This window comes from Lotus japonicus, chromosome 2 (assembly GCF_012489685.1).
Source record: "Lotus japonicus ecotype B-129 chromosome 2, LjGifu_v1.2".
In the NCBI taxonomy this organism is placed as follows: domain Eukaryota; kingdom Viridiplantae; phylum Streptophyta; class Magnoliopsida; order Fabales; family Fabaceae; genus Lotus; species Lotus japonicus.
The window spans coordinates 70,261,520-70,312,421 of NC_080042.1; the positions used below are offsets into that span (position 1 = coordinate 70,261,520).

Consider the following 50,902-nt stretch of genomic DNA (forward strand, 5'->3'; position numbering starts at 1 on the left):
ATGTTTATTATTTTTTATTTTAATAAGTAAAAATCATTCAACTAAGTATATATACATCTCTGTTAAAATGAATAAGTGATAAAATTATAATTTTAAATTTATAATTTAGATTCTATTAATATGAGTCTAAAGTGGTAGGTTAATAACTTACCTATTTCAAAAATATGTGAAGTAAATCAACAAAGTAAATATTATACTTTTTAGTGATAGTATATATAATAGAGATTAATTTCTATGCACGGACGGTGTAAATAAGTTTTACATCATCATTCAATCACATCCCTCCATTTTGTTTTCTCACAATTAATTTTGAATTTAATAATATCTAAAATAGAAAATGGAAGACTGTGATTGAATGATGGTGTAAATTTTTTTACACCGTCGGTGCATAGAAATTAATCTCTATATAATATTAAAACATCATTCATTCACTTGTGAGATTAATTTCTATGCACCGACGGTGTAAAAAGTTTTACACCATCATTCAATCACAACCTTCCATTTTCTATTTTAGATATTATTAAATTCAAAATTAATTGTAAGCTAACAAAATGGAGGGATGTGATTGAATGATGGTGTAAAACTTATTTACACCGTCGATGCATAAAAATTAATCTCTTTTTTAAAATGAGTATGTACGAAAATTCTAAAATTTAACTAACTTTGTTAAATTACTACCAAGCGTATACATAAAATAAAAAATAATTAATAAAGGGTGTGGTAGGGATGGCAACGGGTAGGATCGGGCACAAGTTTTATAATTATCAAACCCAAACCCAAATCCCATAACCCAAACCTAAACCCAAACAAAAACCCTTATGGGCGATAAAATGAAATCCATGCTCAAACCCATTGGGTTTCGGATTTACCCAAAACTCAAACCCATTATTTACGTGAAATAGCAACCCGATCAAGAACCTACTTTCATAAAAAAAACGTGAAATTCATAGAAAGAAAAAAAAATAATTACTATTCATCATCATCCATCACCAAAGTGAGACACAATATCTTAGAGTTTACTTTCTCAAACATACAAAAGTACATTAAATCATCAAACACTAAGAACTAAGTTTATAAATATACGTGTATGAGGGATTTTTTGTAATTTTATGTTTCGGGTATCTTTAGGTTTGGGTTCGGGCGGGTATGGGCACGGATTTAACTAATACCAAACTCAAATCCATAACTTACTACAGTAACGGGCAAAACTCAAACCCAAACCTAAATCCAGTCAACTCGGGTTTTGTCCGTCAAATCGGATCGGGTTCGGGCGGGTACCCATGGGTTTGGGCAAAATTGCCATCCCTAGGGTGTGGGTTAAGGACAGGTTAGATATTATAGTACTTTAATTACCTGCTCCAGTACCCAGTATCTTTGATGCATATTTATCATACTCGAGTTTTTATCTTATCCAATATTAGCAAAGATCTATTGTCATCCCTAATTTTACTCGAGACTCTCCAATGAAAGTCAAGAATTCTTCTCTTAATTTTTTTTCTCCACATTTAATGAACTGGTATTGGCGTTTTCTGGCATTTGGCAAATTGGGATCCGCTTGCACCTGGCATAAATGGGGTAAGTGTAATTTAGCACTTATTTTTTGTTGTCTAATTTCGACCTTTAAATGATTGAATTAATAGATGAGAATTGACATTTGCTCGAATATGTCTCATTCCACTAGAAAATAGGGAATGAGAATGGATACCCCTCTTAAAATTGCTATCCCCTTTATTTTCTAAAAAACTCAAAATTGCCCTCATGTTTTAAACCCCCCCTCCACCCATTTCTCATTTTTCGGAGCCATCAAGTTCTATGCAGTGCATCACTTTCTCCTGAGCTTTAAAGCTCGGGACTGGAAGTTATTTCCCGAGCTTTATGGCTCGGGACTGGAAGTTGTTTCCTTACCAAGGTCTAAGGGTCAGTAATTGTTCCAATTTCTTCAAGGAAGGTTTCCGAGGTTTGGCAATCTCGGGAACACATTTTTCATATTCCGAGCTTGACAAACCTCGAGAAATCCACGTTTATAAATTACTAAGGCATAGCCCTCATAATGATTCCGGGAATTAGACCCTTGGAGTATCAAACCTCGGGAAATTCATCAGGAAAATTATAATATATGTCGAGTCATAAAACTCGGGGTGTTCCCGAGGTACCAAAGCTCGGGAAATTAATCATCAGGAAAATTATAATACATCCTGAGACTTAAGGCTCGGAGTGTTTCCGAGGTCTTAAAGCTCGGGAATTATTTTTAACAGAGATATTTTGGAGATTTCCCACTTTAAAGGGGGTAGAAATTCTAAGAGTGGGGGTGTCAATTCCATCTCCCTAGAAAATATTTCTCTCGCACCTCTTTTTTAGGTGGAAAGAGGTGGAAGAATGACAGTCATAGGAAGAAAAAAAAGTAAGAAATATAAAGTATGAGATGTGATAGATGATAAGAGGAAAAAGATAGAAATAAGAATCGTATGAGGCCCCTTCAGCTTCTCTTTATTGTGGGAGAGGGCGTCCAAAAAAGGTCAAGAGAGGACACATGCCCCGTCAGTTTCCCTCGGCCATATGTATGGGATTAGTTGCAGTTGAGGGTAAGAAGGCCCTTCCTCTAGTGCGATCATACCATCGGTTTATCCTATTCTGTTGGTTTCTAGGAGCGCCTCGAGTGGTCGCTACTGGACGCTGGCCAAGAAGACGTGGTTGGTTGGCATACTTGTGGGTTGTACGTTTGATGGTGGGGATGAGACGGCTATCTACGGCTTAGCACAGGAAATGGAGGAGTGGTGGCCGCCCTAAGTGGCAGAGTTGCTCTTGTTGGTTTTTTATCTGGTTTAGGTCTTCAGCTTTACTCTTTTTGGGTTTTTCTTTTGTTCAGGGAGGTTCTTGTTGTTTGTAAGGGACTTAGTGCTTGTGTATTCTTGTGAATGGTTGAAGATTTTTGTTTTTGTCATCTCAATTGTCCTATTTTTGAGCTTAGTCTCTTCCCTCTTTATAATATATATATATATATATATATATATATATATATATATATATATATTTGGACTTCCAATAAAAAAGGAAATAAAAATGTGTAGAAACGAGGTTAATAGTCAAATTAGTCCTTGAGGTTGTAAGGGAATTTGATTTTAGTTTTTTTAGGAAAAATGATATTTAGTGGAGCGGTCATTTTTATAATTACTTGCGGTTTCTGACTGCCACTAAACGTCATTTTTTCTCAAAGAGACTAAGAACATATTCTATTACAAACTCAGGAACTAATTTGACCATTAACTCATAGAAATGAGGTGTACAAAAAATAATGTGTGAACATTTCATTATTATTGGTGCAATACTGACCCAGGGAAATTGTTGTCCATCTATGTGTTTGAATTTATGTTTGTGTGAATTAGAATTTGAGTGAAGGTAAGTTCTCAAAATAGAGTTTGTTAAAACTTGAAAGTGTTTATTATAGTGATATTTATATTTGAATATTTTTATACCAAAACTAAGTTTAATAAAATAAATATCGTTTGGACTAAAAACACTTTTAAATATGTATAATTACCAAAAAGTTGAGTAATATCCTTTCTTGCTAATTGCCTAAAGTAATTTGGGGTAATGATGTTAGTTAAGTATCTTCTGTTCTAAAATTTAAGGATTTAAATATCATTACTTCAAACAACATCTGAAGGTATGAAAAACGATAGAAAGGGAGTTTGAATAGCGTTTTAAAACTAAAAACTCGACCCACTTAATATTTAAATAAATATCTTCAACCACCAAAGATAAAAGTTCTAAGATAAGAGTTAAGGAAAGCACACAAATGATTTTATCCTGGTTCACTTGATAAATCCCTCAAGCTAATCCAGTCCACCCGTTAAGGTGATTTCTTCCTACTTAGAATGAAGGCAATCCACTAATCAGAGTTTGTTACAACTGCACTTGCTACCTGCAAAGTGACTAACAATACACTGACTTAGCTATCACTAAGATTCACTCTCTTAGTCTTCTCTAGGATCCGACCAACCTTGGTCACCTAAGGAAAAATCAAACAATTGTTTGAAGGTTTGGGTTTACAAAGAAATGCTTCTTGGAAAGTTAATAGTAAACACAATTAATACAATGTGAAGAAAGAATGCTTTGAGAGAGTATTTGATTTTCGCGTGAGCTTCAACAAAGTTTCTTCCAAAAAGCATGTTTCATCTTCAGCCTCTTTATATACTCCAATGAATTAGGTTTGGAAGTTTGCATGGAATGCTACCGTTGGAGGGCAGATCTGGGTTTTCCAGGTTCTGCTGTGGCTGAATCAGTTAGGTAAGGTCGTCAGGAATGGTACAATTGCTTTTGTACTTTGGATAGCGACATGACCTTTATCCTTGTTGACTTCTGATCAGAGTGATGCTTCATATTGGAACTTGTGAAGCTTGGTGATCAGAGTCAGAAGGAAGCTTGGATCCTCTGACCTTTGTACCTTCTGCTTCTGGACTCAGAGGAGAAGTACTTAGTCTTCAGAGGCAGCTTACTCTTGGACTTCAGAATCTTCACTACTCAGCTTCTGGACTTTCAGAGCTTCTGGACCTTCAGAGCTTCTGATCCTTCAGAGCTTCTGATCCTTCAGAGCTTCTGATCCTTCTGAGCTTCTAGTGAGCTGAATCCATATCAGAGCTTTATAATCTTCAGATCTTCTTAAGCTTGATCTACTGTTCAGATTGAACATAGTACGTGTGAAAGCGTTGCAGAGGTTACTCTTTGAGCATTGTGCTTCTGAATTGTGTGAAATAAGACCAGAGTCATGGCCTGTCATTAGAACACTCAGAAAACAATGTTAGAGTACCATAATTGTTCATACATAATAGTTACCATATAATCATCAAAACACAGAGTTGTACTAATAGATCAAAACTTGATCTTACAACATCCATGATCCAACCAACGGAAAAGTAATAAGTCTCACTTGTTCATCAAACTTATTTTTAGAGCTCAAATTTAGTTGAGCCAGCTGAGGAAAAAGATAGCAAAAACTGCATAATCACTTTCAATTTACAAGATTAGAGGGGGTGGCCGGGTCAAATTGGTCCATCAACTATTCACAAAAGGGAAAAAGTCCTCAACTCCATGGCTCGTACAACGTGTCACTTACGTGTATTATAGGACGAGTCACTAACTCTTCAACGTGTCTCTTCATCCTCCCTTCAGCGACACCACCAAATCCGCCTCCCTCTGCCCCTGATCGCAGTGCAACACCACAACATGAAGCTTCATTAAAGCGCCACCATTGTCGCCCCACTGTCGCCCCGCCCCATTGTCGAATTGCATCCACTATCATCCGCTGGATTTGTCAGGACAGTGAGCTCCAAGAGAAGGGCATCCTATCGACTTAGCGCAAGTACATTCAAAAATTATCGGGATAATGCACATGCCCGCTTACCATGTGCTTAATTAAATTTCACTTTTTTAATTAGAAAGTGAGGGGAGCAGGGATCGAACTCTAGACCGCTAAGTCATAGAGGCTCTGATACCATGTCAAACAACCACTTATCCCAAAAGCTTAAGTTGTTGGGTAAAGGTCATTTTAATAGTTTTATATTATTCTAACAATAACAATACACAAACACACTCTTTTTTTCTTTATATCTCTCTCTTAGTGACACATCATATTCCATATCACATTTATTACTTTTTCTCTTCTCTTCATATGTTTATGTTTTGGTGTTTACATCAAGGTGCTTGCTGTGGTACCTTAATCCAGATCAAGGCGTGGTACCCTAAAATGATATAGAGCAATAGAAAACATACAATTCAAACTTAGGGAAAGAGGATGGAGGAAGATTTAAATGTTTAATATAGGTGGAGCATGAAGGAAGAAGATTCTAACATAAAAGAAATTTAGATGATCTATCTGAATTGCGAGTTAAACTAAAAACCGTAATTTTCATATTGTGTATTATATAACATAAACAAGCTTAAAAAGTCTATGTTATTAATTCTTTAAGTCTATTATTAACCTTTTTAAAATTGCAATAATAAATTTTTTCGCATTTTTTCAGTAAAATTATAACTTAAAATATCACATGGGGTACCACACCCAAAAAAAATTATGGGTACCACATAATTTACCTTACATCAAATAGTGGTTCATTGATCTTTAGTGTTCAGAAAATGAAGTTATGGAAGTTTGTTTTTTCCACATACCATACACATGAGGAAGTGCCACTTAAAGCTTATGTTAACATACCGTTGGTAATGGAATGGTACAGAAACGTTGTAGGAGTGATGGAGAGATGGACTGTTTCCATTTGCGCATAGTTGATGGAGTAATGTGACCTACCTCTAATCCTGGAAAAAACCAAACTGATTGATTATATATATGTATCGATCATTCCCGATCTAAATCCTCCTTCTATGCATTACATCCAGCAACAAACACTCTTGTTAGTCATGTTAGGCTATTCTCTAACAATTGCAGCATTGCTATGCTTACTCTTATGCATCATTTACAGGAGACGATGTTGCAGATACCCCCACTTGACAGATTATCCAATCCTCGGCATGTCCCCACCAGTCCTGTTGAACTTAACGCAGATCCATGATTTCATAACCGATGCCCTTAAACAACACCATGTGAAAACTGGAGAATTCATGGGACCTTGGTTCACCAAAATGAACTTCATCGTCACCAGCGACCCCATCAACTTGCGCCACATTGCCATCAAGAATTTGCACAACTACGTTAAAGGCCGCGAGTTTCGTGAGATTTTCCAAGCTTTTGGAGGCACCATAATCGCTGCTGATTATTCAGATAAGTGGAAATCCACCAGGTCTCTATTCCATTCATTGATTTAGCATAGAAGCTTTGAGCTGTATTACGAGAAAACCACTCAGAAGAAGGTGCAGAGTGCCCTGCTTCCCCTGTTGGATCATGTTCAGAAACAGGAGACGTTGGTGGATCTACAAGATGTTTTCAAACGATTCGCATTCGACAGCATATGTTCGACGATTCTAGGATTTGATCCTGGTTCCCTTTCCATTGATTTCCCTGAAATCGCGACGGAGAAGGCTTTAAATGAAGCAGAGGAGTGCATGTTCTACAGAAACATCGTGCCTAAATGTGTCTGGAAGTTGCAAAAATGGCTCCAAATTGGTCCAGAGAAGAAGATGAGCAGAGCATGCAGAACAGTTGATCAATTCCTATATCCATGTATAGAGTCTACGCGAAAGGAGCTGAACAAAAATGAGCCATTGCTTGATGATCAAGCTCATGTTGACATGCCATTGCTAAGAGCATTGATGAGAGAAAATAAAGGTAAAGCATATGAGTATGATGACAAGTATGTTAGGAATTCTGTATATGGTCTTCTTGATGCAGGGAGAGGCACCATTACTTCAGCTCTCACCTGGTTCTTCTGGCTTGTTGCTAAAAACCCATTAGTGGAAACCAAGATTCTTGAAGAAATCAAAGATAATTTTGGGGATGAGAAAAAGCTAGTTTATCTCCATGGTGCTATATGTGAAACTATGAGGCTTTACCCTCCTGTACCTTTTGAGAGGAAACAAGCAATTGAATCTGATGTGCTTCCAAGTGGGCATCCTGTTCATGCCAATGCAATGATACTAATTTCTTTGTATGCAATGGGGAGGTTTCAAGATGTGTGGGGAGAAGATTGCTTGGAGTTCAAGCCTGAGAGGTGGATCTCTGAGGGAGGAGGCATTGTTTATGTTCCATCTTACAAATTCTTTAGTTTTAGTGCAGGACCATGGACTTGCTTGGGAAAGGACTTGTCCTTCATTCAATTGAAGATGGTGGCAGCAGCTATTTTGAGAAACTATAGGGTCCATCCGGTGGAAGATCATGTTCCTACTCTGAGCTACTCATTTATACTCCTTATGAAGAATGGCTTCAAGGTTAGGATAACAAAAAGAGAAGCTTGAAGCAAGATTTTCATTTTGACATGTAGAAATCATTGTATTATGTGTGTGACTCTGTGTATTGGCTCAAGAATGTAAAATAAATAATAGCGTGTTTGGATGAAGTTTTTTTTCCCCGGAAAGAATTGAATTTTGAATTAGTCGTTCAGAGTTCAAACAAGCACTTTGAACCACCATTAGCGACATATATTAAACAAACAACAATAAAGCTCATATTTCTATTGTTAGAATATTTTATGACGGAGCATAAGAAATTTACCATTCCATTATTTAGATAATTGAACGGAACAGAATAATTGTAATTTTTATTCCTATATTACCCTTACCTTTTATAATTTTAGTTTTTAGCATTAATTACTTTTAAATGAATATTCAATCAATTAATGTTTAAATTTTTCAAATTAGTTAATATTAAATAAATTGAGATATTTATAAATTATTATTAAATTTATTTTCTATCAACAAGATTATTTAAAAAATATTAAATTAATTTTTAAAAAAATATATGTATTACAACCAAATTTTTATATCTAGAAAATGGCAGTACGGTGAACTTGCTAGTTATATCTCTTAAATGTAATTATGGTCTTAAACCAAAATAGAAAATGATATAAATGTGGAGAGGTTTATAACAACCAATACTGTCTGCATGACTGCATCCACATTTCAATTAAACCCACCTATGAAAAAATATAGGAAGATAAAAGATATAATAGAATGAAAATGAAACATAAAAATCAAGGGCATGGTAATATAATACAAAATTATCAGGGAAATATGTTAGAATATATGCGGTGTATTCAAATTATATATTATGCTGTTATAAAAAAATTATATATTATGCAGGACTGGACCCACCTTTGTGAAGATATTGGAATGCTTGGCCATTAATCTTAAGATCCTAAAAAAATATGGTGTGATAATAATATGACATTTCTTACTTTTAACTGATATATTTAAGGAAATAAATAATCAAATATATGTTGTTAATTAACTTGCACATAAAAAAATAAGAAAATAAAAATTGCACACATCACTCTCAGTATTACTCAGATATTTTTTATAGGCACAGTATTTACTCAGATTCAGATGATATTTATTTTCATATTTACATGAATAAACATTTTCCACTTCCTCATCCAATTGAAGGAAGGAATCATCCATAAAGGTGAAAAGTCACGCCTCATTCATGCCTATTTTATCCGAAATATTTTGCATCATTCTATGCTAAAATAATACACACTCCACCTTTTGTTTTGACATAAAAATATTATATTTGATCATATATAGTTTTTATCTTCACGTATTAACAAGAGGTGGATTAAAAAAATACATATTTAATTTCTCTTAAATAAGGTTTCAAGTTATGTGGATGTACTCTCGGCTTGAACATGTTCATTTTCTCGGGAGGATATATGTGGTCAAACAAAAAGGAGTTTTGATCTGCAGGTATCTCTCATATATCTGTTAGTCTTTAACAGTTTTAAGCATGTTTGAAAAAAAAATTTCAATAATTATAAGTTAAATTAAATTCTGAGAAATTTTTTGAGTGACTAAGGTGTTAGATTAATTTTGAAGAAAAATAAGTTCACCCAAATTTTTTAGGCACAAAACTGACCTACTACCATGATTGTAGGATTAAGGATATATGGCAAATGTACATGTGATAACTTCAAATCCCTTTCTTCTTTTCTTTTCCTTTTTTATATGTACTGCCACAAAAAATAAAGTATATGTCATTGGCTCTACTAGAAGTTATCAAAACTCAAAAGGGATTTGACATTATTGATGGAAAGAAAAATAAATCTCAATGTGAAAAACAAGAGCTACCAAAAGCAGAAACATAAAACCACTAGAAAATTTGCACTAAATTATTTAACCTACCAAAAGCTGATGGTGTTTGCTTCCATATCAGGAAATTAAAGATTCATAGTTAGGAATCAATATTGTTATTTTTAAAATCAACACACACCAAAGAGAAGAAAAAGCTGACAAAAAGAATTGTATGTTACTTCTAGCTGAAACAATGGATTGGAATAATAACCACAAAAGCTTAAAGTTACCTCTTGAAGCAACCACTCTGAATGCTACAATTACCCCAGCCTAGAAAAATAGATTCAGACCTTGCAAAAGAAGAAACCAGATAGAGAGAGCTTCAATGGAGAAAGTGGTTGTGCAAAACCTTTGGAATGGTGATGAAGAAGCTCAAATTCAAGCAGCTATGGAACTTAGTGGATTGTGCAGTAAGCAGAGACACAATTTGGCAGAAAGTGGAATCATGGTTCCTCTGGTTTCCATGCTTTATTCTGAAAACTATGAAGCCGTAGAAGCTTCTCTGTGTGCTCTTGTCAGCATTGCCTTTGGCAGTGAAAGGTTAGTTCATTCACCCTCAATATTTAATTTAAACTTCCTCCATGTCCAAAATACCTCCATTATCAGAACTTAAGAGTGTATAACAGAACAATTGATTACCAAAAACAAATTTTGTTCATCAACAGAATTAGAGGAATCAAAACATAACCAACACTACACTGTATAGGATAGGAGTAATTAAAAAGCTTGAACCTTTTTGTACCCCATGATTGATTTTTTGCTAGTGGGACTGAGGAATATGTTCTTGGTAATGGTAATAATGCTTGCCATTGGTTATTAGTGGATTATGTAAATATACCATCATGATTCTTTAAGCAAAAGTATTGTATATAACAGAAAGCAGAATGTGAATTCCTTCAAATGTAAGAATGCCTTCAAAAGTTTCCTTAGCAGTTGGTGAAATCTAACACAAACCTTTTCACAAATTTTACAGAAACAAGATTCGGATTATCAAATCTGGAACTTTGCCTGTTTTGCTGAGTCTCCTCCACTGTCAAAGCCAAACAGTAGTACAATTGACAATAGCAGCAATGCTAACCCTCTCTTCTTGCAAAGCGAATAAGATAGCAATTGCTTCATCTGGGGCTGTCCAATTCTTGGTTGAATTTGTCAATAGCAGTATGAACAGCACACAGTCCCAGCTTGATGCTATAGCTACTCTCCACAACCTCACAACCTGCCAACAGATTGTTCCGTTGATAGTTTCTTCCGGCGTTACAATCTCCTTGCTTGAACTAATTCACAGCTCAGTAAAATCATCTTCATTGGTTGAGAAAGCTATTGGGTTGCTAGAAAATGTTGTCTCTTCATCAGAGAGTGCTCTTTGTGAGGCAGCTAGTACTAGTGGAGCAATTCAGATATTGGTTGAGACTATAGAAGATGGATCTTCACTGGGAAAAGAGCATGCTGTGAGTATCCTTCTCCTTATATGCCAAAGCTGCAGAGAAAAATACAGAGGATTGATTTTGACAGAGGGAGTGATGCCAGGATTGCTTCAGTTAAGCGTGGACGGTACACGGAGAGCCAAATCCATGGCTCGAGAATTGTTGTTGCTTCTAAGGGACGGTGCCTCAAATTATAGCTCAAGAGGTAGACAAATTAATCATGACCTTATAGAGAGGATAATGGAAGAAATTGATGCAGAAGGAGAGAAATTGGCAGATACTACTTTGAGGTTGGTAGAGGAGATGATTGCAAAGCTCAATACATAATCTTTTTAGGAAATAGGTTGGTTCAAGATTTGATGTTAGTTTCTGACATATTATTAACAAGTGACCAATTCAACTTGGCAGATGCTAAATTTTTATCACCAACGAGGAAAATACTGTGATACTCCTTTGTGGTTTTACTTAATCTAATTTAGGCTTAAATAAGTTTTTGGTCCCTACCCTTTACAAAATGCTTGGTTTTCGTCCCTCGCCGGAGCAAAGGTGGGTTTTAGTCCCTAACCTTTGCCAAAAGGTTTGGTTTTCATCCCTCCGGAGCTCTGGGTCAACGCCGGAGCTCCGGTGGCCTATGTGGCAATGCCACATGGGATTAATGAGGTCAGGTGTTATTATTTAAAAAAAAAAGAAATTAACTCACTAATTAAAAACCCTTAACTCACTAATTAAAAACCTCAATTAGGAATTGAATTTTGGAAAGGTCAGCAAAACAGAAGCACCCACAAGATGAAACACTCGATGCCCAGAATTAAACTACCCAAAACGCAACCAAAACCCCCTGTCATGACTCCAAAGCAGATCAGAAACAATGAGCAGGAGAACGAAACACACCATCACTCATAAAAAGGTGGCAGAAAACTCAGAAAGCAAGGAGACAAAAGAAAATTGGTGAAGCATGCGGCCATGGTTAAAGGAAGGAAAAAACTCCACCACCATCACCAGAACCCACCCCTAGGCCCTAACCCAGAAACCATCCTCAACCCAGAACCCACCCCCAACCCAGAAACCACCCAGAACCCAAAACTCACCCCAACCCAGAACCCACCCCCAACCCAGAACCCACCACCACCAACCCAGATCTGAAATCAAAATCTGAAATCCAGATCTGAATCCAAGCCAAGAAACAAAGAAGAGAGCAAACCAAAAAACAAAGCAAGGAAAAAAGCCAACCCACCACCACCTCCCCTTCAAAAATCGGGGATCGAGACGAAGACCACCGCTACTTCCAAGTCGCAAACCCTCTGTTCGATCTGGTGGTTTGATGATGACAGTGGGTGGGCTTGAATGCAAAAGCATTGATTTAGGGTGGATCTCCATGGGAAGGCCAAGCTCCTCGCCGAAAACAAGATGGTGGGACGATGGAAGAGGGAGAGGGTGGTGGCTGTGGGACGAGATTGTGAGGGAGAGAAGAGAGGGGGATTTGGGTTTGGCGCCCCACCCTTTAGGCTACGCGCCCCAGCCTTTTTTTTTTATTCCAAAATTACCCATCGGTAAATGATATGCCGATGTCAAAATACAAATCGGTAAATCATTTCCCGTTATTGTTCCTCAGTATGAACACCTTTATCCCATTACCCAGAACACGAAGAACAATATCGGTTAATCATTAACCGATTCGTATATTGATATCGGTATATCATTTACCGAGTGGTAATCTGGCAGTTTGATCACCTTTTCACCATTACTCCTCCCTCCACCAACCCCTCCACCATTACTCCTCCCTCCAACAACCCCCCACCAGCCCCCCATAACTCGCCCAAACTACCTTATTCTACCATTACTCCACTCCTCCCTCACATTTCACCTTCCCACCACCACCACCATCTCCACATTTCCACCACCACCACCACCAACACCACCACCACCAAGGGAAAGCTTTTAACTTCTGGTAAGTGTTGTTAGCTTTGGTACTTTATTTATAGTTAGTTTAAGTAGTTAGTTGTTAGTTTAAGTAGTTAGTTTAGTTAGTTAAGTTGGTAATTTAGGCTGCTGTATCGTGAACTGAATCGGTAAATGAATTTCCGTTAATGTATCGGATTATGATCTTCCGTTATAGTACCGGAATTTAATTTACCGTTATAGGGTCGGTTATTGATTTACCGTTATTGTTCCAGGGATGACAGAGTCCTTTTTTTTTGTGAATCACAATTGATACATGCTGCTGGATTGGAAAATGATAATCCAGAGGAGCAACCATCACTAGTTGAACCTCCGATTATATGTACATATGTCTCTCATTTGTATCATACTGATCAGGTACTCATTGCACAAATTTTTGCATGTTTTGTTTATGCTTTGTTTATGCCTTGTTTTATGCCTTATGCCTTGTTTATCATGAAACAGCGTTTCCCTTTGTAAGATGATCTTATGAAATGGGTTCGCGACATTTCTATGGAAAATAATTTTGTTTTGGTGACAACAAAGTCTGATAGTGGTGCGAAGGGAAGAAAAGAATATGTCATTCTGGGGTGTGAGAAGCATGGTGCGTATATTCCCTACAGAGAACCGGATCTTGTTGAAGGAACGTCAACACAAAAGACAGGTTGTCCTTTTAGGCTAAAAGGACGACGTACGAAAGATGATAAAGGTTGGTGGTTGAAGGTGATGGACGGTAGACACATCCATCTCGCAGCTGAGTCACTACTTGGCCACAGTTACGCTGGTCGACTGAATAGTGAGGCGAAGGAGGACGTGATAAATCAGGCTAAGACTTGGGTTCCACCTAGAAAGATGTTGGCGTCCTTGAAGGAAAAAGATCCTTCAAACTTGACTACCATCCAACAAATTTATGGTGTTTGCAAGCGGTTCAGACAATCCGTTCGTGGGTCACTGACAGAGATACAATACTTGCTGAAGAAGTTGGACGGTGAGAAGTATGTTCACTTCGAACGAAATGAACCCGGATCGGAAGTGATTAGAGATATATTTTGGGCTCATCCGAATGCCGTCAAACTTTTCAACACATTCCCATATGTAGTGATCATGGATTGCACATACAAGACCAGCAAATACAAACTACCCTTGCTCGAGATTGTTGGCCTGACCTCCACGGATAAAACATACTCAATAGCATTCTGTTACATTGGCAGTGAGACCACAGATGACTACATTTGGGCATTGGAGTGTATGAAGTCTCTGATTTCCGACCAATCCAGGTTGCCTAAAGTGATTGTGACAGACAGAGATCTTGCCTTATTGAGTGTTGCTTCACAAAGCCTTCCCACCACCACCCATTTACTATGCTTGTGGCACATCAACAAGTGTGTTTTGGCAAAGTGCAAAGAGTATGTTGGCACGGATGATTTTGCTCAAGAGGTTATGGACAAGTGGGCCGAATTGGTAGATGCTCCAACAGTTCCAGAATTTGAAGCTCATTGGATTGAATTGTTTAACATGTGCAAGCTTAAACACAAGTTGAAATTTGCCACTTATTGTTCTACTACATGGTTGGTCCACAAGCAGAAATTTGCCAAGGCATGGACAAATCATGTGATGCATTTTGGAACCACAACAAGTAACAGGTACAAAAATTATGTTATGACTTGTTATATGTATTTCATTTCATAGATTATTACAGTATTAATTCTTACATGTGCGTTGTTGGTTTGCAGGGCTGAAGGTGCACATGCCAGCTTGAAGTTGATGTTGCGGAACAGTAAGGGTGACCTGGCCACATCATGGGATGTGTCGCATAGTTTGACCACCAATCGTCACACTGAGATAGTAGCATCGTTTGAGCGCAGTATGAATAAAATTGATCACCTTTTCAAGACCCCTTTCTACACAAATATTAGCAGATTTGTGTCAATCAAATGCCTGAAACTCATTGATGCTGAACTGACAAGAATGCGAGCCTGCGGCGGCAGATGCGATTGCTTATTGAGAGAGACTCATGGACTACCTTGCGGTTGTCAACTTGCAGGTTACCGGTCAACCACTCTCCTCTCAACTACTTCCAATTATTTATATTTGTGATTCAATGTAACATGTCTGTGAACTTGCAGATTATGAGAGGATTCCGTACGAGGCCATTCATCCATTCTGGAAGAGCCTAAGTTGGGAGCATGTACCTGTTGCAGATACTGGCAGTTCAGATATTTGCGGACTAAACCATGGAGAGATGCACCCAGAAGTTGAGGCACTGACACGTTATTTCCATTCTTTGGATACTGGAGGGCAGAGTATGGTAAGGAGGAAGCTTCAAGCGATATATTGTCCTGAAAGGAGTACACTATGTACTCCTGAGCTTCGGATAAAGTCCAACCGCACTCCTAAGTTGAAGGAGAGCAAACAACCCAAGGGTCGAGCAATAGGATCCTTGACTCGTGATCCTTCAGCGTTTGAACTTACTGACAAGAAGATTAAAGAGGAAAAGAAGTCTTCACAACCAGCAAAGAGGAAGAAGCGTGTGAAGAAGTCTGATACAAGCCATTTCATGTGTAACTTTCCAGCCTTTCTCCATCCATATATTGACACAATTACAGATGTTGAGGATGATGGTAACTGTGGCTATAGATCCATTGCTGCATTACTGGGGCATTCCGCCGGTCAGGACGGTTGGCATTGGGTTAGGGCTACATTGATACAAGAACTTGAGACCAATGTGTTAATGTATAATAGGATGTGGGGCACAGATGTTGTTTATGGCTTACATGATCGTCTCACTCTTCCTATTGGTGACCCGGCCACCCCTGACAAATGGTTTCAACTGCCAGAGATGGGATACCTTGTTGCCACAAAGTACCAATTGGTTCTCGTATCCTTATCCTCTATGGGTTGTAACACATACTTTCCACTGATAGGAGCCGGCCCACGAGATGAGCATACTGTTATAGCTATTGGACATGTGATAAATCACTAGGTACAGGTATATTTTGACCAAATACACTAATATTTTAGTTGCCTACTAGCTTGTCGATTAATTTTTGTATGTGGAAGTTATCTAATTTTATGGTTATTCTCTAAAATGCAGCTCCAATTAACTCCTGGACATCCTATGCCGACTATTGCTCCCCAGTGGGATTGGCACGCTGATCTTGCCTCCAAATACTGGCGCAACCTATATGGTCCACGTTTAGGCATGTATGATGCACAATTCCAAGCTTGGCTTGGTGCTTTTAGTGGTCATGCGGACTATGTGGACATCACCACAGATTGAATGTTCTTGTATTGTGTAATATTAATTTGTAAACTCTCTGTAATTTGGTAGAATGTGGCCCTTATCACAGGTTGTTGTTAATGATGAAAATCTAGACATCATCGTAGATTGGCAGGTTCATGCGTGTACTTTTGGTAATGTTAATTTGATGTACTCTTGTCATTTTCATTTTCATTACCCTCCACCACCAACCCTGACATTACTCTCAACCACCAGCCCCAACCACTCTTCTACCATCCACCAGTACACCTTAAATGTTTTGACCGCACTCCTGAGCTATAAATATCTGTTGTGTCTTGCCTCTTCTTCTTACTCCTCATTCTACACAATGGAACAAGACCCAAATCCATTCCTCCGCCATTGCAAAGGTCAAAGCAACAACTCTGGCAGCTCTCGTCCTCTCATTCCTGGCCCGGCTGGCGCCATCCAGGCTGCCATGTATGCCCGTAGATCCACCCCTAACACACCACTCATTCCGACCCAGGAAATCGTGAGGCGTGTGCTAGATCATGGATCAACCGAAACCGATCCTGATTTCAACTCACATGCTTGGCTATCAGCCCTGCAAGAGTGGGGAATAGCCACTCCGTTGGGCTCTCTGACAGCGAACGTTGAGAGGGTGGAGAATGTTGTTGCTGTTATCAAATCTTGCACTCCCAATGGGTTTGGAGATGCGAAAGTTACCCTCAAGGTATGTCTTGTCCTTGCTTTTGTAAGGCCTTGTTTTTGGTCCCCCTTGACTAACCGTTCTTATTTACTTCTCAAACGATTTCAAAAATTTAGGACCCCACGAGTGCTGTTGATGCTAGCATCCATCGCAAGGCCTTTACTCATAGTGAATTTGCGAATGACATAACTGTTGGATCTGTTCTCGTTCTCCAAAATGTCTGAAACCTAAACATGAAACTTGCTTCATTTTTTGGACAGATAAGCATGGTTTAATTAAAGTATACATTTCACTTGCAGGTTGCTGTGTTTGCACCTAGAGGAACTGTTTGTTATCTTAATATAACATTGCCCAACCTAGTGAAGGTATTCCCTAAAGATTGCGGACCCCATGACTTCATCGATATCACAGAGGAATAATTTTGTTTTCGGTGTTGCTTATGTTTAATTTGGTTGTGTAACCGTTTAACTTATTGTCATGGATTACTACATGCTTTGAATTATTTATATGTTGTCGTTGTTTCTGTTTTTTTCATTATAAGAGTCATAATATTAAGACTAAAAATATAACACATGTAAATAAAACGAGGCAAGAGTCATAACATAACATAAAAAGCCCTAACATATACATAATAATGGATCCCACATAACAAGTGTAATAAAATCACTCTCCCCGACCCCGCCCCCTGCGACCTCTGGGTCCACGAGCTCGACCTCCACGAACACCCTCTCCAGGATCACCCTCTCCACGAGCTCTGCCTCCACGAGCTCCGCCTCCACGGGGTCTGCCTCCACGAGCTCTGCCTCCCGCAGCTGCGGCTCCTCGAATAGCAGAAAAGGAAACTCCCTGGGTACCAACGAAGGAACTCCATCGAAAGAGATCGAGCGCCCTCTCCGTGAGGATTCGGGGCTGTGTCCCTGGAGCAAGAGCACCTGGCACCTCCAGGGACTGCTCCAACAACTCCACACCCCTACGTATGGCAGACTGCATAAAAATAATATACAAAAATAATTTCATTAACAAAAATCACAATTGAATGAATAAAAATAATATACAAGTTTAGAATCCAAACTTACCACGGCACTAAGCTCCTCCCTCCTATCCTCAGGGATGATGAACACATGGACACTCTGCTATACCACCTCATGTAAGCCTCCACCGCCTCTCCCGGATATGTAGCAGGTATCCCCTGAGGGCGGAGGTGCGGCTCAAACTCAGCTTAGGCAGCATCTGTGGTCTCAGTAAGGGACCCCGTCGTCTGGATCTCAGAGGGGTGTCGAGGGATGTCCTGTATGAAGCCAAACTGGCGCATAACCCGCTCTGGTAGATGTCGGCTCACAGACCGGCCGTAAGGTGTCCTGATGTAGCCGGAATAGAGGGCCCTGGGATCCCGCGGTCGAACATCTCGATGGTCCTCAAAAGGGGTCCATGTGATATCATCCACTGTAAGCTCATCGAGCATGACTCGTCTCTCATCGAGTCCGGAATGCGCGATCCGAGACGTGGACCACCGCTGCGCCCTAGGCTGGTCCTGTGTGTAGCCGGGGACCTCCGTCCTGATAATGACGTTGCTGGATATGTACTCATACGCCCATGACAGCAAGAGGGAGGTGAACCCACCGATCTGCGCTGTCTTCCTGCGGGAAGCACGACTCAGCTGTTCGTACAACGATGCCAGCGCAATTGCACCCCACGCGTACTCCGACACGCGACCGAGGTCCTCAAGCATCCCGATCCAGTAGACAGTAGTGTGGTAACCACCACTCTTGCTGGCAAAGAAGGTGGCACCAAGCTGGTTCACCAGCCAGATCCTAGCAGCATCCTCATAGCGTCCCTCTACAATGAAATGAATTAAGTTAATAGTTATTAATAATACGCTAAAAATAAATACAACTTAATAAAGTAATGATTAAGACATACCATCCATAGCAGACGTGTACATGGTCTTCAGAGTAATGAACTGAATGTTCTGGCCACCCGCCGCCTCAAACTCAACCAGATAATCAGCAACAGATCCTCCCAGGAGTTGGGCGCAGAGCGCTGCAACCTCATCTCGCTCCCCTCTGCCCGGAGTGTAGAACCTCGACCCTGTGGGAAGATGGAGAAGAGCCGACACATCGTCCAGGGTGATAGTCATCTCCCCGAACGGCATGTGGAAGCTACTCGTCTCCTCATGCCATCTCTCAACAAGGGCCAGTATGACAGCTGGGTCTGTCTCCGGTAACCCGCACCAAGGCAGGTGATACAAACTCGTCTGCTGCAGCAGCTGTCGCACATGTGTGTGGGCCTCTGAATCGCCATCACAGGGGAGGTTCCATACCTTCCCCCCAACAGTGGCCACCCTCAATGTCCGACGATCCACGTACCGCGGGTCTGTGCGAAGAAGTGTCTGCCACGTCCAAGGAGCCTTGTGGTCAGGATAATGCGCAAGAAGCGAAAGATCCTCAGGCCCCCCGGGAAACGGTGCCACCCTCTGGATGAGGTCTTCATCCGCACCGCCCTGTGCCCCCTCCTCTGGCACCACATCAGCAGCATCAATCTCCTCCTGGAGAATAAGAGGCTCCTCCTCCTCACCACTGGCCTCAGAAGCAGTCTCAGAAGCAGACTCCTCGCCACTGGGCTCAGAAGAAGACTGCTCGCCAGATGTCTCCTCTAGAGGTAACTCAACCATCGGAGAGACCGGAGTAGGATGAGGCTGAGGCTCAGCCGGAGTACCTAACGGAGCTGTAGCAGATGGACCACCTGACGGAGCTGTAGCAGACGGACACGGAGACGGAGCCCCGACCGGAGTAGCAGACGGAGACGGAGACGGGGCCGAAGCCTCAACCGCCTGACTAGCTGCTCGATGGTCGCCGCGCCGCGTAGAAGCATGCAAGCGCTCGTGGCGATCCTCTGCATCATCGACTGTAGAAGATCGAGACCTCTTCCTCCCGCCCTTCATTCTCCTATGAAAAGCAAACAAATTTAACATCAAATTACAACTTGAACAACTTTAACAGTTACAACTTGTACAAACATCTCTCATATAGCAACAAACATCTCTCATATAGAAACAAACATCTCTCATATAGCATCAACACCATTAAGGAAGTTCCCTAGTTCTAATAAGCTGATACCATCAACACCCTTTCCCAGTGTCATGACACTAAAATATTTGAAAATTTGTACAAAATATTCAGCCCAATAGATGGAGGAAAACTAAAAAAAACTGGCTTAAAAAAACTGGCTTTAACTGGCTTAAACTGGTTTACAATCGGGAAATGTTTTCCCATTACAGAATCGGAAAAACATTTTCCATTACAGAATCGGAAAATGTTTTTCCGATTTTACAGTAACCCAGAACCAGAACTGGAAACGACCCACTCGTGCCCATGACCGTTTCATGCCATTTCAGTCAATAAAACCTACCTCTAATCAATAATCAACTACCCTAGTGTTCAACATTCACCTAATAATCCATCAACTACCTCTAATCATCAATCAATGTGAGAGAATCAATAAAAATCAAACTTACCTTTTGAATGTAATGGAATGGGAGTTCCGGTGCTTTGAGGAAGCTTTGATGATGATGGGACCGAAGCTTGGAGTGGTGGAACGCAAGTTTGGGAGAGATTTGAAGAGGGAGTGATTTGGGGAGGGAAATGGGTTTTGAAAATTATGTGTTTCAAAACCTATCTGATGCTGTTATATCAATACGAATCGGGAAATGATAAACCGATACGTATCGGAAAATCATTTACCGATATTAATCCGGAGGGTTTCCGGTAATTTCCCCACTTTAAGTGGGGCGGGAAGCCTAAGGGCTGGGGTGTTAAACCCAATTTCCGGGAGAGTAGGAGGAGAATACGATGAAGATGAAGTTTTTTTTGAAACTGGTGAAGATGAAGTTGAACAGAAAAAAATTTATATTCAATAAAAACATTTCAATGTTTTATTTTTCAGAAAAAATGAACTTTAAAAAAAAATGAAAAAACGAGGGATTAGTTTAGGTGAATTGGGGTTTTTAATTAGTGAGTTAATTTCCTTTTTTTTAAAAAAATAAATAAATAAATAACAACTGGCCATATTAATCACATGTGGCATTGCCACATGGGCCACCGGAGCTCCGGCGTTGACCCAGAGCTCCGGAGGGATGAAAACCAAACCTTTTGGCAAATGTTAGGGACTAAAACCCACCTTTGCTCCGGCGAGGGACGAAAACCAAGCATTTTATAAAGGATAGGGACCAAAAACTTATTTAAGCCTCTAATTTATAATTTTGAGGATTGTAGAACAGTAAATTTTAACAACATCAATAGTAGCTGAATCATTACCTCACGAATCATTACACAGACTCAAGAATTATATTAAGTCAATACCTCATGAATCATGATAAACACTCATGAATCATAATATCCATGGTTGAGTTTAAGATAGACATGAAAGAGAAAGATTGGATAGGATAACAGCATTATAAGATAAACGATTAGATAATGACAAGATATGATAAGAACAGGATTGACTCTTATTCTATCATGCGTTTAAGGTGAACATGATATTGATAGGACATGATAGATACAATGAAAATGAAAAATGTATTAAATTTTCCTTTGAAATAAAAAAATTCATAATATTCATAAACTGATATCCCGTCCTATCAGGATAATTTCTATCCTAACTTCCCATCAGGATAATTTTTACACATGATAAACAGCATATGATAAGGAACATGATAGTGTTATGTTATCATGTTGGCGCAACAAGCAATGTATTACAGCAGGATAGAATTACTGTTATCCTATCCTGTCCAACAAACGAGCCATAAGGGCCCGTTTATTACTGTAATCATACAACATGATTACTGCCATGAGAGAAAAACATGCAATGAATGTTTATTAACAATTCACAATTGAGGAATGGAGGTTTATTAACATTTCACACTGTTTTTGTTTGTTTTCCGAAGCAACAAAGAAAATTAACAATTCACAATTGATGGTGTGTCTCTAAAAAAAATTAGTGAAGCTATTGGTTGGAGGAGGTGCTTATTATGATACATTAAGTCATATTAAGGTGTGTGATACTTGAAATGATGTGTACTAATAGAAAACACGAATGTTGTAATTTAGTCGGTATTTATGTATTTATATTAATATTTTCTTTTATAAATTTTAAATGTTAATATTATTATCTGTTGAATATCTGTTAAGGTTGAGTTTGATATTAACTTGAATTTGACAAAAATATAAAATATTTCTTGCGCATATTTCATTGATAATACTTGACTCTAAACAACAATATTTATAGACATAACAAGAGATAAAAAGAAACTAAATCTATCTTCATTTATATAAATATTATCTCTACTTAAATAGATATTAATCTAAAATAGAAAAACAAATCTTAACTCTATTCCTATGAGATAACACTAATATCAAACTCAATCTTAATAGATATTCAACACTCCCCCTCAAGCTAAAGCTTACTTAGCTTTAACCTTGTAACAAATCTATCTCAAAAAAAGATATGTGTTAATAGATTTCCCTTAATAATGACGGTCTTCACGAATCTCTTAATTGAATAGGTCAACCTTTCAAGCTTATGCTACATCCATTGGCAAGCAAAAGATAACTTCTCATGCTTGATATGGCTGAAATTGATGCATGACAAAAAAAAACTAATTCTGATGGAGTTTAGTAGGGTCAATTGAGCCAGCAAACTAGGGTGAAAACTAGTAACAATATGCCCAAAATAAAAACCAGGCTGAAGCAACAACTAACCAACAGCAACCAAACAGAAATAAAAACACTTGAGGTCAATCGATTGATGGCTTTTGACACAAACAATGATGTCGACTTTGACACCAATAACTCTCAAACACTAGAGAGTGGACCAGTGCAACCCGCAACTGAAGCCCTTAAACAAGAAACTAAACAATCGAGACAAAACATACGAAGACGACGTACCAAGGTGTCCCCTTCGAAACCTAATTGCATAAAATCGACCAAGATCAATGTAATAGGAGCATCTCGAACCATGAGACGCAAATTAAGAACTCAAGAAGCAAGAAATGCTGCATATGAGAAAACATAACAGACCCACGAACCAAACAGAGCACAGAAAGAGGAAGACCGGACGATCACAACGGTAGCGCCACAATACCTCAAAACAGGGTCAAATAAGAGGATTTAAAAAACCAAAACTGGCCGTAACACAAAGAGAGCTAGCGAAAACAAAGCAGTGGAGTGGCGTCAAAGGAAGACATCAAACCAATGCGGACCTGAGCGTCAAAACAGAGTAACCAAAGCCTGAAACACGAAAGACCCGAAACCAGAGTGAACCGAGGCTTGTGCAGAGGAAACTGATTGTCATAGGTGGCTCATAGTAGACTCTAAGATATTTAACAATATCCAACACTTCCCTTCAAATTAGAGCATATATGTCATATGCATAGTTTGTAAAAATATAATTAACTCGAGAAGCGGCTACTGAAGAAAGAATTTCACACAAAAAAACTACAATATGATAGGATCAATTAAAACGCAATTACCACATGCAAAGTAGAGAAACAAATCTTAACTCTATCCCAATGAGATAAGACTAATATCAAACTCAATCTTAACATATATTCAACATTTTCATTATTTGCTAAGTAGTTCTTCGTACAACTTCTGACCCTTCATCTCCTATGCATCACCAAAAAAAAATTCCAAAGCTGTGGCGCCAGATCTGCACCATCACTCTCTTAATTCGTCGGTTACGATCTCAAGATGTCATCCTCCCTGTCATCAATAATCTTAGAAGACTGCTTATAAAAAAAACCTCGACGGCTAGAACCTTATCGCTCTTCGTTCATAACCATAATAATCTACTGAACCACCCAATGCAGATACCGCACGCAAAATAATTTATGGTACCACATAATTCACTTTGGCAGGAACCCCTTTAGGGACATAGGGGTCGTCCGCATTCGGACCATGTTGCAAGTAACCAGAAGAATAATGAAGAAGGGAGAGAAGCTGATTTTGGGAGGCAAAAGCTTCATTTCATTCAATTGAAAATGAAGTTAGTTACCGGGAACCATTTATTGATAATGATAATTGCAAATCAGTTAACTAACTCAAGTAGTCTAACTACAGTAAACTAAACCTAGAAGTCTAGAACTAAGTTGGTTAAGAAACTAACACTGAATGCAACTTCACACTAAAACAGAATTAAAACTTCCGAGTTAATTTGACAATCTCATCAACAAGTCTTCAGGGGGATTCAGGCCGGATCAAACCATGCAGCCGCTGGTTTGCCATGACCAATGAAGCTTTAACCTGATCCAAATCCTGCTTTGCTGTGTGATAACTCTCATTTACCGAGTGCAACACATCTGACAACTGGGAAAGCTGCGTCATGAAGCGGCTGTCAAGGTCGAACCCTTTTTCATGTCCAGCTACAAACAGTTGTTGGATGCGTACAAACGCTTGTTGAATCAGAGTATTTAATAGACCCAAGTCAATGTCAACATGAGCAACAGCTTCTCCTATTAAGGTATGGACATTGCTTAAAATTGCCTACAACAAAGGCAACAAAAAAAAAACATGAATTTTATTATCTTTCTTATGTATAATAGGAGGATAAATGCAAAACCGTAATATCAATAGCAATTGCTCCGCAAATAACAGATTATCGATGTATATAAAACAATCCTACACACTCCAATACTAGAAGATGTCCTTCAAGATGACCAGGGGAAAACAAAAATAACAAACCAACATCAAAACATAAAAACAAGGATATAAACTGTATTATGTCAGAGAAAAAACTACTTTTTAACAAAAGCAATATTACCCTATATTATCTTAGCTACTTGGTCATCTAACTCCAATACACACAAAAAAAAATGAAACATAAGAGGAAGAAGCCATTTGTGCAGTGAAGTTAATGGATAACATCACAAAATTTGATGGCCTGCATTATCAGTATTATGTGTGTATTCCATACCATTTAAAAAACTCCTAACAGTGACATTAGGCCTTCTCCACATAGATTTCAATCCAAATTCTTTATTCGGGTCTCATCAGAGTTATTGTTGCACATTTCACGGAAAAATTTAACCTACACAAGTAAAAACTTGTGTATGATTGCACATAGGCTTTTTTGACCCACAATTGTGGGTTTTTTGATTTTTTTAAAAAATAAAATAAAAAACATAATATATCTTAATCATTTTTAATTAATCCTTAATCTTATCATCTTCCACTCAACCACCCCAGCACCATCACCACTCTCTTCTTCTCACCACCGCACCACCACCACCACTCAACCACCCCACCACCACCTCCACACCCATCTTAACCCAGAACCACTCCCACCAGTAAACCACAACCCATCCCCACCGCAGCCGTAGCACCACCACAACAACATCTAAGATCTGACCCAAATCAATAGAGAACCTAGAAAAATCGAACAGAATTCAGAACAATTGAACAACACCCCCAACGGAACCCAGAACAATTGAACAATACCACTCCAATAACAACCTAGAACTATCGAAAGGGATTTGAGAGAGGGAGGGATTCAGAGGAGCAAAGAGAGATTAGAACGAGAACGAAAGAAAGAACGATGTTGGAGCGTTAGGCACACGGTGGTGGTTGCCGGAGATGGTCGCGCCACGGCGACGGCGGTGCTGAAGCAGTGACGTATACCCATTACTCTTCTTGGTTTCTCCTCCATGTTGGTCATGATCAGCCACCACACCTCCAATGTATTCACAGTTTTGACATAGGCCACCACCAGATCTGGGTTAAATCGTTTCAGATCTGGTGGCAATTTTGACAGAGGAAGGAAGTGGTATAGAAGTTGAAGGATAAAGATGAAGAGATTCAGAGGGGACGTGCTTCTTCCATGGGTTTTGGGGGTTGTGACAGGGATGAAGGGAGTGGGTTCTAGGTTTGAAAGTTTTTGGGTTGAGGCTTGGATGAGGGTGGGGTGAGGGTGGGGTGGGTTGCGATTGGGTTTCTGGGGAGGGGGTGGGGGTGGGTTGCGATGGTGGTTGGAGGAGGTGAGTGGTTGCCGGAGACAGGAGGAGAAGGTGGACGGTGGCTGAGTGGGAGGGGTGGAGAAGGAGGACCTGAGGAATTGGGGAAGATGAACAACCAATTTTAATTTAACACTAATTTCCCTAATTATACCATAATATATTAAATATTTATATTTTTGAAAAATAGGAATTACCTGCAAAACCTGCTACTGCAGGTCAAAAGGCCCTTGTGCAACCTTACACAAGCATTCATATGTGTATGCTAAATTTCTCCTTCCACATTTCACAGCAACATTGTACTTGAGATTGGTACATTTATTCTAATTATTAATCACATAGTTAGTCAGAACATACATAGATCCAAATTAAACTAAATTATTAGAGCGTCATAACAGTCAGTTCCTTCTACGAAATTGAATCTTACCCTTTGTTGTTCTTCATTCTGATTCACGAAGCCATTGTTGTTGCCATTTCCTAATAGAAAAATGAGACATTCAATCAGAACATTATACACCAATCATACATTCAATCATAGTGAAAAAGAAAAATCAAGAACACAATTGATTTAACCTGCCATTATGAAGAAGATTCGTGCGAGCGAGTGTGAAGTGCTGAGAGAAACGGTTTGAACTTCAGAGAGAAAACTGTGGGAGTTGGTGCATAGTGATCAAAATTCTTAGGGGTATGGTTTGTTTGCAGGCGTCTTTTGAAACCTTTTGGGCTCGGCCCACTTTGAAATGGAAAAAATAAATAAAATTATTCCCATTTAAAATATTGGTATTTATTTGAAAAAAAAATATTGATATTTAGTTATTTACACTTTTTTTGTGTATCTTAGACAGAAGACTATCATCTTCGAGTCGGGAACATTCATAAGACTATCATGTTCGAGTCGGGAACATTCACATATTAGATCTTGCTTAAGGAGAATCAAATATGTATCCTTGAACTAATAACTCGACAGCTGTATAAGCTCATGGGGCCTGTTGCTAGACACATTTTGGCTACACAAGAGTTGAGACTTGTCAAGGTTGACCATATGACTAGAAGACCTCCCATAGGCCTTGAGAATATCCCCACGTGGGTTTCTTTTAAGGGTTGACACGGTCGCACGGAAGAAAACGATGTTATCATCTGTAAAGAAAAAGTAAGAAATAACCAATGTTTTTTTGTGCAATTCTAATTCCATGAATCAAACCCTCCACCCTAGACTTCCTAAACATAGTAGTAAGAACTTCTCCACATGCATAAAATAAAAAATAAAATGTGGAGAGAGAGGGTCTCGGTGTCTCAATCTAACAAAAGCTAGTATGAAGAAACCATTAATCATAACAGGGAGACAGTAATCGGTAGAAACACACCTTATAATCAAATTTATCTACCATAAACATTGCTATTCGTTAGCAACCCATTAGAATACATTACTTGAGCTCCTGCTTGCAAAATTCTTGAATCCATCTGCAGACCTATTGATTGAGATTGTCAAATTAACTCTTAACTAATTTTGTTTTAGTGATAGCTACTTAACCAACTTAGTTAGTTTAAGTTTACTATAGTTAGACTACTGGAGTTAGGTAAGCGATTTGTGATTAGCATTACTATGAATTCTTTCGGGTGAATTTCACATTAAGTTGAATGAAATTAAACTTTTACTTCCAAAAATCAGTTTCTATTCGGACGAACCTTATGCCTTCATTTATTTAATTTTTTATTTTGCAGATACACCTCGTCAGCACTAATTCATTAACTTTGATTTAAAAAATTAAGCTAATTTTTAATTAAAAGTTATTTTGAAAAAAATCTAAAAAGTTAAATAAAAATTAAATAATAAATATGAAAAATATTTAAAAATTAGTAAATTAAAAAAAATGAAAATAAATGAACGAAATACAAGTCAATAAGAAAGTGAATAACAAACATTTATAAATAAGAAAGCATGAATGAATGAAAAATTATTGTAAAATATACCTAATCTAATTTTTTTTTTCTAATCCCTAAGACTAAGGTATGACACACCTTTTATGCCATGATTTTTCACTGATTAAACTATATCATAACTAGATGTTAGCCCCTACACGTTGAGCAGACATATATTAATATTTGTAAAAGTAAAATAATATTTCTTTTAAAATATGAAATTCAAATAATTTAAAATAGTAGGTTAAAGATTATTTGTGTCAATCTTCTATATATATGTACTATATATATGTAAATGAGACTTGAGTTTTTTGCACTCCTTTACATTAAATAGTAAAACATTTCTTTTATATAAATACCTTTAATAATAAAATTAAAAATTAAATAAAATTCTTAACTCATAGTCTACTCAACTACATACTAAATTGTAAAAGTCACTTTGAACCTTTGTATGAAATACATTAAATTAAAATATGAAAAATGAATAAAATTGTTTAAGTCATTAGCTATTCAACTACCTACTAAATGTAAAACTCACTTGAAAGTTTGTTACAAATACATCTAGAAATAAAAAAAATCATTTTGTATTATATACATTAAAATAAAAACATACCAACAAAATTTACAACACAATAAGTTAATCAACTACCAACTAATTTTCGCGTTTGTTGTATAAGGTTGAACAAGACATAACACTTTGGTCCTTTATAAAAGTGTGAAATAAAAAAGAACGAAACATATACTGATAAAAAAAAACCACTCACGTTTATCAACCAAAAAAGTACATTGATAAAAGTACTCATAATTTACATGTGAACAATTTTAATTAGTTAATAAAAAATAATTTATATAATTAAATATCTTAATATATAAAACATTAATTGATTTAAAAAAATATGCATGGATGCTTGATTTCCCGTAAGCAATGTCTCAGGTTCGAGTTTTGTGAATGAAAAAACTTTGCTGAAAGAGTTAACTCCATGATATTGTGAAAATTCTCGGCTCGAGCAGGATATCCTATAAAGAAGGATTCCTCTGAAGGAGGATACATGTAAGCGCAAAAAAGAGTTAAAATATATTTGTTTGTGGTAAGAAGTTTAATATGAGTTAGTATAATGATTTAAAAATATTTGCTTACTTTAAAAAAATTAAAACAATATATTAGTCATAATATTTTTATTTTTTAATTTAATTAGAGTAAAAATATTCATTAAATACATTAAGAAGTAAAAGCGTCCTACATTTGTATTAAAATACATGAACCAATAGCAAAGATTTTAACTATTTTTTGATAATCTGATTTTAATTTTCTGGGTTTTGAAGAAGAGTGATGAAGATGTGGAAAGAAGAGATAAAGAGAATATTTTTCGGGGTTTTCTATTTTTTTTCCCATAAACCTATAAGTTTTTGGACGGAATTGGATGGAAGACCAAAGTTGCTAACGGAGAACAACGTTGGGGTAGTGAAATGCAATTAAATTTTGTTAGAGATCAAAATCGTGAGAAATGTAAAAGTGAGGGACAAATATGCAATTAGACCTAATAAAATAAAAAACCGAAAAAAACTCTATTGTCAACATCTTTCAACTATATACCTACATTAATTAATAACATTAATAAACTTAGAAATTGACTTAAATTTTGCATTAGTGAAAAATATTAAGAATTAAACTTGATTTAGAATAAAATAATATCATCAAAAAATAATTTAGATAAAACATGTTAAATTTAAACATGACACTATGAGGCATTTACTATTAACTATAATGTATGTGTGTCTTATTCGAAAAAATAATCTCCATATAATTTTTTGATTTTATTATATATTAGAAAAGACGATTTTGAGGAAGCTTCATAAAGAAAAAAAAATTATCACAAAAGTTGAATAAATTTAGGTTGTATCTTATTATAGTTGTAAAAGTTAAAATTACTTTATTGTTCTCGATTTTGATAAGTGTAAACCAGTTTGAGAAATTGTGGTTGACCCTCCTAAAATATGACTTTCTTAGTAAAAGGTATAAAAATATATTCATACAAGTTATTTGATGATATTAAGCTTAGTTTTTTTTTTTGTTACAAATTGACTGAATTATTTTTCAAATTATTAAATAAAAAAATCATTATATTTTTAAAACTATTCGATTTTAATTAATAAATATTAATTATTAAATTAGAGTAATATTAATTATTTATCCAAATAGAACTCTAATACTATTTACTGAAATGTCTTTTTTTTTAAATTATTGAAATGTCTAAACACAACTATTATTTTTGTAAATTTAAGCGATAATCAATTTGTACAATGTTAAAAATGTTGTAAATAAACCCATACAATATGTTATATCTATTGTATAAAAATATTGTAAGTAAACTCGTGCAACGCACGGGTATTATATCTAGTATTTATAGTATTTGTTAATAATTAGAAGGATAGGCAAACATTAATTGCATACTAAAAATTTAGTTGAGGAAATTAGCAAATTTGTAACTTGCAAGTAGAGAACACCATCATTAGAGAATTTGACAACAAACAGACAAGTAGTAGAGACTGTTTTATCCAATTTTACAAATATTCAATTTGTACATAAGAAAACTAAGAAAATTGATATCTACACACAAAAAAATTGCAATCAAACATGAACAACAAATCCTAGGGCTGCTCCCCTAGAAAAAGTAGACCCTCCGCCACTACTGCCTCATCCAATCCTTGAGCAGCAGGGGCGGGTTGAGCACCGCCAACAGTAGGCTGAGCGCCGGCATGTGGGGCAAAACCTCCGCCTCCACAACCTCTTAGCTTCAATGCATTCATCACACTGATTAATTATTCCCCTCTCGAGGAATGTTTGGACAATTAGTAGTCCTAGAGCATCTTTGTGGATCTCCAAATAGTGCTTCAGCCAGCCTTTGCCTTACAGCCTCCCTGTAATCCCTTCCCAGCTGCCTATGAGACTCACAAATTTGCAACAATTTGTTAATAATTAGAAGATTACATAGAAATAGAAGTAACAATAAATCATACAAGTATACAACTAACTTTTTTTTTTGAAATGATACAACTAGCTTAAATACAATGTTAATTATTTTAAATAAACTATTAATAAGATTTTTCTGAAAATAAAAATCTAATTTCATTTCTACATATAATTAATTTAAATAATTTTATCAATAAAAATATGCATTTTATAAAATGGTGTGAATCTTTGTGTATATATATATATATGCTTGTTATATAAACATGCATTATAAGTGTGTTATATAATCATGAATTATATGCTTTTGAATGAAAAGACTTAGACTCTATGAAATAATCTAAAGGTGTCTAGAGATATTTAAAATTTATATTTCTTAAATATTATAAATTCATGTAAAGAATATCCTAAGGGCTCGGAGGCTTTGGTGGTTAAGGGCTTAAAGGCCCACGTTAGGCGTGATCACCCCAATTGGTTTGAGGGTGCCTTATTTTGGGGGCTGGTTTGTTAGGTTTTTGGCCAATTTGGTTTGTCTCGTTTGTTTGTACATATTTTTGCAATTGTTCATTATATTTGAACCTTACATTGAACAATCGTTCGACCTCTCCTTTATTCTAGACAACACTTCAGGATTGAACCTTCGAGGTAGTTGCTTGTGAGGCCTGAACCCGTCCTTTATGGGTAATCAATATTCCACTAATTCAATGAATAACCCAGACATCTCAAATAATTCCATGCAAAACAGTATTTGAACCCTCGTATTACTTCTAGTATGATTCGTTTATCATCTGGTGACAAGAGCCTAATAATTCTAGTGGTTCTAGGTTCTTGTTAAGTCCCTCGATTGGCGTCTTCCAAAGGATCCTGAGCCTCAAAGCTTAGGACGTGTCTCCTTATAGAGGATGGATAATCCTCGTCCGTTAATACTCTTTCACTGGATGGATCTTTTGATTTGGTTGACATTCCCATCAAATCGGTTAATTTGTCCACAATACATCTTAAAGCACTTTATGTTGTGTCTTCATTAAGAACCTATGATGATCGTGATTCGGCTTGTTCTTGATCTCTGATTTCCCCTATCTCTCTTTATATTTCTGCCATAAGCATAACTTTCATGATTTTTGAAGAATAGATGACTGCCTCAGCTATGGTAACCTCCGAAGCAAATGGATTCTTGTCTGCTGGGAAGATCTCAATCATGCCTGTTGAGAAAAGAAAGGCACAACTCGATTCAGACAGTACGATAGAGTGAGAAAGCACAAATAAACCACACAGAATCTTTGTTCACGCAGTTCGGCAAATTGTGCCTACCTCTGCGGCTATAGAGTAGCTATAGCTCCCTTTATATATTGATTCTCAATAATCAATTGTATTTACAATAGCAGTTTCTCTCAACTGCCCAATTGCTATGTACCCTCGCACACCGCCAAATTGCGGCGCACTTGCACACCGCCCAATTGCGGCGCACTCCGTACACACCTGGTGCACACTAGCACACTTTTAGGGTTAAGGACCTTATCTATTTATAGGACACTACTAACTCTAGTATTACAAGATAAGATAATCTAAACCAATAAGATAGAATCTTATCTAAACCCATAAGATAAGATAAAGTCTTATCTAAACCCATCAGATAAGATAGAGTCTCTCTAAATTCATATCACAATCCTCTTAAATCAAATACAAATAACTGATAAGATAATGAGTCAATCCCAACAATCTCCACCTTGGCGAATTCTCGAACCCTCATGAAGATCAACTGCTCAGCTCTTGAATCTTGATTTCCGGGATTGTGTTCCCTATTAAATCAAATCCTAATAAACTGAAATTTTGGCCTCAAAATAAAATCTGTGGCCCCAAGATTTTACTAATGAGTCAATTCCCAACAATGCCTCTCACCCAGAAGATCAAAAATTGGGGAAAAGTGGAGGGCACACACAAGTTTGGGTGGATCCAAACAAAACATTGCGGTTGAGCTTACCATCTACCACAAAGAAAGCAGATTGGCTAGCCTTGAGACTTAACATGATGTCGGCAATTAGTACCTTGACATCCTTTGTTGATCCTCCTGTGAAATCAGACATCTTCAAGTTGGTTTCAAATAGATCCTTTGAGGATTTTCCCAACTTCCTCAAAGTGGATAATGGTATAACGTTGAGCATAGCCCCTAGATCGGCAAAACCCTAGACATAGACTTGTCGTTGATATGAGTTGTGACATAGATAGGCTTGAGGTGCTTTGTCATGTCCTTTGTGGGTTTCCTCGAATGGCAGGGCTACCTTAGTGGTGGTTTTACAAGTGACGCCCACTCCATTTCATCTACGAGCAAGTCACCTTCTAAGGTTCCATCTCAACCTTGCACTGGAACAAACTCATAAGGGAACTCGCACCCGCAGCCGCAACATCCAATAAGTTGTCATCCTTTAACAAGGTTTTCAACTCTTCATCGGCTATGGAAAATTCGAGGTTGAGTCCTTCCTCTTCTTCTCCTGAAGTTTGAGTGTTTGCACTCTTGGGATCGACTGGTTAATACTCTGTTCAAGAGACTTTGCCAATGATTCCTCTTTATGAACTAGAGCAGCCATCTAAGTCGTTTCCTTCAAGGTATTCTTGGGGATACCACCTCTTCCCTTTCAATGATCTTTACTGAGCCAAGCATGCTTATCATTTGTTTCATTTTCTGGATGGCTCTATTCTTTTATCTTCACCTCTTCTGAGACCTTGATAGAGTCTTAGGCTCGGGTTGTGGGTCTTTAACATACTTGTTGAAGAACCATTAACCCTTCTCAACTTCGGCTTTGGGCTTGATCATTCTTTCAGGCACCAGAGCATCATTGTCTTCACTCTTTAAGATAGACCTTCAAAGAGGTATTTCCTTCAAAGGTACTGACTCCAACAATCCTAGTTTCCTTGCCCTTGATCGACTGTCAAATGGACTTATCCAACATGCGTAGAAAACAACTCTCTCCCGCCACAACAAGAGGAACATGGTGTACAAATCACCTCTCCCACGCCGCTGCATCAACACCAGGAAGCTCCCTAGAAATCCTGGCTCAAACAACAAACTAAGCCTTGAACATGCTCGAGTAGAGAATCGAAGACATGGAACGCCCCTTCCGCAAAAAAGGAAAGGAATGTTACTGAAAGGCACAATCAGCTTTAAGTTCAATTATCACAGTAAACTTTGAATTTACTCTAAAACCTGGAAGCCAATAACGTAAAGAAACAAATACAATAGTCATAATTGTATTGAAACTTTTTAAAATAAAAAATGTAATTTTCCTCACTATATCTATTGGAAGACTTCATATTTCTCCACTTCCAATGAATAGAAGCTTATACAGGCCAACTCCAACTTATTTAACTCCCCTGGTTTTCTTGTGCTTAATCTGTCCCTTTGTTATACTCAGAACTTCCACTTCTGCAGCAAGAAACCCCACTAAGCCCCTGGCAACAACCAGCCACATTTTCATCTTTACTTTCTTCATCATTCTTCTTGGCCTTGCGAGTAATATCCCCGTTAGCAAGCTTCTGGTCATCTGCTCCCTTAACTTCAGCAACAGGTGGCTCCATTTGGCCCCTGAAAACAATTTAACATAATTCAATTTAATAACTAATGGAAGATTAGCTTGAGAATCTAAAAGACACATTATAATTGTTTTTCTCTTGTCTTAATTTACAAACAATTTATCCTTCAAATTAACACTTCATTAAAAAGGATAGGAAATGCAGATGTACATGAAAAGAAGTAGCAACCTCCAAAGTTTTTGTATGATCTCTCCCTTGGCAATATGTTGGTCCAACAAGGCAGGCACATCACTAGGAGTAACATAGCCATACCTGCAATTAATTATTTATAAGGCACTACAATTAAACCAACAACACTATCAGCATGTTTGGATCATCTTTTTTTTTTTCTCGGAATCAATTCTGACACCCAGTGCAGAATTGATTTTGACTTAAGAATCAATCATAGAAGAATTTTCCAAACATGCACTATGTTCCATCAAAACAAGAGTGTGTTATAATCACAATGTAATACAAGTGAGAGAGGTGACAAACCAGTGACCCATAAATTTTCCATCTTGTCCTGGGCTGAATATGATTACATTGCCAGCATACTTATGACCACCAACATGAGAACACGCCATAACAGATATCTGATCCTTCAATCCGCGGAGCTGAACTTCCTCGTGGAGTTTCTCTATGAGAATCGGTCCACAAACACCGCACCTCACGTCGCGACTTCCATGAGCACACACGAAGATATGCGAACCCGCAAACACATTTTGTGCTCCGCCACTCCACAATTTACCGCTCACCATAACGTCATCGAAAAAGCTATCAACATTCGATTCCTCCAAACCCCTTTCAATCAAGCAAAGACAAATAATGAACACATACTTCTCAATACACAAACTTCATTTCAACATAAAAACGCTTTGCTATCGGTCTTTTTAGTGCATCTTTGGAAACTCATTTGAAAACAAATTAATCGTGAATAGAGGCAAAAGCAACAACAAAAAATTGCTCATATCCACTATCATTTTGACTTCAACTTTTTTTACATAAGAGTTTCCAAACATGCACCTTTTACATTCAAAAAATGGAAATTAGAAGAAACAAACACAAGTGACTTAGGCCTAATAGTTTGGATTAGCTTCAAATTTAGGGAAAAGTGCTTGTAAATCTATACCTGCTCGTAAACAAGTTAGATTAGATAGGGAAACATGACAAAAGAAGCCAAGAAGGTGTAGAAGCGAAAATTTTCATTTTCGATGTATAAATGCTTATTAAGAAACTAACTAAACTGTCTCTTAAATTTTTTAAATACTAAAGTATATTTGGAATGAAATTAGATGGAATAAAGAGAAATGTAATGGAATTATAATATAAATTTTGCTTGGATTGGTAAGAAAATGGAATAAACATAACTATTTCAATTCCGTTCCACTATATTCGACCATTTTCTTCCCCAATTTGAGGTATGAAACTGTTTTTGGTACAAGCTAGCAAATAAAAGAAACCAATAAAAAGGACCCTTGGGCCAACTGGCTCGGACAAAGCTAAGCCCAATAGAATTATAAAATTTCGCTTTGATCTTTATTACTTCACATTCATAAAATGTCATTCAAAATGATTTTTTTATGGATCATTCAAAATGATTAAAATAAAGGTAGCACTATAATAAAATAAAAGTTATAATGCATTTCGTTTCATTCACTACCGAAATATATTAGAGGAGATTAATTTCTATGCACTTACATTTATACAATCACATCACTTCATTTTACTAGTTCATAATTAATTTTAAACTTAATGATATTTAAAATAGAAAATTAAATAATGTGATTGAATGATTATGTATAATATTTTACACCAACAGTGCATAGAAATTAATCACATAGAGAAATATATGAAAAAAATAATATTTTTGTAAAAATAGTAGGAATCTTATATAAAAGTATGATTTATTCAAACTTAATTGGAAATTCTTTGGGTTTTCACGCACTTAATTTGATCAGTGAGACAAAGGTCAGACATATATAATTCTATCTAAACAAAATAATGTGTGTTACCTACCTGTATTTGATCATATCCGGGAAAATCAAGACATCTCCTTGAGAAAAATCATCCTCCTCACGCGCCTCACACACCGTGATTTTCGTCTGCTGCCAACAACAACAACCAAATTCCAAAACGCGAATCCAATTCAATTCAGAAACTCAAAACGGCAATTAGTTAGTTACCTTGACGGCGATGAGATTCTTGCGAGCTTTCCAGGCGTCGGCGACGCGCTTGGGTAGAGAATCGGCCTCCACGCGTGCGGGCCAAGCGTGGTGGTTTTTGTAGCAGAGGAACACGTGGCGGTGGTAGGCGTCTACGGTGCCGGCGAGGTTGTCCTTGTACATCTCGGGGCGGGAGAAGCCGTGATTTGCGTCGGAAGTCATGGTGGCGGCGGCGGGAATGAGAATGAGAGGGTTGTGATCGGAATGAGAAAGGGAGGTTCTGATGAGGCGTGAAAATGGTAATGCCATTCTTACTTACCTCTTCAACCTAACAGTCAGAGACTGCAGGATTTCACAAAGTCAATTAGCTAATAGCTCACATCTAACACGTTTGTAATTCAAGGAGAAGAAGGCTATTTCTGTTAATTTGTGAGGGGGAGAAGTGATTTTTAAAATGTGAGTATGTACTTGTTTAGATTTTCATTAAACTTATGTCTCATATGAGAAAACAGCTTAATTAAGTGTTTATGATCATAAGTGGTTATGGCATAAGCGCTTATTAATAAGCTATTTTAAAAAAAATATTAAAATAAATTGAAAATAAGTTATATGTAAGCATAAAATATCCTGAGCAGCTTATGAAAATAAGTTCAAAACGGTCATAAGCTGGATCATAAGGTGTGTGCATAAGCTCTCCCAGAGCTTATATTATTAGATAAGCTCAAATAAGCTCTTCCAAACGGAACCATAATGCCATCCATTTCGAATACAATGCTACAAAGTCTTTTTTTTACCGTGTCATTGAATAGTTTTAAGCGCGATATGTTAGTTAAAAAGGTGAATGAAAATCTTCTTAATGATTATGATAAATGTGAGTTAAAACTTAAAAATGAGTTGAAAGTTGAGTCATTTATGTTTAAATACGTTTATTAAAAAGTAATTTATATAAAGTAATGTTGAAAATTTTAGTTCTAAAATCTCACATTTGAGCAGAATTGATACTAAAAGTAATTTTTATCAATGAGAATTAATTCTATGTGGGAAACCAAGCACAATGAACTCAAAGCTCAAATACACTGAACTTGTGACCAAACACAATTCAATTTATGGATTTAGATCTATAACTAACACGTACTAAATGGTGAACGCGTTTGATAAATAGAAGTGCGTGGGGAGATAGAGATTAAAACACAAGCTACTAGAAGAGCAGTTACAACTCCCAATCAAGTCATAAGCAAAGTAGGTTTCACGTTGTTGTTCAGCTGAACTGGTCAGTCAAACGTTGAAATGTGATGTCCAATTTTTTCTTATAAAAACATAAAACTGATATAAAGTTCAGAACAATCCAAAGTTTACATCATTTCACACTTAGTCATATCAAATTATCAATACAAATGAGAATACTGTAATATTTTCTTGACCATTAAAGCTGTTCTGTGGTGAAAGGTCTCGTCCATCTCTTAAAATAAGGTGCTTGCATAGATCCTTCAACAAACATAAATAAAAATTGAAATAATCTTACAACTAATGAATTTTTTATCATTAGTTGAAGTCACCTTGCACCTCAACTTTCTTAGCTAGGATCCCCTTGATTGTGCCTATAAACTTATAAAAGACTCAGTCTTAAGTTAGAAACTTTGTTTAAGCTGAAAAGTTTCCATAAGCTCAAAGCTAATCCAACTAGTCCTTAGAATTAGAAGAGCTAACTAAGCATTGCTTGACCATTACATAATCCAAAACACAGCTTTTTTAAAAAGGAAATATAGATAAATGAGAGAACCAAAACTTTGCTATTCAACTTAAGGCATTTGGAATTTCTTACAACAGATCATCAGAAACAGTTAAAAGTGCAGATCAATGTAGTTGCATAAATTTATGCAAGCATGGACAGAAAAACAACACAAATGAGAGGCTGGAAACTGGTCCAAAGGAGAAAAAAAGAATAGATATAAGATTCAAAAGAAATCAATATCTAAATAATTAACAGAAGGCTTCACACCAAGCTCCTTTTCAGTTTGGGACGGTCTCAGGGGTCATATTTCACAGCATACATGGATCACACTGGATAGGAGGTAGGTACACTCTGACAGTCCAGCTTTTCATTTATATTATGAAAACCTAAGCCAGTAATGGCATAAAGTTTCCCTTACTCCCATGGAAAGAATGGAGTTTTCATTCATGACAACAGGTGCTATGGAGAATCCAAGGAATATACAATTAGCAAATAGTATCAATAAGGCCAAATAAATACAAAACACAACATTCACACCACAAACTCACATTCCAAAATCAAATTACATCAAATAAGATTGAGAAAGTTCTCACACTCACTTATTTTTTAATGAAAGTAGAACAAAAATAAAAGAGAAAAAAAAAACTACTATAACTATATAGTTATGACATCTGCACCAATTGATTCATTGTTCCACGAGCCCTCCTCTTTGTCCTTCTTTTCACCTTTCTAATAGGTTGACCTCCAAACATCTTCACAAGCCATTTAGGCTTTCCCATTGAGAATACACAACATCCCAAGCCAACTCCAAATATCATTCCACATCCATATCCTATGGCCACTGGTTTCCAACCAAATCCAAACTTCTCTTCCTTCCACAAGATTGGTGAAGGTGAAGAATGTTGTTCAGGGTTCCTGTTGCATCTCTTTGACAATGGAAATCCACATAACCCCGGGTTTCCCAAATAGGAACCATTTGATAATGTATTGAATTGCTTTCCTTGAGGTATCTCTCCTACAAGATGGTTGTATGAAAGATTCAAGACCTCAAGAGAGTTCATATTGGTTAGTTCCGTAGGAATCCCACCAGTGAGCACATTTGAGGAGAGATCCAATGTTTCCAGGTTTGCTAAGTTTTCCATGGATCGGGGGATAGGACCTGTGAGTCTATTATGAGAAAGATTGAGCCCTTTAAGTGCATGAAGTTGTCCAATAGCATCTGGAATCTCACCATCAAATATGTTTTTGGATAAATCAACATGTGCAAAGATGGTTGGAATCTTCGAGAACATGATATCGTTATCTTTTATTGTTACTGTCACAGTATCGACATATGAATTGTAATCATCAAAATCGAATTCCATGTATTGCAAACGGCTACTTGATCCATCCTGAACGACATTCTTCATGGCTTTCAACTTTTCTATAAAGGCTTCTGGTATTGGTCCGCTGAGGTTATTGCCTGAGATATCAAAAACCATCAAACTTGGAAATTGATGCAATGTCTTTAAACTAGCAATGGTACCGTGCAACTTATTGGTTCTTAAAACCAAAACTTCCAAATGTGGGAGAGTTTGAAGCCAATCGGGAAATGTATCCTCTATTTGGTTGTTGCCAAGATCCAAAAACTCTAGTCCTGTGCAGTGTGACAAAGATTTAGGAAGAGGACCTTCTAATTGGTTGCCATGTTGACAATGATCATGTTTCTCTGAGAAGTTATTTGGCAAAGTGCCATGAAGGTTATTCATTTGAAGATCCAAAACTCTAAGGGATGTTATGTTTCCAAGGCACTGTGGAGTAGTGCCTGTGAGCTTGTTGTGAGATAATTTGAGAATTTGAAGTGAACTTGCATTGCAAATTGACTAAGAGATGTCACCAGCCAGTAAGTTAAAACTAAGATCAACGTATTCGAGCACACAACTCACCGTGAACAACCCCTCTGATGATGTCAACAAGTTTTGAGAGAGATCCAAGAATTCTAATGAATCCATTTCATCCAACCAGTTATTAGGCACTCTTCCATTGAGCTGATTATTGGACAAATCAAGATTGCTCAACGTGGGGAATTTTCCAGATAATTTGGGAAGCTCAGATAAACTGACAGAAGATAACTTCAACTCTTGAAGGTTAGAGAAACTGTAACTGACATTAGATTTGAAGTTAAGTGAATAAGTGATAATTGACTATTATGTGAAAGGGTAAGCCTTTCCAGATTTTCAAGCTTGGAGAAAAGTTGAAAATTGAGATGGCCACTAAAGTTGTTTGATGATAGAAATAAGTCAGTTAGGTTTACAAGGTTGGAAATTGACTCTGGAATGTTGCCTTGGAGCTTGTTGTCGTTCAAATATAGAGTCTCCAATGAATATGATGAAATTGCACTTATATTCCCTGTGAACTGGTTACTTGACAGATCTAAATCTACCAGAGATGGCAAAGATAAGCACCAAGAAGGAATTGACCCATTTAGCAAGTTGTTATCTAAGAATAACCAAGTCAGGTTTGAAAACCCAGTTATCTTCTTGGGCAGAGAACCTTCTAGTTTATTGTTAGAACATTGCAAGCTAGAAAGTTGAGTTAAGTCAAACAACGAATATGGAATTTGCCCTCCTAAATTGTTTTGGTTAAGATTGAGAGTTTCCAATTTTGTTAGCCCACCAAATACATCTGGGATTTGGCCGCTAAATTTATTGGATGACAGGACCAAGAAAATGAGACGGTGAAGGTTTGACAGTGATGATGGCAACACACCTCCTATATTGTTATTACCTAAACCTAATTCTTGAAACCTGTTTGATAGGGGAAAGACATCTGGGATTTGACCACTGAGATTATTAAAGCTGAGATACAAAGAAGTTAGACATGGAAGGGTTAAAAGTGAGGATGGAATTGAACCACTGATGTTATTGTCATGGAGACTCAAGAAAGTAAGGTGTGAGAGGTTATTAGAGAAAGAGGGAAGGATTTCGCCTTGTAATTGACAGCTTGAAAGATCCAAGACACGGAGCAAAGAGCTGGAAATGAATTTTGGAAGCTGGCCTTGAAGGTCTGGATTACTTGACAGATCTAGGTGTTGAAGATTTGGTAAACAAAAAAATGTTATTTGTCAAGTTTCCCTTTAATCCAGTGTATGAAAGGCTAAGAGTAACCAAAGAGGAAGACAAATTGAGTAGTCTAATTGAAGACATATTCGTGCCATCTAGAACAAGCTCCCTCAAAGATGTTGCATTTTTTACGAGCATCCTCCAAGTGGTTTCTTTCCACTTTAATTGATTTCAACTCCCAGTGAGATCCAATGAGGCTAATTTGGAAAGGTGTGATATTTGGGAAGGGATTTCACCTTCCAAGGAAGAGGAAGACAAGTTTAAGTGTGTGAGACTCACAAGACCACCAAAGTGCGATGGGAAGTGAGAGTTGGAGAAGTCATTGAAAGCAAGGTTGAGCATCTGGAGGTGAGTAAGATGGAAAAGGGTACTGTTAGGATGGATTTCGCCTTGAAGCCCTCCGCAGCTGAGGTCAAGACCAATCACGCGACCGGAGATCGGGTTGCACGTTACACCAAGCCATGATGAGCAGCAATCCGTCCCGTTTTCCCATGTTGTTGTCTTTGGATAATGCAGCTCACCGCAGTGGTTAGAAGCATAATCAGTATCAGAAGTGAAGGAAACCTTAAATTGAAGCAAGGCAGATGTCTCATCAGGAAGACATAATGATGATGATGATAATGAGGAATGTGGAAATTCAAACAGAAAACACAAAAGTATTGGACATATCAGTGACAACAGACACCCCATGATGGATAATTTTTGGTAGAAAGTGTTTGTGATTTCAGGAACTAAACTAATGTGTTGTGCATTTATAGGCAAACGAAAACAAATTATGATTCATCAATTTTCAATGACTTTGAAATTCCAAGTCTTTGCCTCACTTGTTTCCATTTACATTAACTTGGAAATTCCAAGTCTTTGTTTGTCTGCCACTTACGCGCGTTCATTGGTTTGAGTTTTCACATTCAAATTTCTTCCACCATGAAGGAGACAGGAAAATCATAACAGATATCAGAAGACCAAAACGGAACTCAAAACGGCAATATTTTAGTTGGTCACGTTGACGGCGATGAGGTTCCTAAGAGCTTGGGGAGAGAATCGGCCTCCACACCGGTGGGCCAAGCGCAGTGGTATAAATGACGTAGTGTGATGCCTATAGCCAACCTCACTTAGTGGGACAAGGCTTTAGTACTTAAAATGGAGTTGAAAGTGAAGTAAGTTTAGTTTGGATATGTTTATAAAAAAAAAAGCAATTTCTATTTGGTAATATTGCAGATTTTAGTAATGAAACCCCACAATTAATTTTGTTTACCGTAGAAGCTACTCTCTCTAGCTAACATAATTGATTTTGGGACTAAAACTAATTCTCTGAGTGATTGTCAAACATCTATATAAAACCTAGAAGTAATTTTGAATTGATTCAATGTACCCAAATGTGGAACCACAGATGAAAGTTCAATCAATGTACACTAACACTCGTATCCAAACACAACTCAATTTATATATTGAGAGCTATGAAATTGCATTTGCATCTACGTGTAAATTGAACTAGGCATTGCTTGACTATAACAATATAACATAATCGAGAGAACACAACTTTTTTAAAAGGAAAATAGGTAAATGAGAGAGCAGAAACTTTGCTCTTCAACTTATGGCATTTGGAATTTCTTACAACAGCTCATGAGGGAAAGTTACAAGTGCTGATCAATGTAGTTGAAAATGTTGCATACATTCATGCAAACGAAAGAAGCATGGACAGAAAAGCAACAAAAATGAGAGATGGAAACTTGTCCAGAGGAGGAAGAGAAAAGATACATGACATAAGAATCAAAAGAAATCAATATCTAAATAATTACCAGAAGGCTTTACACCAAGCTCCTTTTCAGTTTGGGATGGTCTCATCATGGTTTGTCTTGGAACCTCAGGAGGATTAGTACACCGGATAAGTGCCCAGTTCACATTGTGAAAGAACGGATGCTGTTTAATCTCTGTAGCTCCGCGTCTATAGGCAAGACGATGCTGAGGCTCTTTCACAAGCAACCCCCTGATCAAGTCCCTGGCAGCAAAGCTGACAGCAGGAGATTCTGGAAACCTCAAGGGCTGCCCGACAACATTAAACAGCGTTGCTCGGTTGGCAGAACCCTTGAATGGAGTTCTACCAAACAGAAGCTCGTACAGGAATATCCCAAACGTCCACCAGTCTACAGCGCTCCCGTGCCCTTCCCCTTTAATGATTTCTGGTGCCAAGTACTCGTGTGTGCCCACGAATGACATGGATCGCGCATTTGTCGGCTCGGCAACTAGCTCAGGGAGAGGGCTCACCTGATGATGCATGTCGTACTTTGGTCTGAACTTCTTTTCTCTCTTGGACCTGCCTGAGAGAAATCGCGGCGAGAAGCATGCAGGTTGGACGCAGTCTGGTTGCGTTGCACATGATGGATCAATGCATGCGGGCTGAATGCAGAATCCTGAGCTTTTTGTTTGCAAGACAGGGTTTGATGACTTTACAAGAGTTGGACTGAAGGTGCACCTTAGAGAGAGATCAAAATCTGAGAGCATTATATGACCATCTTCTCTCACCAATACATTCTCAGGTTTAAGGTCTCTGTAGATGATCCCAAGCATGTGCAAATACTCCAAAGCAAGGAGAACTTCTGCCACATAAAACCTGCAAATCCAAACATATGCAGATTAAAGAAATGAATATAGACTTAGTTGGACCATCTCTGATAATTTTCAATCTATTTTTCCTTTTAAAAATAAGACACATTGTTGTCTTTGTCAAAGTTCAAATCTCCTAAACAAGCAACTAGAAGCCAATATACAAGCATACTTAATATGCTAGACATGACTCAGTACTGAGGAGTGGCTTCCACAAAGCAAACTATTAGAGAGGCCACATTAATTGGTATCATAAACTTCTTGGCTGTTAATGCAGTACAGAAATTATTGATGACAAGTAATGGAAACTAGTTACTCACAGAAGAAAATATTAAACATGGCTTATCAAAAAAAAACAGAAGAAAATATTAAAACCTGATATTTTTAACTGATAATGACATAGGTTAACACTAGTGAAAACCAGTAAATAAGAACTGAGGATGAAAGAGAAAGCTATACATAGAATTCACCAGGCTTCAAGTTAAAAGAAGCAAGAAGTTGGCAAGCATACACATATTCTATACAAAGAGAGTACTTTTGATCTGCTGCTAACATTAAAGTATAAAACCTTCATACACTCATCCAATCATGTATAACCGCATTAATTACGAACTTCAAATTATCACATTCTAATGATGTAGTAACACGTGAAAAATAGATAGTGTAAAAATTATCACTGAAAGTCACAAATGACATTAAATTAGAGTTAAACACTAGAGAATCAGAATACCACAATGGTGAAAAAGGAAAAAACAGAGAAATGAAGTAATTACGTAATCCTAAAGGCGGAAAAATAAAAATTAGGCTTTTGCAAGTGATAGGTTTTATAGTTTGTCTGATATCCCTAATCAGTGTTGAAAAACTATGGAAGTTCTAAGATGAGAGGAGCAGAAAAGAAGTTATCTTGGCTACATAAAAATCACAGGAGTCGTATTTCACTGCATACATGGAACACAATGGATAGGAGGTACACTCTGACAGTCCAGCTTTTCATTAATATTACGAAAACCTCAGCTGGTAATGTTATAAAGCTTTCCCTTACTCACATGGAAAGAGTGGAATTTCCCTTCAGGATTACAGAGTTCATAAATCCAAGGAATACAGAATTAGCCAATATCATGTACATAGACCCTCGCTTGTTGTATATGTGTTTTCCGTTCTATACAGACATAATTGCAGGGATCAAGCAGAAAAAGGAATAGCAAACCTGACAGCATGCTCGGAAAAGAACTTCCCAGGTTGTCTTTGCCTGAGTGCATGAAGGTCACCACCAGGGCAGAACTCCATTACCAAGCAGGAGAATGACTCTGTCTCAAAGTGTGTATATAATGTGGGTAGAAACGGATGATCCAAAGACTGCAATATCTCTCTCTCCGTCTGAGTCCTCAGAAGCTTCTTTCGCCCTGCCAGCTCGGTTTTGTTCATGACCTTCATGGCAAAAGAAGTCCTTGTGCCACTCAGTTCTGCTAGATACACACTTCCAATGTCTCCGCATCCCAGCTTCTTCAACAACTTGAAATGCCTCATTTCCAACGTCCCATCACGAACTCGGATGGCTTGAATTGCTTCCCATCTTACATCATTTGCCTTGTGGGGTTTGTACAAAGCACTGCTCAAGCTACTGATGCTGCTCTCGTCGCTAACATCAGTTCCAGTACTCGCTCTACAGGTGCTGGTCTTCCTGCTCTCATTGAAATCACAGGAAATTGTAACTTCTCCACTTTCGCACGACTTATCAACACTAGCGCACTCACTGGCCTCAGTATTGGTGAAACTTTCTTTGGCTTCTGAATAGACGGTGGCTGAATAGAAACTGTTCTGAGGACTTGAACAGAAAGTAACCTCTGACTGACAGTAACTCTTTGCATGATTAACAACAGCTCGTCTCGATGGACCTAAGATACAATTTTCCAATTCTAATATGCCAGTTAACTCACAAGCCTTGGAATCATCAAATGGTTTCTTGCCGAATAATTTTGTTGCCAATCCTTCACATTCCACTTTGTTTCCATCCTGATAGGGATGCTTTCCATGAACTACATAGGTGTTTTGATGATGGATGGTCTTTGTTCCATAATTATGGTGACCAGCCATAAGAGAAGTGGAAGAAGCCCCATGACCATGATTTCTAGGTGCTCTCAATGGAGGTCGAGAAGGACGGGGAGTCCCAGATGTTGAAGGAGGATTGTGACGTGCCGCAGAAACTGAATTCTGAACCTCTGATAAGAAATCAACTCCACTGACAGATGACTCCATGAAGGGTATTTGAACACTCTTAACAATCCAACTCAGAACAGTGAATTACCAATAAGTGCTCATTCAAAAAAGCTCTTAATTACAGAATCTCCTGCACCATAAAAATGTATCAATAGTCAATACATGAAAATTTGGAAACATAAACTGAAAAGGGTAATTAAGCAGATTGAAATTCAAAATAGAAGGCATTCATCTGCACACATGTAATGAAATTCAAAAAACTAAATAAAGACAAATAAGAGAATCTGCAACAAACCCATTTCATACACAATCAACAGCAAAACCATCCAAATCCAACAGAGTAGAATCAATTCACAAAACCTCAAATAAAATACTTCAAATCCAAACACTTCAATACCCAAAAAGAAAGCACCATAAAACACAAACACTTGAAGAAAACTGACAATGCTTTCAGATAGAAAGGTTTCAGTCTCACAAGTTTCCCAAGAATCCAATATTCCTTCTGGGTCACCATGAAACAAACAAAGACTATAACTTTACGAAGCAATGGAACTAATCATTGAAAACCCAGAAGCGTAAACAAAGGCACCAACATATTTTATTGCGAAATGCATTAAACTAAAGCACCCCATTAAAAAAGTTTGATTCTTTAGAACAGCCATTGAGGTTTCTTTGATTCTGATACAGTGAATGGAAACGTCTCACACAATGCAATGCAATGAAGAAACAGTGATTGGAGATGTCAGCGTGAAGAAAGAAGCAAAAGGTAGAGAGAGAGAGAGAGAGGGAACCTGGTGAGAGGAGAGAAAAGGCAATGCAGGTGAAGAGGAAGAGACGTTCGTTGAAGCAGAAGAAGAAAGGAGCATGAGGAAACAAAGAGAGCAAGAAAGTGAAGAAACTTTGGTGTGTATGTGCAACCACTGAACTCTTGAGTGAGTTGAACACTCTCTAGTCTCTATGACTCAGATCCGATCCAAATAGAAAGGGATGAAACCAAACACATAACCCTCATTTAGTAATATTAGCAAATAATAAAATCATATATATACATATTCATAACTCACTACTACTATTATTTTTACCCCTTAAATTTATTATTTTTAATTGTGACTTTGGGCATTGCAGGAAATCCCTCTCTCATGTCCTCTCTAATTTTTGTTACCTTGATTTTCTTATTAATTACTAAAATTTGTAAGAGCATTGTGTTATATTAGACGACATGTATTCACGCTCGACAGAGATGGCAATTGCTTCCCATCAGATAAACCTTTTAATTCAAATTTAAAGTGGGTCGGACAATTCTATTGAATTAGAAAAAATCAATCAAATTTGTTTGTATTAAGTCATCAGCTGCGGTTTTGCATCACTTGGCATTTTCTATAATGTAAATTTTAATTTCTTTTTGTCTATTGGTATGAGATTGCAGCACTTACGAGGGCATGAAGTGTTTTTGCAAAAATAAGGATCTCTTTATCTCAAGTGATGTTCGCTCTTAAAGCCAAATTCTCATGCTTTTTATTGGTTTACTAGCACTTTTGGTCTCCTAGATTTGAAAAATGTGCAAACGGGGTTCCTAAACTTTAAAAACAACATTTTGCTACCCTCGACGTTAGGCTCCGTCAACAATATTGGTCTCTCACCAGTTTTCCATAAAAGAAAACTACGGTTTTGAGTGTAAATATGTAATTAAGCCAAAAAATTAATTAAAATATTAAAAAAAATACAGAAAAATATCCCCTCTTCATCTCCCTCATCATCTTCATCACCTTGCCCATAAAACCCATACCCTCTATCCATTAATTTAAAGAGGAGAATCTCCTGGCCATGGAATCTGCTACAACAAAGTTTAGCTTCTTGATTGAAGATTAATAGATTATCATCAAAGTTTAAGCATGATTACAATAATTACACGAATTAAAAGACATACAACACCTAAGAAAATTTCAACCAGGTTCATCATTGATAACCTTGATTCATCAAAGGGAAGCAAATTTCAACCAGGTTCACGTGGTATGCAGGTGAACCTGACTCATACCACATGGACGATTGTCATTTGCAATTGGGACGCACCATTCTACACTAACTTCTCTTTCGATTTTCAACCACAAACTTTTACACCTCTTACCTCTCTATTATTACTAGTGTTCTCACAACCGACAATTGTGAGAGCTAATCATCTCTAAACTTGGAAATCACATTAACAGAGTAATTATCTCAACACATTAGTTTTCTTTTTCTATTCGCACCGCCTGAATCTTAAACAAAAGTTAAAAGTTCAACAATCTATCACTTGTGCTGATATGCACACCCATCTTGTTACCATTACTATTGTTATTAATCTCGCCAGTAATAATTTATAGACCACTACACAATGCATACATCTAATTTATTTATTTTATCTTTTTATCTTTCTACTGAATAGTAAGTACTTCACATCATATATCTCACTTATATTTATTCTATCTCTTTTCCCATCTTTCATCAGTGTCCTACACTACACTCATGAACACCTATCTTGAATTTATCCACAATCCTTATTTAGAAACTTCATTTTATAATACTTTATGCAACAAATGAGGAGACACGACATTCAATTATTTTGACCATAATTTGGTTTATTGTTTAATGTAATTCATGCATGAGAAATGAAATAATAGAATTGACTACCAACATAAAATAAGGTTCCATTATTATTCATCAATCATACACTTTTACACTATCAAACAAAATTCACTTGCAAAGCATATAATAATAATAAAATTATTTTTTTTATATATTTTTGTGTATGTTAGATTTTAGAATATTTATATATGTATGGTATGACATTACACTGGATTTTATGCATGATTTAATATTTTTTCTAGCTTCTTGTATGATCACATATATCTTTCACGATAAGTCTTTCATAGAGCAAAATCTAGGTGGCTATGCCTTTTTTTTACACTTTTGAGTTTTGACTTATCTCCGCCTATTTGAAAAATTAAAATTGCTTGTTCTAACAAATAATATTTCTAAAATACAAACTTATATTATCACCACCCTTATGCGGTTTAGAATAATTGAGTTGTATTAATTAGTATAATATCTGAGTTGCGAGTGTGAGTGGCTCATATAAGGTAGAGAACATGAACATGGGGGTCCTCACCGCGGGCTCCCACCACCTTCACTGAGATGTCCTGGGGTCCATGATTGTGACCACATACACGGTTCTCCCATTATCATGGGCCTCACTCACCAAACTCATCTTTGATGAAATGTATGCAAATCCAACGATGATGAGACATTCTGACTTGGATTCACTTCTTCAACTTTAACCAAGAAGGACTAGGAATAAATTTCATGAGATTGACAGCATCCTGAATTACTCTGTGTATTGACACCTAATTGACACGTGTAATAATTAGGTTGGACCTCCAGAGACAGTGTCCATTTTGTGGGACCACCAATCACCTAATTAAACTGCTAAACATGTTTCAACAATCATTTTCAATAAACACTGTAACCAATCACACTCTATCTCATTCATGCATGATAATAAAGTTGAACTAGACTTGTAGGACTAGGATCGTGTGCATGTATAATAAGATTAGATGGGCTAGCTAACTACATTTTACTGTTAGTTCAGACAGATAATCAATCTTACTAAAATTATAGCAATGTTGATTTAATGATCCACGCAATGTTTGGCTAAACCAAAATTCAGAGTATTGTGAGAGTTGGATACTTGGATTGGACTATGAAATTGAAGTTGAACCAGTTAAGTATTGGAAGTTAAAACAAAAGGAAGAAAGAGAGCAGAACATGTAGCTAAAATGTACAATCTTATTTTGTGCAAGTAAAGGGAGACTGAATTCAATTATTGGCAATGTACACGACAGGATTATGAATAGTTACTAGGTCACACAGGCTGTTATATATATTGACCACAATCTCATGAAATTGTTTAGCAAACTCTGCTTCATTCATCTGAATGCTTCGGTGTTGCACGTGAGGACTAGCAGAGGCCTAAAGTTAGGCCGTAGAGTTGCAGGTACAAGTAGTCAAGTACTACCCTATGGAAAACATCCAACATGAATTTTGCTGTTCCGAGCAGTGTTTTAAAACTCGGCTCGGTCATCGACTCAGTCGGGGTACTGAGTCACTGAGTCACTAGTCGGACCACTGGGTCACTGGTTCGATTGCTTGACTCGGTGTATATTAAAAAATAATAAAAAAATATCCAATGCAATATAAAGTTAATATAAAAAGAACAAAATACGTTTCTAATCAACAACCACCTAGTGGTGCAGTGGTAGTTTTCCTTCATACTACCTCCATGGCCTGTGTTCAAACCCTGCTGGCACCATTTTTTAACAAAATATCACGTTTTTTGCCCAATTATATACAAAATGTTTGCAAATGGACAAAAAAAAACAATTTAAAAGGCCCAATAGGTTAAATAACCCAACTGGACTGAAAAAAAAAAACAATGTGAAAGGGTGGAAAATGGGCTTCTATCTAGCCCACAAATAACAAACTAACAAAAAAAAAAAAGAAATGGGTGACTCGCCGGTTCAATAAAAAACCGGCCGAGTCACCGAGTTAAT

At 37.3% G+C, this 50,902-nt stretch overlaps 6 protein-coding genes and 1 pseudogene across 10 annotated transcripts; 3 read left to right on the forward strand and 4 right to left on the reverse strand.

Annotated features, from left to right (window-relative positions):
- Positions 1-6,522: 6,522 nt before the first annotated feature.
- LOC130736959 (alkane hydroxylase MAH1-like) lies at positions 6,523-7,902 on the forward strand. The gene is made up of 2 exons (XM_057588734.1): positions 6,523-6,791; positions 6,957-7,902. Exons 1-2 carry the CDS (start codon positions 6,523-6,525, stop codon positions 7,900-7,902), a joined length of 1,215 nt encoding a protein of 404 aa, XP_057444717.1.
- A 2,034-nt stretch (positions 7,903-9,936) lies between these two features.
- Positions 9,937-11,655, forward strand: LOC130735603 (U-box domain-containing protein 40). The gene is made up of 2 exons (XM_057587535.1): positions 9,937-10,272; positions 10,706-11,655. The coding sequence occupies exons 1-2, from the start codon at positions 10,058-10,060 to the stop codon at positions 11,481-11,483; spliced, it is 993 nt and encodes a 330-aa protein (XP_057443518.1). The 5' UTR covers positions 9,937-10,057; the 3' UTR covers positions 11,484-11,655.
- A 3,346-nt stretch (positions 11,656-15,001) lies between these two features.
- LOC130735604 (uncharacterized) lies at positions 15,002-16,092 on the forward strand. Its single transcript, XM_057587536.1, has 2 exons — positions 15,002-15,138; positions 15,221-16,092. Exons 1-2 carry the CDS (start codon positions 15,063-15,065, stop codon positions 16,075-16,077), a joined length of 933 nt encoding a protein of 310 aa, XP_057443519.1. The 5' UTR covers positions 15,002-15,062; the 3' UTR covers positions 16,078-16,092.
- A 7,979-nt stretch (positions 16,093-24,071) lies between these two features.
- Positions 24,072-26,715, reverse strand: LOC130739182 (uncharacterized). The gene is made up of 3 exons (XM_057591415.1): positions 26,619-26,715; positions 26,473-26,522; positions 24,072-24,579 (listed from the first exon to the last, which is right to left on the reverse strand). The coding sequence occupies exons 1-3, from the start codon at positions 26,623-26,625 to the stop codon at positions 24,274-24,276; spliced, it is 363 nt and encodes a 120-aa protein (XP_057447398.1). The 5' UTR covers positions 26,626-26,715; the 3' UTR covers positions 24,072-24,273.
- A 7,376-nt stretch (positions 26,716-34,091) lies between these two features.
- Positions 34,092-37,150, reverse strand: LOC130739183 (uncharacterized). Of its 4 annotated transcripts, none has more exons than XM_057591416.1 (5): positions 36,684-37,150; positions 36,517-36,605; positions 34,996-35,301; positions 34,672-34,773; positions 34,092-34,513 (listed from the first exon to the last, which is right to left on the reverse strand). In XM_057591416.1, exons 1-5 carry the CDS (start codon positions 36,969-36,971, stop codon positions 34,318-34,320), a joined length of 981 nt encoding a protein of 326 aa, XP_057447399.1. In that variant the 5' UTR covers positions 36,972-37,150; the 3' UTR covers positions 34,092-34,317. The 4 variants fall into 4 exon arrangements, with proteins under 4 accessions (XP_057447399.1, XP_057447400.1, XP_057447401.1 ...); XM_057591417.1 differs by having other exon boundaries at positions 36,517-36,602; positions 36,684-37,149; XM_057591418.1 differs by having other exon boundaries at positions 34,690-34,773; positions 36,684-37,117.
- A 972-nt stretch (positions 37,151-38,122) lies between these two features.
- On the reverse strand, positions 38,123-42,211 carry LOC130739184 (receptor-like protein Cf-9 homolog; annotated as a pseudogene).
- An 840-nt stretch (positions 42,212-43,051) lies between these two features.
- Positions 43,052-47,331, reverse strand: LOC130739185 (protein kinase PVPK-1-like). Of its 2 annotated transcripts, none has more exons than XM_057591420.1 (3): positions 47,108-47,331; positions 45,307-46,446; positions 43,052-44,106 (listed from the first exon to the last, which is right to left on the reverse strand). In XM_057591420.1, exons 2-3 carry the CDS (start codon positions 46,353-46,355, stop codon positions 43,266-43,268), a joined length of 1,890 nt encoding a protein of 629 aa, XP_057447403.1. In that variant the 5' UTR covers positions 46,356-46,446; positions 47,108-47,331; the 3' UTR covers positions 43,052-43,265. The 2 variants fall into 2 exon arrangements, with proteins under 2 accessions (XP_057447403.1, XP_057447404.1); XM_057591421.1 differs by lacking the exon at positions 47,108-47,331 and adding an exon at positions 46,792-46,875.
- Between the last annotated feature and the right edge of the window lie 3,571 nt (positions 47,332-50,902).

Coding starts and splice junctions, on each gene's coding strand:
- LOC130736959 (XM_057588734.1), top strand. CDS start 6,523: ATGTCCCCACCAGTCCTGTTGAACTTAACGCAGATCCATGATTTCATA. Junction 6,792..6,956: donor GATAAGTGGAAATCCACCAG/GTCTCTATTCCA, acceptor CGCATTCGACAG/CATATGTTCGACGATTCTAG.
- LOC130735603 (XM_057587535.1), top strand. CDS start 10,058: ATGGAGAAAGTGGTTGTGCAAAACCTTTGGAATGGTGATGAAGAAGCT. Junction 10,273..10,705: donor ATTGCCTTTGGCAGTGAAAG/GTTAGTTCATTC, acceptor CAAATTTTACAG/AAACAAGATTCGGATTATCA.
- LOC130735604 (XM_057587536.1), top strand. CDS start 15,063: ATGCGAGCCTGCGGCGGCAGATGCGATTGCTTATTGAGAGAGACTCAT. Junction 15,139..15,220: donor TTGCGGTTGTCAACTTGCAG/GTTACCGGTCAA, acceptor GTGAACTTGCAG/ATTATGAGAGGATTCCGTAC.
- LOC130739182 (XM_057591415.1), bottom strand. Junction 24,580..26,472: donor AGAATGAAGAACAACAAAGG/GTAAGATTCAAT, acceptor CCTTTGTTGTAG/GCAATTTTAAGCAATGTCCA.
- LOC130739183 (XM_057591416.1), bottom strand. CDS start 36,971: ATGGCATTACCATTTTCACGCCTCATCAGAACCTCCCTTTCTCATTCC. Junction 36,606..36,683: donor AGAATCTCATCGCCGTCAAG/GTAACTAACTAA, acceptor TGTTGTTGGCAG/CAGACGAAAATCACGGTGTG. Junction 34,514..34,671: donor AGGTTGCTACTTCTTTTCAT/GTACATCTGCAT, acceptor AATTGTTTTCAG/GGGCCAAATGGAGCCACCTG.
- LOC130739185 (XM_057591420.1), bottom strand. CDS start 46,355: ATGGAGTCATCTGTCAGTGGAGTTGATTTCTTATCAGAGGTTCAGAAT. Junction 44,107..45,306: donor TTTTCCGAGCATGCTGTCAG/GTTTGCTATTCC, acceptor TTGGATTTGCAG/GTTTTATGTGGCAGAAGTTC.